This window comes from Oncorhynchus mykiss, chromosome 10 (assembly GCF_013265735.2).
Source record: "Oncorhynchus mykiss isolate Arlee chromosome 10, USDA_OmykA_1.1, whole genome shotgun sequence".
NCBI classification, from domain to species: Eukaryota; Metazoa; Chordata; class Actinopteri; order Salmoniformes; family Salmonidae; genus Oncorhynchus; species Oncorhynchus mykiss.
The window spans coordinates 21,512,412-21,584,500 of NC_048574.1; the positions used below are offsets into that span (position 1 = coordinate 21,512,412).

At 43.6% G+C, this 72,089-nt stretch overlaps 2 protein-coding genes and 1 pseudogene across 4 annotated transcripts; 1 reads left to right on the plus strand and 2 right to left on the minus strand.

Moving 5' to 3' along the window:
* Positions 1 to 5,871: 5,871 nt before the first annotated feature.
* Positions 5,872 to 29,137, minus strand: LOC110534868 (annotated as a pseudogene).
* Positions 29,138 to 29,588: 451 nt separating this feature from the next.
* On the plus strand, positions 29,589 to 50,953 carry hyou1 (hypoxia up-regulated 1). 3 transcript variants are annotated; one of them, XM_036989905.1, is made up of 25 exons: positions 29,626 to 29,959; positions 30,515 to 30,687; positions 32,667 to 32,736; positions 33,155 to 33,248; positions 33,589 to 33,667; positions 34,304 to 34,458; positions 34,768 to 34,844; positions 34,956 to 35,137; positions 35,356 to 35,471; positions 35,647 to 35,833; positions 35,946 to 36,080; positions 37,728 to 37,810; positions 43,951 to 44,083; positions 44,790 to 44,977; positions 45,632 to 45,770; positions 45,987 to 46,044; positions 46,140 to 46,216; positions 46,332 to 46,493; positions 46,743 to 47,029; positions 47,292 to 47,379; positions 47,474 to 47,730; positions 48,237 to 48,321; positions 48,545 to 48,833; positions 49,055 to 49,165; positions 49,380 to 50,953. In XM_036989905.1, the coding sequence occupies exons 2-25, from the start codon at positions 30,610 to 30,612 to the stop codon at positions 49,427 to 49,429; spliced, it is 3,180 nt and encodes a 1,059-aa protein (XP_036845800.1). In that variant the 5' UTR covers positions 29,626 to 29,959; positions 30,515 to 30,609; the 3' UTR covers positions 49,430 to 50,953. The 3 variants fall into 3 exon arrangements, with proteins under 3 accessions (XP_036845801.1, XP_036845800.1, XP_036845802.1); XM_036989906.1 differs by lacking the exon at positions 30,515 to 30,687 and having other exon boundaries at positions 29,589 to 29,737; XM_036989907.1 differs by lacking the exon at positions 30,515 to 30,687.
* si:ch73-261i21.5 (zona pellucida-like domain-containing protein 1) lies at positions 50,823 to 57,421 on the minus strand. Its single transcript, XM_021617784.2, has 9 exons — positions 57,112 to 57,421; positions 56,769 to 56,953; positions 56,281 to 56,353; positions 55,881 to 55,978; positions 55,431 to 55,511; positions 55,000 to 55,171; positions 53,000 to 53,105; positions 52,750 to 52,776; positions 50,823 to 51,747 (listed from the first exon to the last, which is right to left on the minus strand). Exons 1-9 carry the CDS (start codon positions 57,298 to 57,300, stop codon positions 51,578 to 51,580), a joined length of 1,101 nt encoding a protein of 366 aa, XP_021473459.1. The 5' UTR covers positions 57,301 to 57,421; the 3' UTR covers positions 50,823 to 51,577.
* Between the last annotated feature and the right edge of the window lie 14,668 nt (positions 57,422 to 72,089).

The following is a 72,089-nucleotide window of genomic DNA, read 5'->3' on the forward strand; positions in this document are numbered from 1 at the left end:
GTCCAGGTGAGAAAGGGCAGTGTGGAGTGCGATTGAGATTGCGTCATCTGTGGATCTGTTGGGGCAGTATGCGAATTGGAGTGGGTCTAGGGTATCCAGCAGGATGCTGTTGATGTGAGCCATGACCAGCCTTTGAAAGCACTTCATGGCTACCGACGTGAGTGCTACGGGCGGTAATCATTTAGGCAGGTTACCTTCGCTTCCTTGGGCACAGGGACTATGGTGGTCTGCTTGAAACATGTAGGTATTACAGACTCAGTCAGGGAAAGGTTGAAAATGTCAGTAAAGAAGCTTGCCAGTTGGTCCACGCAGTTTGAGTACACGTCCTGGTAATCCATCTGGCCCCGCGACTTTGTGAATGTTGACCTGTTTAAAGGTCTTGCTCACATCAGCTACCGAGAGCATTATCACACAGTCATCCAGAACAGCTGGTGCTCTCGTGCATGCTTCAGTGTTGCCTTCCTCGAAGCGAGCACAAATGGCATTTAGCTCATCTGGTAGGCTTGTGTCACTGGGCAGCTTGCGTCTGGGTTTCCCTTTGTAGTCCGTAACAGTTTTCAAGCCCTGCCACATCCGACGAACGTAGTAGGATTCAATCTTAATCCTGTATTGACGCCTTGCCTGTTTGATGGTTCGTCTGAGGGCATATCGATATTTCTTATAGGTGACCAGATTAGTGTCCCGCTCCTTGAAAGTGGCAGCTCTAGCCTTTAGCTTGATGCGGATGTTACCTGTAATCCACGGCTTCTGGTTGGGATAAATACGTACAGACACTGTGGGGACGACGTCATCGATGCACTTATTGATGAAGCCGATGACTGAGGTTGTATACTCCTCAATGCCATTGGAGGAATTGCGGAACATATTCCAGTCTGTGATAGCAAAAAAGTCCTGTAGCGTAGCATCCGCGCCATCTGACCACTTCCGTATTGAGCAAGTCACTGGTACTTCCTGCTTTAGTTTTTGCTTGTAAGCAGGAATCAGGAGAATGGAATGATGGTCAGATTTGCCAAATGGAGGGCGGGGGAGAGCTTTGTATGTATCTCTGTGTGTGGAGTAAAGGTGGTCTAGAGTTTTTTGGTTGCACATGTGACATGCTGGTAAAATTGTGGTAAAACTGATTTAAGTTTGTCTGCATTAAAGTCCCCAGCCACTAGGAGCCCCATTTCTGGGTGAGCATTTTCTTGTTTGCCTATGGCGTTATAGTGTTGGTTGAGTGCGGTCTTAGTGCCAGCATCAGTCTGTGGTGGTAAATAGATGGCTACGAATAATAGAGATGAGAACTCTCTTGTTATATAGTGTGGTCTACAGCTTATCATAAGGTACTCTATCTCAGGCGAGCAATACCTCAAGACTTCTTTAATATTAGACATCGCACACCAGCTATTATTGACAAAAATACACACACTCCCCACCCCTCGTCTTATCAGGTGTAGCTTCACTGTTCTGCCTATGCATTGAAAATCCCTCCAGCTCTATATTGTTCGTGTCATCGTTCATCCACGACTCTGTGAACCATAGGATATTACAGTTCTTAATGTCCTGTTGGGTAGGATAATCATAGGTCATCCATTTTATTTTCCAATGATTGCATGTTAGCAGGTAGAACGGATGGCAGTAGGAGTTTATTCGCTCGCCTACAGATTCTTAAAAGGCAGCCTGATCTGCGTCCTCTTTTCCTCCGTCTTTTCTTCATGCAAATGACGTGGATCTGGGCCTGTTCCCGGGAGAGCAGTATATCTTTCTTGTCCGACTCGTTAAAGGAAAAAGCTTCTTCCAGTCCGTGGTGAGTAATCCCAGTTCTGATGTCCAGAAAAAAATGTGGTCATAAGGGATGGTAGCAGCAACATTATGTACAAAATAAGTATTAAAAAACGTTACAAACCATGCTAAAAAAAATGAACAAATGGCACAATTGATTATGGGCATGTAAAACATCAGCCAACCTCTTTGACACCATAAGGCACTGCATCGCAGTGTTAGAGGCGTCACTACAGACCCTGGTTCGATTCCAGGCTGTATCACAAACGGCCTTGATTGGGAGTCCCACAGGGCGGCGCACATTTGGCCCAGCATCATCCAGGTTAGGGTTTAGCCCGGGTAGGCCATCACTGTAAATAAGAATTTGTTATTAACTGCCTTTCCTAGTTAAATAAAAAATAAATAAAAGTGCAAGTGATACCAAAGAGCCTACTAGAGTTCCATTGTTAAGACTGTCACCATTTCGTTACACTGGTGTCAGAAGTGTGATGGAGCAAGGGCGGCCATTGGAGTGGCATGTACACGTTAGGGACTTGGTGTAGAGAAGCGTGGGGACATGCTCTCCCGAAGTAAGGGGGTAATGTAGCGACCTTGTCAAGCGGACATTGTGTTATCATATCTTTGTACTCCCTGACGAATGCCAGGCAGCCGAAACGTGTCAGAGTTTAACACTTTGTTTCCATTGAACAATGCCATACAAATAAAGGCATTTTAATTAATTATATTAAGAGTACCTTGGTCCTCTTTTCTTTCTGATGACCTTGTCATGTCGTTCAGACCCCTTGGTGTAACAGTTAAGGTGTTGACTTGACAGTCACTGGATATGACTTGAGTCTTGGTCAGGACTACCCCCTGAATTCACTATAATATCTTGATTAGTTAAGTAAAAACTTTTGGCAGCAATTACAGCTGTGAGTCATTATGTTGTTGTCATGTTGCTACCATGCTGTGTTGTCATGTGTTGCTGCCATGCTATGTTGTTGTCTTAGGTCTCTCGTTATGTACTGTGTAATATTTTTATTTAATTTATTTTTATTTTTAATACCCCGTCCCGTAGGAGGCATTTTGGTAGGCCGTCATTGTAAATAAGAAATTTGTTCTTAACTGACTTGCCTAATTAAATACATGTTAAATAAAAAGAGAGGAGAGGGTGGAAGTTGGGCCGGTTTTATGACTCTTAACACCGGTCATAAATAGTTTGCCACAGTGACTGTACGTACATACCCCAACCAGAAGTCATGGATTACAGGCAACATTCGCACTGAGCTAAAGGCTAGAGCTGCCGCTTTCAAGGTGCGTGACTCTAACCTGGAAGCTTAAAAGAAATCACACTATGCCCTGCGACGAACCATCAAACAGGCAAAGCCTCAATACAGGACTAAGATTGAATCATACTACACCGGCTCCGACGCTCGTCGGATGTGGCAGGGCTTGCAAACTATTACAGACTACAAAGGGAAGCACAGCCGCGAGCACGAGCCTACCAGGCAAGCTAAATCCCTTCTATGCTCGCTTCGAGGCAAGCAACACTGAGGCATGCATGAGAGCATCAGCTGTTCTGGACGACTGTGTGATCACGCTCTCCGTAGCCGACGTGAGTCAGACCTTTAAACAGGTCAACATACACAAGGCTGCGGGGTCAGACAGATTACCAGGACGTGTGCTCCGGGCATGTGCTGACCAACTGGCAGGTGTCTTCACTTACATTTTCAACATGTCCCTGATTGAGTCTGTAATACCAACATGCTTCAAGCAGACCACCATTGTCCCTGTGCCCAAGAACACAAAGGCAACCTGCCTAAATGACTACAGACCCGTAGCACTCACGTCCGTAGCCATGAAGTGCTTTGAAAGGCTGGGAATGGCTCACATCAACACCATTATCCCAGAAACCCTAGACCCACTCCAATTTGCATACCGCCCAAACGGATCCACAGATGATGCAATCTCTATTGCACTCCACACTGCCCTTTCCCACCTGGACAAAAGGAACACCTATGTGAGAATGCTGTTCATTGACTACAGCTCAGCATTCAACACCATAGTACCCTCAAAGCTCATCACCAAGCTAAGGATCCTGGGACTAAACACCTCCCTCTGCAACTGGATCATGGACTTCCTGACAGGCCGCCCCCAGGTTGTGAGGGTATGTAGCAACACATCTGCCACGCTGATCCTCAACACTGGAGCCCCCCAGGGGTGCATGCTCAGTCCCCTCCTGTACTCCCTGTTCACCAACAACTGCATGGCCAGGCACGACTCCAACACCATCATTAAGTTTGCCGACGACACAACAGTGGTAGGCCTGATCACCGACAACGACGAGACAGCCTGTAGGGAGGAGGTCAGAGATTTGGCCGGGTGGTGCCAGAATAACAACGTATCCCTCAACGTAACCAAGACTAAGGAGATGATTGTGGACTACAGGAAAAGGAGCACCGAGCACGCCCCCATTCTCATCGACGGGGCTGTCGTGGAGCAGGTTGAGAGCTTCAAGCTCCTTGGTGTCCACATCAACAACAAACTAGAATGGTCCAAACACACCAAGACAGTCATGAAGAGGGCACGACAAAGCCTATTCCCCCTCAGGAAACTAAAAAGATTTGGCATGGGTCCTGAGATCCTCAAAAGGTTCTACAACTGCAACATCAAGAGCATCCTGACCGGTTGCATCACTGCCTGGTACGGCAATTGCTTGGTCTCCGACCACAAGGCACTTCAGAGGGTAGTGCGTACGGCCCAGTACATCACTGGGGAAAAGCTGCCTGCCATCCAGGACCTCTACACCAGGCGGTGTCAGAGGAAGGCCCTAAAAATTGTCAAAGACCCCAGCCACCCCAGTCATAGACTGTTCTCTCTACTACCGCATGGCAAGTGGTAACGGAGTGCCAAGTCTAGGACAAAAAGGCTTCTCAACAGTTTTTACCCCCAAGCCATAAGACTCCTGAACAGGTAACCAAATGCTTACCCGGACTATTTGCATTGTGTGTCCCCCCCCCAGCCCCTCTTTTACGCTGCTGCTACTCTCTGTTTATCTTATATGCATAGTCACTTTAACTATACATTCATGTACATACTACCTAAATGGCCCGACCAACCAGTGCTCCCGCACATTGGCTATGGTGCATTGTGTCCCACCACCCGCCAACCCCTCTTTTTACGCTTCTGCTACTGTTGTATTCGGCGCACGTGACAAATACATTTTGATTTGATATAATTCACAGCAGACAGTATCTGCTGTAAAAACAGTCATCTTTGTGTACAGACCAGGGTCTGGGTCTGGGGTCATCTCTCCCTGGTACCATATAGAACAGAAACATTAACTCATACTCTGGAATGTGGTCTCTAGGTTTTATCACCCAAAAGACATCGTAAATCTCCTGTCGGTGTTATCTCCCAGAGGCCCATCCTCAGTAGAACACACACACAATAGTTATGAGAATACTCTATCTGTTGCATAAAAACAACCATTTGATGCAATAAAGGTATTATAACATAACCTTTCAATTTTCCACCATAGTGTATAATCTAGCACTCTGGGACCCTGCAAACCATGTTTTCTACAGAAGTCAAATGTAATGGAGTCCACTGCCCATGTTGTGAATGATTGCTGTCCATACAATGATTTGCACATTGCTAGACATGACCGCCTTGTCAACCTGATAGCCAGCGAGGTGAGACAGGTAGTCTCACCAACAGCACAAATCCATAAACATTCTTGTGTAAGAGGACGCTGGTTAGATGTTGTTGATTAAGTTTTTTCCTATGTGCCAAATACAAAAACATGGAGCAGGCCTTTGCCGACAAGCTTCTTAAATACCAGCCCCTCATGGCATGCTTGGACAACCTCAGGTGTAGGTGCAAGCTGGTGCCGCTGATATTTGACAGTCTCGGCCACGTACACAGGCTTGCAGTGCGTGGCCTCCAGATTACGGCAAAGCAGTTGGCTAGGTACTGTACTGTTTCAGCTGTCGTGGACAGCCTAGCTGTTTGGAGAAGGAGGTGCTTTCTGTACCCTTGAGTGCCCTGCATACAGAGACCTTTGAAATGTTTGGATCCTTTTTTAATGTAAATTTGATTGGTGATTTAAATAGTTAAACATTTAAGTATTTAAATGTGTGTGTGTTCCACCTGTCTGGTGAAGTGGTCGTGTAGGTCTCGCTTCTGGTCCTGGGCATGCAGCATTTCCATGACCTTGCGGTTTTCCGGTGTACAAGTGGAACACTCTACCTCGCTCTCTGCATTGCTTTCAAAGCAGTGCTGGTGGAAAGAATGACTGCACAGGAAGTGAACAGAGGACAGCTCGAGGGGGCTGTTACACATGCTGCATTTGGTCTTCTGGCACTTCTTGCACTTGTGAGAAAAGAGGTGGTGAGAGAAACAAAAAAATACTTCGAAATCAGTATGGTTTCAATAAATGGTATTTGGGAGGTTAATTCAAGCTTTAAAAATACAGTACTAAAAACACATTCAGAATGTAGTTAAATTTGCTTCGAAGTTCAGCCATCAAACAAATTTAGAATGTGCTTGTGTATCTTAGTGCGGAGGACTAAAACTGCCCTTAGCCTTCACTCCACATAGATGTCAAAAAACTGGATGGACTATGGAGGAAACTCCAGTTGTGAACATGACCCAGCTCTAGGGGATAGGGTTTGTTTTTGGACTGGACTTTGGCTAGGATTTTCCTCTCCCTCACCTGCTTCTGAGCTCCTGGATCTCGGTGCGGAGGTGGGCCGTCTCATCACGGTACTGGCGGATCTTGCGCTCGTCATCCTCGATCTGCTGTGTCTCCCTCTGCAGCTTGTTGATGAGGTAGCCCTTGATGACCGACAGCGTGGCCGTGGAGTTGTGTGCCAGCGTCTGCACCACTGTGGACCAACATGTGCATAGACAAGCACACAAGCACATACATACACACAAAACTTAGCAACAGTGCCCAATAAAATTCTCAAACTCTGTTATAATGCTCCGATTACTTTTCCTATTAACTTATAAAGCCCTATAGATTACATAACCCAGCAACTGGCACGTTTATCATGAATGTACGCATATGACAGAAATAAATCAGTACTCGTTTTTCATATATTGATTTGAGGTTAGCCACGCGGTCAAAACAGAACAGAAACACTCTAGCTAGTGAGACATTCAATAACAGGAAGGACGTGGAGGCAGAAAACTGCAAAGAACACTTGAGTTTCTTTTAAGTTGGTGAGGTCTGAAAGAATTCAGACAGTGACTACTAGGGAAATCTCTACAGAAAGCCCCAGAGTCTTCATCTACAGAGAAGGAGAAAAATGGCCACCAGTTTACCCAATAAGGGAGGCATCAGATTGTTCTGGTCGATGTACTGCAGGACTTGGCTGATGTAGGCCTTGCAGTTCTCCTCTTTGTGGGCAAAGTAGCCCAGCGCCTGCTCCCACAGGCACACTTCCTGGTCACGTAGTGCTGGGAGCAGGGCTCCACCACTTTGCCGTACTCCTCATTCTGCATGTGGTAGTGAATGATCTGCTGGTACCTAGAGAGAGAATGACATCATTCAAATGACATCATTGATAATTATATCAGTACATACCAATGAAGTCCCCATAGTCTGCACTTGTTCACTCTCCATCACAGATTTTAATGCATTGGATCTGGGTGTTAAATGGTAGACAATCCGGCTACACCAATCCCATGGTTTTAAATCCACGAGGTGGAGTCAACGAATGCACACACAAATATTGGAATTTGAAGTGTTTCTGACTGCAAAGGTTTAGAGACAGGAAGACTCACAGCTTTCCCTTCTCATAGAGGTACAGGACCCCTTCTTTGAAGTTGTGCATCTGGCACAGGACGAGGGCCTTGTCAAATACGGTGTTGTTGCTCCTCAGCAAGGACAGTGCTGCCCCCTGCAGGACCTTCTTCCTCTGCCAGCGAAAATAGAAAGACAGTCAGACAGACCGGATCAAAATAAAACGTTTGATACTCAAGACAAAACACATAAATAGTTTAACATGAACTGGTGACACTACAAGTTGAGGAAATGTGTTTATTCTGAAATCTTAATTCAAAGTCATTTAGGCTGCAGATACATCATCTAATATTTCATTTGTAACATTTTGCACATTTTGTATATCTATACAAGTTTAGGTTGTTTGCGTGAACACATGGCGGTTTACAGTACATGTGTGTGTGTTTCCATCACCTCAGGGTCTTGTTCATGTGCCCAGTCCTGCAGCCGTAGCACTAGCAGCGTGTCGTACACCCCCTGAGAGAAGAAGGGCTCCACCTCGATGATGTGCTCCAGGAAGGCCCTTAGCTCCTGCGGGTTATTAGCAAACACAGGGATGAACTCCTCTGAATTGGCCTGGGAGATAAAGGTACAAGTTCCATGTCATTTCAGCAAGCCATGACACCCACCATCTCAGATTGTTTTGAAATAATTTATGTAGTTAGAAATTTATCAGATTAGCATTTCTGCAACATTATTTTGTTGAAATATAATTAGATCAAAAGAATTCAGCTAATTGATTGCACCCAAATTGGCCATTTTAATTTAAAAGATTCAAATCCAATTTTATTGGTCACATACACATGGTTAGCAGATGTTATTGCGAGTGTAACGAAATGCGTGTGGTTCATATCATATTCAATAAATATAGCATCTAACATCCGATTTGGACCAAACTGTTTCCTAACAATGAGTAAGGAATCTAAATAAATTGTCATAAGCCACCCACGGACCCCCCCACACCAGCAACGAGTATAGAATATCAGTTCTTTGTGGTAGACAAGCAGTATAGAGCTGCGGCTCGGAGTATTGTGTCTTCATCCTCTGTAATGTATTCTCAGTGAATTTGGTGATGGTATATTTCCCCTGTTCAGAGAAATTAATCATTGAAGTTGTTAGGTTTATGTCCCATCCTGCATCCTGGTATCACCAGGTTCTGACCACTACAATGAGTAGTGTTATTACTATTACCATGAAATATGCATTTTACCATAACCATAACCATAGTACCATCCTTATCAATATAAGCTGTATTACTTGTCTTAGACTAAATTGATAAAGCCATTTTAATTAGGGAAAGGATCTCAAAGACTAATCGGCTGCCCGGGGGATGTAGCTGTTAACAGCTAACGGCTAACTGGCTGACCTTGTTGGCTGCCACCGAGCCTCTGTCCAGGCTGTCTCTGTCCGTGGTGTCCCAGCTGGGCTGGTAGTCAGTACACAGGCCCTTGGGGTGCAGCGTGGTGCCGTCGGGGACGTGGTGGATCAGGGTCTTGCCGTAGCGCTATATACCATCAAATTACCTTAATATAACTAGGCAAGTCAGTTTTAAGAACAAATTCTTATTTCAATGATGGCCTAGTGGGTTAACTGCCTTGTTCAGGGACAGAACGACAGATTTTTACCTTGTCCTCAGGGATTCGATCTTACAACCTTTCGGTTAATAGTCCAATGCTCTAACCACTAGGCTACCTGCCGCCCCCTTTGCTGCTCATTTCAACATTGTCCAACAGCCTGAGACGGTCTCAAAGCGGTCTGAAAGCTCACCTAGCGTATTTTATCAGGGACAAGCTTAAGAGATCTGTCAGATAGGCCATGTGAGCTAGGGGGGACCTGATGTCTATATATCTAACCCAGAAGGCTGATCTTAACAGTACTACATCCTCTACTATTTTCTAATCTCTATTACCTTCAGGTCCTCCAGCTGGATCTTCAGGTACCACTCGTGGTCCTGGTGCCTCTCGGCCAGGAAGTGTTACGGTGCGTGAATGAGGACCCAAAAGCGAATTAACTTAAACAGAGCTTCTTTAATTACCAAACATAGGTAGGCTCAGACGGACCGGCAGATTCCGACAGGACAAGACAAGGTTACAGCAAACATGACGACAGTCTGGTTCAGGCATGAAACACAACAAACAAGAATCCGACAAGGACAGGAGCAGAAACAGAGAGAGATATAGGGACCTAATCAGAGGGAAAAAGGGAACAGGTGGGAAAAGGGGTGACGAGGTGGTTAGGAGGAGACAAGGCACAGCTGGGGGAAAGAGGGGGAGAAAAGGTAACCTAACAACGACCAGCAGAGGGAGACAGGGTGAAGGGAAAGGACAGAGACAAGACACAACATGACAGTACATGACAGTACCCCCCCACTCACCGAGCGCCTCCTGGCGCACTCGAGGAGGAAACCTGGCGGCAACGGAGGAAATCCTCGATCAGCGCACGGTCCAGCACGTCCCGAGAGGGAACCCAACTCCTCTCCTCAGGACCGTACCCCTCCCAATCTACGAGGTACTGGTGACCACGGCCCCGAGGACGCATGTCCAAAATTCTACGGACCCTGTAGATGGGTGCGCCCTCGACAAGGATGGGGGGGGGGGGGGAAGACGAGCGGGGGCGCGAAGGACGGGCTTGATGCAGGAGACATGGAAGACCGGGTGGACGCGACAAAGGTATCGCGGAAGAAGAAGTCGAACTGCGACAGGATTAATGACCCGAGAAATACGGAACGGACCAATGAACCGCGGGGTCAACTTGCGAGAAGCCGTCTTAAGGGGAAGGTTCTGAGTGGAGAGCCTAACTCTCTGACCGCGACAATATCTAGGACTCTTAGTTCTACGCTTATTAGCAGCCCTCACAGTCTGCGTCCTATAACGGCAAAGTGCAGACCTGACCCTCTTCCAGGTGCGCTCGCAACGTTGGACAAAAGCCTGAGCGGAGGGGACGCTGGACTCGGCGAACTGAGATGAGAACAGCGGAGGCTGGTACCCGAGGCTACTCTGAAAAGGAGATAGCCCGGTCGCAGACGAAGGAAGCGAGTTGTGGGCGTATTCTGCCCAGGGGAGCTGTTCTGACCAAGACGCAGGGTTGCGAAAAGAAAGACTGCGTAAGATGCGACCAATAGTCTGATTGGCCCGTTCTGCTTGACCGTTAGACTGGGGGTGAAAGCCGGAAGAGAGACTGACGGAAGCCCCAATCAAACGGCAAAACTCCCTCCAAAATTGAGACGTGAATTGCGGACCTCTGTCCGAAACGACGTCTGACGGAAGGCCATGAATTCTGAAAACATTCTCGATGATGATTTGTGCCGTCTCTTTAGCAGAAGGAAGCTTAGCAAGGGGAATGAAATGAGCCGCCTTAGAGAACCTATCGACAACCGTAAGAATAACAGTCTTCCCCGCTGACGAAGGCAGTCCGGTGACAAAATCTAAGGCGATGTGAGACCACGGTCGAGAGGGAATAGGAAGCGGCCTGAGACGGCCGGCAGGAGGAGAGTTACCGGACTTAGTCTGCGCGCAGACCGAACAAGCAGCCACGAAACGACGCGTGTCATGCTCCCGGGTGGGCCACCAAAAACGCTGGCGAATGGAAGCAAGCGTACCCCGAACGCCAGGGTGGCCGGCTAACTTGGCAGAGTGAGCCCACTGAAGAACGGCCAGACGAGTAGGAACGGGAACGAAAAGAAGGTTCCTAGGACAAGCGCGCGGCGACGGAGTGTGAGTGAGCGCTTGCTTTACCTGCCTCTCAATTCCCCAGACAGTCAACCCGACAACACGCCCCTCAGGGAGAATCCCCTCGGGATCAGTGGAGGCTACTGAAGAACTGAAGAGACGAGACAAAGCATCAGGCTTGGTGTTCTTAGAGCCCGGACGATAAGAAATCACGAACTCGAAACGAGCGAAAAACAGCGCCCAACGCGCCTGACGCGCATTAAGTCGTTTGGCAGAACGGATGTACTCAAGGTTCCTATGGTCAGTCCAAACGACAAAAGGAACGGTCGCCCCCTCCAACCACTGTCGCCATTCGCCTAGGGCTAACCGGATGGCGAGCAGTTCGCGGTTACCCACATCATAGTTACGTTCCGACGGCGACAGGCGATGAGAAAAATACGCGCATGGGTGGACCTTGTCGTCAGAGAGGGAGCGCTGAGAAAGAATGGCTCCCACGCCCACCTCTGACGCGTCAACCTCGACAACGAACTGTCTAGAGACGTCAGGTGTAACAAGGATAGGAGCGGATGTAAAACGATTCTTGAGGAGATCAAAAGCTCCCTGGGCGGAAACGGACCACTTAAAGCACGTCTTGACAGAAGTAAGGGCTGTGAGAGGAGCTGCCACCTGACCGAAATTACGGATGAAACGACGATAGAAGTTCGCGAAGCCGAGAAAGCGCTGCAGCTCGACGCGTGACTTAGGGACGGGCCAATCAATGACAGCTTGGACCTTAGCGGGATCCATCTTAATGCCTTCAGCGGAAATAACAGAACCGAGAAATGTGACGGAGGAGGCATGAAAAGTGCACTTCTCAGCCTTCACAAAAAGACAATTCTCTAAAAGGCGCTGGAGGACACGTCGAACGTGCTGAAGATGAATCTGGAGTGACGGTGAAAAAATCAGGATATCGTCAAGGTAAACGAAAACAAAGATGTTCAGCATGTCTCTCAGGACATCATTGACTAATGCCTGAAAGACAGCTGGAGCGTTAGCGAGGCCGAAAGGAAGAACCCGGTATTCAAAGTGCCCTAACGGAGTGTTAAACGCCGTCTTCCACTCGTCCCCCTCCCTGATGCGCACGAGATGGTAAGCGTTACGAAGGTCCAACTTAGTGAAAAACCTGGCTCCCTGCAGGATCTCGAAGGCTGAAGACATAAGAGGAAGCGGATAACGATTCTTCACTGTTATGTCATTCAGCCCTCGATAATCTATGCAGGGGCGCAGAGACCCGTCCTTCTTCTTGACAAAAAAAAACCCCGCTCCGGCGGGAGAGGAGGAGGGGACTATGGTACCGGCGTCAAGAGCTACAGACAAATAATCTTCGAGAGCCTTACGTTCGGGAGCCGACAGAGAGTATAGTCTACCCCGGGGGGGGGTGGTTCCCGGAAGGAGATCAATACTACAATCATACGACCGGTGTGGAGGAAGAGAGGTGGCCCTGGACCGACTGAACACCGTGCGCAGATCGTGATATTCCTCCGGCACCCCTGTCAAATCACCAGGCTCCTCCTGTGAAGAAGAGACAGAGGAAACAGGAGGGATAGCAGACATTAAACATTTCACATGACAAGAGACGTTCCAGGAGAGGATAGAATTACTAGACCAATTAATGGAAGGATTATGACAAACTAGCCAGGGATGGCCCAAAACAACAGGTGTAAAAGGTGAACGAAAAATTAAAAAAGAAATGGTTTCACTATGATTACCAGAAACAGTGAGGGTTAAAGGTAGCGTCTCACGCTGAATCCTGGGGAGAGGACTACCATCCAGGGCGAACAAGGCCGTGGGCTCCTTTAACTGTCTGAGAGGAATGTCATGTTCCCGAGCCCAGGTCTCGTCCATAAAACAGCCCTCCGCCCCAGAGTCTATTAAGGCACTGCAGGAAGCTGACGAACCGGTCCAGCGTAGATGGACCGACAAGGTAGTGCAGGATCTTGAAGGAGAGACAGGAGTAGTAGCGCTCACTAGTAGCCCTCCGCTTACTGATGAGCTCTGGCCTTTTACTGGACATGAAGTGACAAAATGACCAGCGGAACCGCAATAGAGACAGAGGCGGTTGGTGATTCTCCGTTCCCTCTCCTTAGTCGAGATGCGGATACCTCCCAGCTGCATGGGCTCAGCACCCGAGCCGGCAGAGGAAGATGGTAGTGATGCGGAGAGGGGGGCAACGGAGAACGCGAGCTCCTTTCCACGAGCTCGGTGACGAAGATCAACCCGTCGCTCAATGCGAATAGCGAGTTCAATCAAGGAATCCACGCTGGAAGGAACCTCCCGGGAGAGAATCTCATCCTTTACCTCTGCGCGGAGACCCTCCAGAAAACGAGCGAGCAAAGCCGGCTCGTTCCAGCCACTGGAGGCAGCAAGAGTGCGAAACTCAATAGAGTAGTCTGTTATGGATCGATTACCTTGACATAGGGAAGACAGGGCCCTGGAAGCCTCCTCCCCAAAAACAGATCGATCAAAAACCCGTATCATCTCCTCCTTAAAGTCCTGATACTGGTTAGTACACTCAGCCCTTGCCTCCCAGATTGCCGTGCCCCACTCACGAGCCCGTCCAATAAGGAGAGATATGACGTAGGCGACACGAGCAGTGCTCCTGGAGAAAGTGTAGGGCTGGAGAGAAAACACAATATCACACTGGGTGAGGAACGAGCGGCATTCAGTGGGCTCCCCAGAGTAACACGGCGGGTTATTGATTCTGGGCTCCGGAGATTCGAAAGCCCTGGAAGTGGCCGGTGGATCGAGGCGGAGATGGTGAACCTGTTCTGTGAGGTCGGATTCTTCTGTTACGGTGCGTGAATGAGGACCCAAAAGCGAATTAACTTAAACAGAGCTTCTTTAATTACCAAACATAGGTAGGCTCAGACGGACCGGCAGATTCCGACAGGACAAGACAAGGTTACAGCAAACATGACGACAGTCTGGTTCAGGCATGAAACACAACAAACAAGAATCCGACAAGGACAGGAGCAGAAACAGAGAGAGATATAGGGACCTAATCAGAGGGAAAAAGGGAACAGGTGGGAAAAGGGGTGACGAGGTGGTTAGGAGGAGACAAGGCACAGCTGGGGGAAAGAGGGGGAGAAAAGGTAACCTAACAACGACCAGCAGAGGGAGACAGGGTGAAGGGAAAGGACAGAGACAAGACACAACATGACAGTACATGACAGGAAGACTGTGTGACTGTGGTAGCTTGCCTGGCGCAGCACCTTGATGGCAATCTCTACGTCGAACTGGACCTCGCTCTTGCTGCTCTGAAGGGGGTCGAAGGGGAAATTAAATTGGGTGTGTATGCTTTTGTTCCAAGCCATCACTAACACACCTGCTTCAACTACTCAACTAATCCCAGACTTTAGTCTGGACCATGATTATCTGAAGGCCCGGAACGAAAACCTTCACACACAGTGTTTAAACCCTTTACAATGAAGATCTGTGAAATTATTTGGATTTTTAGTAAAGACAGTTTATTTTTTGCTGTGTTTATGTACAATATACATTTCCTTATTGATGTTATACAATCCCAACTCTATGGGATTACTTTTCTGTAAAATCCCAGGTTTAATATTAACTATATCAGCATCTATGACATGAGCTTGAAGCGACTTAACTCCTGCATATAAATCTTATTTATCATTATTAACTATGTATTATGAAGTTGAAGTTAGATACATCGCCCCCTGGGTGAGCATTACCGGATGTACTGTTGGATGGCGCCATCAAGGTCCCCCTTCACGTAGAGGTGGTCACCGTACTACCTGAAGATCTCACACAGCCCGTCCCTGTCTAAGTGCTGACTCTTAGCTAAGTTTATGGCCATCACAAACAGATTCTTCTTGAATAGCATCTAAAGACAGATTGAAGAGTTAAGTGCCTTACTCAATGGCACAACGGCAGTAAACGATACCTGGGATCTAAAACCTGTTGCCCTCCAGTTTCCAGTTCAATCCGATACAGAGTTTAACATAATACGTTTGAGGCGAAAAGAAAGCATGACGTCAGTCAGTGCACTTTGGCCTCACCTCTAGCTTGGTCTGAGTGTCTTTCTCCTGCAGCACAAACATATTTTTGTCCCGAGTCAGGATGTAGAAGGAGCCCCATTCGACCAGAACTTCGATGATTTTGTCAAAGGAAGCACTGTAGGCGATGATCTTGTTGTTCAGGTCGTAGATGGTCAAGGTTTGCTTCTCCGACGGAGACATAACTCTGCTCCCAAATTCAGACCTGAGTACAGAAGTTACATTCAATACATTGTCATAAGAGTTAATATAGTTATATCACCTGCAAATATGCATATATGGTTTGGTTGAAAATACAACCTTCTGCGTTTGTCCACATCCATATAAATTGATTTAGAATAAAATGAATTATTGTGTTTCATTGTTGCAATAAATAAAGACTGACCCTGGCCTTGAACTGAGTCACTGGCTTACTAGGGCTCTTTCATACCGTCCCTAGGAGGGGTTGTCACTTGAGTGGGTTGAGTCACTGATGTGATCTTCCTGTCTGGGTTGGCGCCCCCCCTTTGGGTTGTGCCGTGCCGGAGATCTTTGTGGGCTATACTCAGCCTTGTCTCAGGATGGTAAGTTGGTGGTTGAAGATATCCTTCTAGTGGTGTGGGGGCTGTGCTTTGGCAAAGTGGGTGGGGTTATATCCTTCCTGTTTGGCCCTGTCCGGGGGTGTTATCGGATGGGGCCACAGTGTCTCCTGACCCCTCCTGTCTCAGCCTCCAGTATTTATGCTGCAGTAGTTTATGTGTCGGGGGGCTAGGGTCAGTTTGTTATATCTGGAGTACTTCTCCTGTCCTATTCGGTGTCCTGTGTGAATTTAAGTGTGCTCTCTCTAATTCTCTCTTTCTCTCTTTCTTTCTCTCTCTCAGAGGACCTGAGCCCTAGGACCATGCCTAGGCTCCTTGCTGTCCCCAGTCCACCTGGCCGTGCTGCTGCTCCAGTTTCAACTGTTCTGCCTGTGATTATTATTTGACCATGCTGGTCATTTATGAACATTTGAACATCTTGGCCATGTTCTGTTATAATCTCCACCCGGCACAGCCAGAAGAGGACTGGCCACCCCACATGGCCTGGTTCCTCTCTAGGTTTCTTCCTAGGTTTTGGCCACAGTGTTTTTCCTAGCCACCGTGCTTCTACACCTGCATTTCTTGCTGTTTGGGGTTTTAGGCTGGGTTTCTGTACAGCACTTTGAGACATCAGCTGATGTACGAAGGGCTATATAAATACTTTTGATTTGATTTGAACCTTAGGGGACCCGCTCAATAGAAATGGTTGCTGTGCCATCATCTGAGGGAGTTGTTCTTACTTGTTGGGAGACTTGATGTTCATGGTGAGCAGCAGGAGGTATCCCCGGTGCCAGTAGGCCAACAGCTTGTGCCCATCGAATGCGAAACAGGAACCCCGTTCGTCGGGCTGGTAAAGGTACACACACTCGTCCCCCGCGACGATGAACTGGGAGTCCTGGTAGGGGTCTGTGAGCGCGGAGCAATGCAGCGCACAACCGTGAGTGTCCAGCTCCAGTTTAGGGTACTCTTTCACTGTCAAAGTGTAACACGAGTCATGGGGGGAAGACAACACCAAATGAAACAGAAGTAAGTTAGTGCGTATGCTCCAAGGGAATAGTAGTATGGTGGCAGGCTTGGGGTCAATGCCATTTCCAATCTATCAATTCAAATCATTACTAAAAATATGTGGCACCTTTTATTGTAATTTACATTAATATCCTGAATTGAAATTGATCTCAAAAGCGATTGTAAGGACTTCACTTAGAGTGGCATTGGAAGACTCTAATTACCTACATGGACTTTTTCCAGAGTGTCAACAAATAGATGAGTGACCTTGCCCTGCTGACGGAAAGCGAGGCCTGTGATTGAATAGGCGCCCTCATGCAGTGTCAGGGTTTTACTGTGCCTGACCCGAGTGATGTCACCCTTTGTTAACACCATATTGCCATCTGTGAAGCCTGCAAGGACATGGGGATCATAGATTTATGACAGGGAGCAAAAACAAATGTCAAACCCAAACTATAGCCAATGTTTTTTATTTTACTAGGCAAGTCAGTTAAGAACAAATTCTTATTTTCAATGACAGCCTAGGAACAGTGGCTTAACTGCCTGTTAAGGGGCAGAACGACAGATTTGTACCTTGTCAGCTCGGGGGTTCAGAGCTAACCTTCCGGTTACCAGTCCAATGCTCTAACCACTAGGCTACCCTGCCGCCCCCGCTTACCAATGGCCATAAAGTTGAGGTTCTCGTGTACAGTGAGGCAGGACACCTCTGGTGGCTTGTTCCCAGGAATAGCTGGGAATATTCTGGTACACAGAGGATTCCCGCTGTCTCGCTTGTCTAGATTCCATACCTTCGCCTGGGAAACAGCTAGGTTTTAATAACAGTTCACAAATAACCAAGAAAACTAACACACTCTTTTTTTGATAGTCTGTATTAAATACATCCTACCAATGTTCTTACAAGGGGGTTAACTCCTTGCTCGTCCTGCCCAACCGAGACCAAAATGCTGTGCTGCTTGAGCGGGTACAGGTGGGTCACTCGCAGCTTGTAATCCTGAAAGGAGGACAACTGTAGTGAGCGTGTCAAAAACCATATCTAACCATCCATATGTAATTTATTCTGGGTCAAGGAAGCATCAATATAGATCAGGAGAGACAAATGGCCATTTGCATGGAGTTAGGGATAGAGGAGACAATTACAAAGCCAATACCCTGTTCAAATACTCTCAAAATGTATATCATTAGCCATAGGACTAAGAAGAATAATGTTCAAGCAATGTAAATACGTACTCTTCTTAGTCTTATGGCTGGCACATAATATATTGTGACATGACTGGACTGGTGTAAGCAAGCCTTCCACGGCATTACTGTACATCAAATAAAATGTTATTTGTCACATACTTTGTAAACAACAGGTGTAGACCAATAGTGAAATGCTTACTTACAGGCCCTTCCCAACAATGCAGAGGAAAAAATATATATAAATAATTGAAAAATAATAACACACGGAATAAATACACAATGAGTAACGATAAATTGGCTATATAAGCGGGGGCCCGAGTTAATGGAGGTAGCTATGTACATACAGTTAAAGTCGGATGTTTACATACACTTAGGTTGGAGTCATTAAAACTAGTTTTTCAACCACTCCACACATTTCTTGTTAACAAACTATAGTTTTGGCAAGAGGTTAGGACATCTACTTTGTGCATGACACAAGTAATTTTTCCAACAATTGTTTACAGACAGATTATTTCACTTATAATTCACTATCACAATTCCAGTGGGTCAGAAGTTTACATACATTACATTGACTGTGCCTTTAAACAGCTTGGAAAATTCCAGGAAATTATGTCATGGCTTTAGAAGCTTCTGCTTCTGATATGCTAATTGACATCATTTGAGTCAATTGGAGGTGTATGTGTGGATGTATTTCAAGGCCTAACTTCAAACTCAGTGCCTCTTTGATTGACATCATGGAAAAATCGAAAGAAATCAGCCACGACCTCAGAAAAAAATTGTAGACCTCCACAAGTCTGGTTCATCCTTGGGAGCAATTTCCAAACGCCTGAAGGTACCACGTTCATCTGTACAAACAATAGTACGCAAGTATAAACACCATGGGACAACGCAGAAGTCATACCACTCAGAAAGGAGATGGGTTCTGTCTCCTAGAGATGAACGTACTTTAGTGCGAAAAGTGCAAATCAATCCCAGAACAACAGCAAAGGACCTTCTGAAGATGCTGGAGGAAACAGGTACAAAAGTATCTATATCCACCGTAAAACGAGTCCTATACCGACATAACTTGAAAGGCCGCTCAGCAAGGAAGAAGCCAATGCTCCAACATGGGGACAAAAATCGTACTTTTTGGAGAAATGTCCTCTGTTCTGATGAAACAAAAATAGAACTGTTCGGCCATAATGACCATAGTTATGCTTGGAGGAAAAAAGGGGGAGGCTTGCAAGCCGAAGAACACCATCCCAACCGGGGGTGGCAGCATCATGTTGTGGGGGTGCTTTGCTGAAGGGACTGGTGCAATTCACATAATAGATGGCATCATGAAGTAGGAAAATGATGTGGATATATTGAAGCAACAACTCAAGACATCAGTCAGGAAGTTAAAGCTTGGTCGCAAATGGGTCGCCCAATTGGACAATGACCCCGAGCATACTTCCAAAGTTGTGGCAAAATGGCTTAATGGCTTAAGGACAACAAAGTCAAGTATTGGAGTGGCCATCACAAAGCCCTGACCTCAATCCTATAGAAATGTGTGGACAGAACTGAAAAAATGTGTGCTAGCAAGGAGGCATACAAACCTGACTCCGTTACACCAGCTCTGTCAGGAGGAATGGGACAAAATTCACCCAACTTTTTGTGGGAAGCTTGTGGAAGACTATCCGAAACATTTGACCCAAGTTAACCAATTTAAAGGCAATGCTACCAAATACTAATTGTGAGTGTATGTAAACTTCTGACCCACTGGGTATGTGAGGGAAGAAAGAAAAGCTGAAATAAATCCTTCTCTCTACTACTATTCTGACATTTCACATTTTTTAAATAAAGTGGTGATCCTAACTGACCTAAGAAAGGGAATTTTTACTAGGATTAAATGTTAGGAATTGTGAAGAATTGTGAAGACTGTGTATTTAAATGTATTTGGCTGTGGTGTATGTAAACTTCTGACTTCAACTGTATACAGTGCCTTCAGAAAGTATTATTCCACATTTTGTTGTTACAGGCTGAATTCAAAATTGACTAAATATATGTTTTTTTCTCAACGGTCTACCTACACACAATACCCCATAATGACAAAGTGAAAATATGCTTTGATAATGTTTGCAAATGTATTGATAACGAAATACAGAAATATCCCATTTACAGAAGTATTCACACAATTACAGCTGTGCGTCTTTCTGGGTAAGTCTCTAAGAGCTTTGCACATCTGGATTGTACAATATTTGTACATTATTCTTTTCAAAAGTCTTCAAGCTTTGTCAAATTGGTTGTTAGTCATTACTAGACAACCATTTTAAAGTCCTGCCATAGATTTTGTTCTATTATTGACTGTATGTTTGTTTTACTCCATGTGTAACTCTGTGTCGTTGTATGTGTCGAACTGCTTTGCCTTATCTTGGCCAGGTCGCAATTGTAAATGAGAACTTATTCTCAACTTGCCTACCTGGTTAAATAAAGGTGAAATAAATAAAATAAAATAAATAAACATTTTCAAGCAGATTTAGTAAAAACTGTTACTCGGCCCCTCAGGAACATTCACTGTCTTTTTGGAAAGCAACTCCAGTGTAGATTTGCCCTTGTGTTCTAAGTTATTGTCTTGCTGAAAGGTGAATTCATTACAGCTATTAAACTGTAAATGTTTTAAAGTCACCATTGGCTTCATGGTGAAATCCCGGAGGGGTTTTCTTCCTCTCTGGCAACTGAGTTAGGAAGGAAACGTGGATCTTTGTAGTGACTGGTTGTATTGATACAGCATCCAAAGTATAGTTAATAACTTCACCATGCTCAAACTGATATTTTTTTGTTTTACCCATCTACCAATAGGTGCCCTTCTTTGCGAGGCATTGGAAAACCTCCCTGGTCTCTGTGGTTGAATCTGTGTTTGAAAGTCACTGCTCAACTGAGGGACCTTTGATAATTGTATCTATTATTGCACAAAGAGTGAGTCCATGCAACTTATTATGTGACTTGCAAAGCAAATGTTTACTCCTGAACTTATTTTGGCTTGCCATAACAAAGGGTTGAGTACTTATTGACTCAAGACATTCCAGATTGTAATTTTTTATTAATTTGTAACAATTTCTAAAAACATAATTCCACTTTGACATTATGGGGTATTGTGTATAAGCCAGTAAAAAAAACATTATATATAATTTCCACTTATTTTTTTATCTGACGTTTAGTCAAATCAAATTTATTTATATAGCCCTTCATGCATCAGCTGATATCTCAGTGCTGTACAGAAACCCAGCCTAAAAACCCCAAATAGCAAGCAATGCAGGTGTAGAAGCACGGTGGCAAGGAAAAGCTCCCTAGAAAGGCCAAAAGGAACCAGGCCATGTGGGGTGGCCAGTCCTCTTCTGGCTGTGCCGGGTGGAGATTATAACAGAACATGGCCAAGATGTTCAAATGTTCATAAATGACCAGCATGGTCCAATAATAATAAGGCAGAACAGTTGAAACTGGAGCAGCAGCACGGCCAGGTGGACTGGGGACAGCAAGGAGTCATCATGTCAGGTAGTCCTGTGGCATGGTCCTAGGGCTCAGGTCCTCCGAGAGGGAGAAAGAAAGAGGGAAAGAGAGAATTAGAGAGAGCACACTTAAATTTACACAGGACACCGAATAGGACAGGAGAAGTACTCCAGATATAACAAACTGACCCTAGCCCCCCGACACATAAACTACTGCAGCATAAATACTGGAGGCTGAGACAGGAGGGGTCAGGAGACACTGTGGCCCCATCCGATAACACCCCCGGACAGGGCCAAACAGGAAGGATATAACCCCACCCACTTTGCCAAAGCACAGCCACCAACTTACCATCCTGAGACAAGGCCAAGTATAGCCCACAAAGATCTCCAACCACGGCACAACCCAAGGGGGGGGGGGGGGGGGGGGTGACCACATCAGTGACTCAACCCACTCAGGTGACGCACCCCTCCCAGGGACGGTATGAGGGAGCCCCAGTAAGCCAGTGACTCAGCCCCTGTAATAGGGTTAGAGGCAGAGAATCCCAGTGGAAAGAGGCGAACCGGCCAGGCAGAGACAGCAAGGGCGGTTCGTTGCTCCAGAGCCTTTCCGTTCACCTTCCCACTCCTGGGCCAGACTACACTCAATCATATGACTCACTGAAGAGATGAGTCTTCAGTAAAGACTTAAAGGTTGAGACCGAGTTTGCGTCTCTGACATGGGTAGGCAGACCGTTCCATAAAATTGGAGCTCTATAGGAGAAAGCCCTGCCTCCAGCTGTTTGCTTAGAAATTCTAGGGACAATTAGGAGGCCTGCGTCTTGTGACCGTAGCGTACGTGTAGGTATGTACGGCAGGACCAAATCAGAGAGATAGGTAGGAGCAAGCCCATGTAATGCTTTGTAGGTTAGCAGTAAAACCTTGAAATCAGCCCTTGCTTTGACAGGAAGCCAGTGTAGGGAGGCTAGCACTGGAGTAATATGATCAAATTTTTTGGTTCTAGTCAGGATTCTAGCAGCCGTATTTAGCAATAACTGAAGTTTATTTAGTGCTTTTTCCGGGTAGCCGGAAAGTAGAGCATTGCAGTAGTCTAACCTAGAAGTGACAAAAGCATGGATTAATTTTTCTGCATCATTTTTGGACAGAAAGTTTCTGATTTTTGCAATGTTACGTAGATAGAAAAAAGCTGTCCTTGAAATGGTCTTGATATGTTCTTCAAAAGAGAGATCAGGGTCCAGAGTAACGCCGAGGTCCTTCACAGTTTTATTTGAGACGACTGTACAAACATTAAGATTAATTGTCAGATTCAACAGAAGATCTCTTTGTTTCTTGGGACCTAGAACAAGCATCTCTGTTTTGTCCGAGTTTAAAAGTAAAAAGTTTGCAGCCATCCACTTCCTTATGTCTGAAACACATGCTTCTAGCGAGGGCAATTTTGGGGCTTCACCATGTTTCATTGAAATGTACAGCTGTGTGTCATCCGCATAGCAGTGAAAGTTAACATTATGTTTTCGAATGACATCCCCAAGAGGTAAAATATATAGTGAAAACAATAGTGGTCCTAAAACGGAACCTTGAGGAACACCGAAATTTACAGTTGATTTGTCAGAGGACAAACCATTCACAGAGACAAACTGATATCTTTCCGACAGATAAGATCTAAACCAGGCCAGAACTTGTCCGTGTAGACCAATTTGGGTTTCCAATCTCTCCAAAAGAATGTGGGGATCGATGGTATCAAAAGCAGCACTAAGGTCTAGGAGCACGAGGACAGATGCAGAGCCTCGGTCTGATGCCATTAAAAGGTAATTTACCACCTTCACAAGTGCAGTCTCAGTGCTATGATGGGGTCTAAAACCAGACTGAAGCATTTCGTATACATTGTTTGTCTTCAGGAAGGCAGTGAGTTGCTGCGCAGCAGCCTATTCTAAAATTTTTGAGAGGAATGGAAGATTCGATATAGGCCGATAGTTTTTTATGTTTTCTGGGTCAAGGTTTGGCTTTTTCAAGAGAGGCTTTATTACTGTCACTTTTAGTGAGTTTGGTACACATCCGGTGGATAGAGAGCCGTTTATTATGTTCAACATAGGAGGGCCAAGCACAGGAAGCAGCTCTTTCAGTAGTTTAGTTGGAATAGGGTCCAGTATGCAGCTTGAAGGTTTAGAGGCCATGATTATTTTCAGCATTGTGTCAAGAGATATAGTACTAAAACACTTGAGCGTCTCTCTTGATCCTAGGTCCTGGCAGAGTTGTGCAGACTCAGGACAACTGAGCTTTGAAGGAATACGCAGATTTAAAGAGGAGTCCGTAATTTGCTTTCTAATAATCATGATAATAATCATTTAGTAATCATTTAGTATCATTTAATAATCATTTAGTGCCAAAAGGAGCCCTCATTCAATATTCTCCAATGGGATAATCGGTTTTCCTGTAGTCACACCCATTAAGTGCTGTCAATCAATGGTAGATTTCTATTAAACTGGCCCGGGTTGAACTGTCCTGTCACGTAACTGGGCGAAGTTGGTGAGGGAGGAGCGCCCTGCTCAAATTGAACAGCATTCTGCGTCGCTTGGTTATGTTGTCAACAAGCCAGCATGATCCAGCATTCATAAAATGTATGTTCACATTTTCAAACTAGTTTCCATTGGGAAGGCATATTATCAAAAGCAATCACTTTTCTCATGTGAAAACACGGAATCCTACTCATAGTCTACGTGCTAACCTATGTCACTTTTTATTTGAGCCGACGAATGTAATCAACTTTAAGCCGGTGCAACATGCCTAAACGGGTGCTCGGGCAAGATTAATCGAATCCCCTCTATATCACCCAGTTACAGCCAATCCGAGTTGTTTAAAGGGGTACAGGGTATGTCTACCCGCCTATCAGCTCTTTTAAAGAAGATGAGATCACTACACTGCCTGATACACCCGTGTGCTTTGCGCTTAACTCAGCGGTGAGTTGACACCATGGAGTTATGGATTTCATAAACTTTATCCAATCATCATCTAGCCTGCAACATCGCTTGTTTCGTAGTCTGCTGAGCATCATGATCTAGCCTACTTTTACATTAGGACGTTCAATGGCTAAGCAAAGGTAATAAACCTCTTAAGAGAGCAGGCCATGTGAGGTTAGGGAGGAGATAGTTGCTTTTCTCTGCAATTGCCACGACAAGAAAGACAAAACATATCTAGCGAAAAAGCTTGCTGTGGAGTTCAGATGTTTCAGATGTTTGTTATTTAGTAACATCTTCAATCAATTGAATGGATTTTAAATAATTTGGGACTACATGGGAGGCAAGGTGCGAATTATGGGGGGAGCCAGGGGGGACTCAGATCCCCTGAATGAGACGTTAGCTCCCCTAAATCCAAAACATTCCAACTTGAGGGGGGGAGCTTTAAATAATGCTAATTTAGTAATTATCCTATTTGTCTAAAATGTAGTGGTAAATATGTTTTACCGTGATACATATGGAAATAAAAGCATCCTAATGAAACAAACACACCCACATCTATGTCATGGTTTAAACTACAGGTGTCAAACTTATTCCACAGAGGGCCGAGTGGCTGCGTGCTTTTGCTGCACCTTTGTACTTGATTGATGAATTAAGGTCACTAATAAGTAAGGAACTCCACACAGGGCTTGATTGAAAGGAAAAATCAAAAACTTGCAGACACTAGGCCCTCCATGGAATGAGTTTGACATCCCTTGTTAAACCATTTATTTCTGTGACGGCACTGTCCACTCAGTAGTGCTGAATTTAGGCCTCAGCTAAGCTCCTTTACATATAGATGTTACTTTGTACTTCCTCATTTTCTCCATTTGTTTGCCATTGCATCCTTGATAAAAATAGCATACGCCTTTATTCTAACGCATTACACTTATCCATTGGGTATTTGATTAAAGATCCCATTAGCTGTTGCAAAAGCAGCAGCTACTCTTCATTGGGTCCACACAAAACATGAAATAATACAGAATATTAATAGGACAGACAAGGACAGACATTTTGCTTTAGTCAGTCAGCTGTTTAGGGTGCTCATTGCTTTGCTTTTCAGTTGCACGCCAGTACTGGTGTTCTCTGTGCCCAGAAGTAGTCAACCATTTATTTTGCTTTATTATTAAATGACAATAGGCCTATAAGGTGACTATTTCAGTTAGAAGAGCTTAACATTCGGTTAGAAGCTTTCGATTTTGTAATGGCATAGGCCTACATTATTTTGGATTTGTGTGCCCAAGAGAACTGTTTTCACAGTGAAACATCATGAACTGTTACATAGGCATAGTTGCACTTACAGTGCATCTTCAGAGATCTCCACAATCCAGGATTCGTACTGGGTTTAAGTTCAATGTTCTTATTCAATTGTTAAATGGTTAACAATGATAAATAGCCTAAAACTGTCATAAATGTAATTAATGTAAGGAAAAAAAGGTAGTGTTTTATTTCACAGGATCTGTGAAGACTCCAAGCATTAACTCATGAATTATGGACAACTCATGAACTAGGGTGTAAAACATGTTTTACATTGAATGTAGGCCACATGTTCTGCGTGTGGTCATGTGGGTAAAATTGCCTCGGCTGAGAGGGTTGACTACCGGCAGTGGTGTAGGCCTAGTGGAAGGTAATGCCTTTTACCCATCTTTTTCATAAAAATGCATTGAAGGTCTTTTTTCAGAGTTACCTACCTATTTTTTACCACTACATGACTGGCTACCGCTAGGCCTATTTGAAGTTCATGGTAATACACACTGTGGCCTAGTCTAGTAAATTGACCGTGAGTGTTAAGGTGACCATCCCATTTTCCCAGGACACTTTCAGCCCCATTTCAGTGTCCCGACTTTTCAGGCTGAATGTCATTAGGCACATGGTTTGGTGTTTTGTAACAGATGTCCATTTCCATTCATCAAATGGCAAGAGTATACATGCAGTTTGGATGCGGGGCTTATTTTGGAGTGGAAGAACATGCACAGCCTACTTTTTGAAGTAATTTGTTTGACAACTAGATTAAAATATTATGTCTGGTTGTCTTCATGCCACATTAAAAGGTAATTAATTTTTACAGTTTAAATGACATATTTATTATCAGTCTCATAAAACGCAAGAGACCACGCCGAATGTCATAGTGCAATTCGCACACTGAGGGGAGGGATAAAACGATTATTGATGTGATTTAAAAACATTTTCAAAATGAGTGTTATTTTCTCCTCTGATTTGAGCCCAAACAAAACAGTCAATTTCCCTACGCTGCACAACTATATTCAGTCATCATCAGTACAGATCTCTCCCATGATGCCTGAGTTTTTAGATAAACTGAAAGTTAACATCGCAATGAGATTAAGTCCCCACAGAGGTGGTGCAGTTTGTTATAGGGACCCGTAAGAGAGAGACTTCTCCACAAAAGATAGTCAACTGAGATACGCCTTGCATAAAAGGTCTCCTATGTGTGAATAAATACTAAATTGTCAAGCTATGTATGTAAAACAGACAGGAAAGTAGAAATGCCTTAATGTGATGCAGGTCAACTGTGTTAAAAGTAAAAATGTGTTACATTATTTAAACAATTTGATGCACTGAATTAGGCTAATCTTAAGCACTTAAAATGAATTTTAACATTTCATTTTAATAAATGCTTTATGAAATTATAATTGTTTGTACATTGTTTTTTACACCGGTCCTAGGAAGAGTAATCCCATGTAGAAAATGTCTGGCCTGCCTGCCGAGTGGCACAGTGGTCTGTGCCACTAGAGATCCTGGTTCGAGACCAGCCGCGACCGGGAGACCCATGGGGCGGTGCACAATTGGCCCAGCATCGTCTGGGTTAGGGGAGGGTTTGGCCGGCAGGAATGTTCTTGGTTGCGATCCAAATACTTAAAAGACATCCCCTCAGCACTCAAATTAAGTGGACACTTCTGATGACGTATCATGAAGTCTGACGAGTATACACTTTCAGGGCAAGGGAGGACCACCCTTGGCCGGAAATTCATCACTCATTCTTTCTGTGATGATTGTGTTTTCAGCCACCAGTAGCATATGGGTGCATTATATGCGCTACAGTCAATTATGAGTGCATGTCTACTTATATTAAATATATAATTATTAATATAAGCTTACTGTATGATAACTAGCAAATGAATTAGCTAACTAACATTAGCCTGCTTAGCTGGAACTTCTGATGAAGGAAAATGTTCTCAAATCTACAATTTCCAAAAGATAAGCAAACAAAAACATATTGACTTTTTACGAGACGTGTTTGTGCAGTCGTGCATTAGGAGCACAATTTCTAATTTATTTGCTCTTGTATTTTGACTTCTCCATTGATGTTGTTTTTAAGTTTTTGCAGACTTTTTTTAGTGGATGTACAATCATCGCAAATGTAATTTTGGGGAGTTTCAGGAGCCGGAGTGAACATAATTGTACACTCACAAACTCAACTAAAAACGAGGGCTGAGGGGCTTATGTTGCAAACTTCCCTTGCTTGGCTAATAATTTGGACCACCCTCCAAGATGGTGATGGGGATTTCCACAAGGGCATAAGGCGAGGGTAAGCGAGGGTGTCTTTTATGAGGTTGAACAGCAGCCCTTGTCCCATCGTGCACTAGTGACTCCTGTGGTGGGCCGGGCGCAATGCACGCTGACATGGTCGCCTGGTGTACGGTGTTTCCTCCGACACATTGGTGTGGCTGGCTTCCGGGTTAAGTGGGCATTGTGTTTCGGAGGACGCACGGCTCTCGACCTTCGCCTCTCCCGAGTCTGTACGGGAGTTGCAGCAATGGGACAAGACTGTAACTACCAATTGGATCCCACAAAATTGGGGATAAAGGGGTAAAAAATAAATAACATATATATTTTTAATTATAACAAGGCACACACCAAAGAAAAGTTATATATATATATATATATATATATACAGTATATATAATATTTGAATAATGTCTGCCCCCCGTAAATAACCTTTTTCAAATCTGGCCCCTTAAGAATATAGTTGAACAGCCCTAGTAGAGTCAAAATAATTTGTGCAAAAAGGGTCAAAGCAGACAGTCCAGGTAGCTATGGTAAACTATTTAATTAACTATTTAGCAGTCTTATGGCTTGGGAGTAGAAGATTCAGGGTCCTGTTGGTTCCAGACTTGGTGCATCAGTACTTTTCAAGGGGCTATTTGAACAGGGCCATTGATTCAGTTGATTGTGCCTTTGAAAGCCAGTCTAATATTTTTGATTCACTCCCTTCAAGCTAATTTCTCAGATTGGCACCTAGGCTAACTTCTTACCTAGTTAACTAAAAAAGGCTCATGTCCTGGCTGTTTGCTAACGTCAGCTAGCATACTAGCCAACTCAAATGTTGCTATTTAACTAGCTAAATCATTATTCATAATTTCCTTACTTGGAACTAGCTAGGAAGCATTATTAGCTCACTTGCTTAGACAGACTGCTCGCAGGGAGGGGTGTCTGTGCATCAAGTTAGCGAGCAATAGCTAGCTAGGCTGTTCACATTATGGAAAACACTGAAAGAATATCTCCAATAATGATGTGGCTCCGGCCCGAGTCACAAGCGAATATGCCGATGGGGAGAACTACGTTTTTCCCATTAACTACAACGTCCTTCACTGTCTCTTTATCAAAAAATACAAATCGTCTCCACTGTAAGAACGCAGCCATTCTCTTCGCGCTGTATCCTCACAGTGAATAAATCATGTGATACCCACCCACAAGTCATGTGAGAGAGAGGAATGAGAGCGATAAATGTAAATTATACAAATAAAATGAAAATTCAATCAACACACGATATAATATGAATATCAATGTAGACGGCAGGCTGTAAGTGTGAAGGTCAGAAAATAAAGTTGTTCGGTGTTCGTCATGTTAGTTTTGACATACCACCCATGAAATCGTTTTTTTTTACTTGCATAAAATAAAGATAGGAACTCATTAAAATGAAACATATGTACCAATAAGTCATGGATAGTCAGCTCAATCAATCAATCAATCAATCAGGAATCAATTAAATGGACTACAACAGTGTTTTGACTACAACTACTAGTAGTCGCCGATAAAGTAGGTCACCTTAAGAAAATGTCGTTATAGAATTTCACCCCCCATCAATTGAACGTGGACCAATCACACATCGACAAACATTTCTTCTCGCCAGCCATCACAGCACGTGGACCTATCACTCTGCAGTACTTGGAACGTAGAAGGCAGGCTCTATGTGTCAGCGCTCTCTTAGCGGAACAACGACTCGAGTGGATCCAATGAGATCACGCCGCGTTCTGGGCCCTATGGTGAGAACAAGCCGGTGATATAGCAAGGGAAAACCAATAAACCGTTATTAGTGTGGCTATGAAGAGATTTTCAGTCAATACATATAGCCAACAGTAAGAAACATACAACGCAAATAATACGAGATTGGAAGTTTTAGCTTGTTGCAAGTCGTGCTCTCATTTTGATATTTTTGTGTAAATCAGCCTGCTTTAAAAAAACTAAGCTGCTGCCGGCTCGAGAAGGTAAGGGTCTGCTCTGTCACTCCTCTCATAAATTTGCCTAGCTAGCTAAGTCATTGTTTTTCCATTCTTTATCTACCTGCAAATACCGTTGTTCATAGGTTAATTGAAGCAGTAACTAGCGGTTATTTCCTAACAGCCTCATTTCAAATAAACTTACTAGGCTGGTTGAGATTTTTATTTAAGGTGTATAGTATTCTAGTTAACTATATGGCTTTTTTACCTAACCTAAGTTAGCTCGTTGAACCCGTTTCCAGAACCAAAGACTGCTTAGTTTTTTTAATGCTCAAGGCATCACCTGTTCTGGGCGTCCATAGTAGTACGTCAATACTCTGATGGGACTAGAAGTTTCTACGCTCGTGTATTTGAATAACTGCATGCTATATAGGCAATCAACATTGCCACTTGAAACCTTTGCTAGGCTATATCCTTCATTCCGTGAAGTGCCCTAGTCCGCAGCTAGAAAAAGCATTACTTCAATATGTCACCATGTTTCCTGACTCCATCAGCACTTCAATTGACAGTCACAGAACTAATCTACTCTGATTTGCTAAGTAGAATACTTTCAAGGTACTGTACAATTCATGCCACGTGTCAAAGAAGTTCGTCGGTGGGATCAGGCCAATTAGATTGCCCGTTCAAGATCAAAGGGCATGCTACTGTACCTTGACTGCACCTGGACAAGCTGGCACCTAGAGTTTGGAACTGTGATGTCTAAAGAACCCTATGAGGTGCTGAAGAGTAATGGCAGATAATTGTAATATTCTAAACGGTTCTTCCTACATCTGCACTGGTGTTGAAAGAGGCTATTATAGGGGAAAGCAATATGGTGTATGCCCACCAGGCATTTGCTTTTACCTCTCCTCCTGTTCAACAGTGCAGGTGAAGGAATGGACACTCGGACCGGAGGGATCTTGAGATGCAATCGATTGTGCATTCAGATCCCTTTTTTTTCCCCCCACATTTTACTTTATAGCCTTATTCAAAAATGGAATATTGTTTCGCCTCTCAATCTACACACAATACCCCATAATGACATGGCAAATACAGATTTAGAAATGTTGGCAAATGTATTAAACTGATATCACATTTTACATAAGTATTCACACCCTTTACTCTGTACTTTGTCAAAGCACTTTTGGCAGCGATTACAGCCTCGAGTCTTGTTGGGGAGCGTCGCTGCACAGCTATTTTCAGGTCTCTCCAGAGATGTTCTATCGGGTTCAAGTATGGGCTCTGGCTAGGCCACTCAAGGACATTGAGACTTGTCCCGAAGTCACTCCTGCCTTGTCTTGGCTGTGCGCTTAGGGTCGTTGGAAGTTGTATCTTTGCCCCTCTCTGAGGTCCTAAGCTCTCTGGAGCAGGTTATCAATGATCTCTGTACTTTGCGTTGTTCATCTTTCCCTTGATCCTGACTAGTCCCCCAGTCCTTGCCGCTGATAAACATCGACACAGCATGATGCTGCTACCACCACGCTTCACCGTAGGGATGGTGCCAGTTTTCCTCCAGACGTGACGCTTGGCATTCAGGCCAAAGAGTTCAATCTTGGTTTTATCCGAACCAGAGAATCTTATTTCTCATGGTCTGAGAGTCCTTTAGGTGCCTTTGACAGCCCATTCGGAGTTTGCCTAATGTGCCTTTTACTGAGTGGCTTCTGTCTGGCCACTCTACCAGAAAGCCCTGATTGGTGTTGTGCTGCAGAGATTGTTGTCCTTCTGGAAGGTTCTCCCATCACCGCAGAGGAACTCTAGAGTGCTGTCAGTGACCATTGAGTGCTTGGTCACATCCCTGACCAAGGCCCTTCTCCCCCCAATTGCTCAGTTTGGCAGCCAGCTTTAGGAAGAGTCTTGGTGGTTCCAAACTTCTTCCATTTAAGAATGATGGAGGCCACTGTTTGTGGACTTTCGATGTTAAAAGTTTTTGGTACCCTTCCAGATCTGTGCCTCGACACAATCCTGTCTCAGAGCTCTACGGACAATTCCTTCCACTTCATCATGGCTTTGTTTTTGCTGTGGCATGCACTGTCAACTGTGAGACCTTATTTAGACAGGTGTGTGGCTTTCCAAATAATGTCCAATCATTTGAATTTACCACAGGTGGACTCCAATCATCAAGTTGTTAAACATCTCAAGGATAATCAATGGAAAAAGGATGCACCTGAGCTCAATTTCAAGTCTCATAGCAAAGGGTTTGAATAGTTATGTAAATAAGGTATTATTGTTTTTTAATTATAGGGTGTTGTGTAGATTAAGGGGGGAAAATGTATTTAATATATTTTAGAATAAGGCTGTAATGTGGAAAAAGTAAAGGGCTCTGAATACTTTCACAAAGCACTGCATTTGCTTTGCTGCTTCTAGAGCATGCAGCTGTGCTCACTATTTCCTTCCTGAAACAGCACACTTGTTTCCTATTTGCTTATATGCATTCAATAAAAAAAAATCTAACTTCTTGAGCATGTGTGACTGCACAGACTGGAAGGTTGTAGTAAAAAAATATATTTGATTCCCAAAGTTGACTTTTAAAGTAAAGGGCTTTGTACATATAGAAGAGAATGTATCTTTGATAGATTCCTGAGTCGCCAAGAATTTTGCTCCTTATGAGGTCTCACAATAGTGAACCAATTATTTATTCAGCACAGTTACCATGTCACCAGGGAGGCTGCTATTCGTGTTTGAAAATCAATGTCTTTGTTCTGCTTTGTGTGTACAGGTCACCATGAGGAGGAAGATGTTATGGGCTCTCTTCTGCCTTGTCCTGGCTCTGCTGCCTTCACAAACAGGTACTAACGCTACACATGGTTATTCCATCCAAGACACCTGCCTGCATCAAGCACTGGCAGATTTGCCTAACACCAAATGCAAATTTCAACACATCTGAATGCCTCCATTTTGAGTGTGAGAAGAAAATGGACACATGCAGAGATTTTAGTTAATCTACTCTACTGTGTCACTTCACAATATGATGCGCAGTCCATATTTGTACCTATTTACACAAGTTAATTTACTGATGCACGGGTGAACAATGATTTCATTTCAACTGACGCGAAGGACTTGCTCACATTGCCACCACACCACTGTAGCCAGTGAGAAACTATTGAAGCTAATCGTCTTTAGTATTGTCTCACCTGAAATATGTAATCACTTTATTACAAAAGTACAGGTAATACAATAACCATACCCGTTATTTTGTCCATACAGCCTCTGTAGCAGTCATGTCAGTTGACCTAGGCAGTGAGTGGATGAAAGTAGCGATAGTAAAACCTGGCGTGCCAATGGAGATTGCTTTAAACAAGTGAGTATTGCCTTTATTTCTAACCATATCACCATGGATTATTGACTTTGTGCTTTTAGATGGAAATCCCTACTCCATTTCATGTTTGTTTTTTATGTATTCACAACTATTAACATCCATTATTGCTGATGTTTAATAAGATAACATACATTGTAAGGAACAATAGCTAACTTGGAAATAACTAAATGGGTCTGTGCCATCTTAACACATGCATGCCTCAGTGTGGTAAATTGGGTAACTGAACAGTTGGGAGAGGGAATGAAGTGTCAGTTAATGATACAATGCATTCTCAAAGCTTCATCATGTTTCAATGGACTCTCTTTTCCTTTGTGTGGCACAGGGAGTCCAGGAGGAAAACTCCAATAGCCGTGTGTTTGAAAGAAAATGAGCGACTTTTTGGAGACGGTGCATTAGGAGTGGTAAGGCACTTTGCCCTGGTGGAAAAAGTACCCAATTGTCATACTTTTACTCAAGAAGTATTTTACTCAAGTATTTGGTTTTAAATGTACTTAAGTATCAAAGTTAATGTAATTGCAAAAATATACTTAAGTACAAAGTAAAAGTAGAAATCGTTTCAAATTCCTTATATTAAGCAAACCAGACTGCACCATTTTTGGGGTATTTTTTTGTGTGTTTTTATTTCCGGATAGCCAGGGCTACTCTCCAACACTCAGACATAATTTACAAAGGTAGCGTGTGTGTGTAGTGAGGCCGCCTGATCAGAGGCAGTAGGGATGCATTCAAAAGTACTTATGGGTTTGGAATAAAAGTACATTTTATTTTTTAAAGAATGTAGTAAAGTAAAAGTTGGCAAAAATATAGTAGTAAAAATCTAATAATAAAGTACATATAACCCCTCCAAAAAATTAAGTAATACTTTAAAGTATGTTTTATTAAGTACATTTCACCACTGGCCCTTTGTCATAGGAACCTACCAGGTCACACATTTTAAAATGTCTCATACAGTTAGTACTCTGTATTCCCCTCTGGGGATCAATACAGTTAATTAATCATATCTACACTGACTTTGATTTGGATTTCTCTTTCATCTGCAGTCTGTGAAGAACCCCAAATTTGTCTATAGGTATCTTCAGAGCCTCCTAGGCAAGAAGCACGACAATCCACAGGTGGCGTTCTACCAGAAACGTTTCTCCGAGCACCAACTGGTGAAAGATGCGAGTCGGGGCACAGTTGTCTTTAGAAACTCGGAGTAAGTCTTATCTGATTTCCTATCATTGGTTCCCTTTTTCTTTCGTTTTAGCAGCAGATTGAGCCAAGTGATTCATTGTTGAAGTACTTTTGAAGAGTACAAATAATACTCAAGTCTATGAGCCATTGGTGATGAGGGGCAAAATGCTTACCCGAACACTAATAACTGATAAGTGTATGACGTTCCTTTGCATACTGCCTAAATGACACATTACACAGCCTGTGACAATGTTATTGATCCAGTATGTCTTATGCTGTAGTTGTGGAATAGATTGCTTGGTTCTAATGCCCGCTCTCTGTTTTCCTACAGAGTAATGCAGTACTCTCCAGAGGAGCTCCTGGGCATGGTTTTGAACTATTCACGTGGACTGGCTCAGGACTTTGCAGGTTTGTATGTTCACTAGTAGTATGGGGAAAAGGTTTTCTCATTCAACATTTTATGTGTTGTATAATTATTTTGAAGCCCCGCCTGACAATGTATTTTACTCTCGCTTACAGAGCAGCCCATCAAAGATGCAGTGATCACTGTCCCAGCCTTTTTCAATCAGGCAGAGCGTAGGGCGGTCCTGCAGGCCGCACAGATGGCAGGTGTTAAGGTTCTTCAGCTCATCAACGACAACACGGCGGTGGCGCTCAACTACGGTGTCTTCAGGAGGAAAGACATCAACAGCACAGCTCAGGTGCACTATCTAGGCTGCTTTTACATTTGTATTTTTTTTAAATATTGAACTAGGTTGTTATATTCAGAACCAACTGGTAACTTTTTGAGCTTCATAAGTTGCTTCATGTGTAAGCAAAGTTGCTTAAGATGTCGCTTTCAACCTGTAACCTGTAATTGCATTAAAGTTGCTTTGTGTAACCCTAGTCTTATAGTCATGCCTGTTGTCTCCCTCTACAGAACATGATGTTCTATGACATGGGTTCAGGCAGCACGACGGCAACCATCGTCACATACCAGACGGTCAAGACCAAAGATTCTGGCACCCAGCCACAGCTCCAGATCCGAGGAGTAGGGTGAGACGAAAGGGCCTGTATACACACACACACAGGATGTTGGGGAAAGCACACACCTTAACCTCTACTCTGATCAATATGAAGTAATAGTTTTTGTTTTAAATTATGGTGGAGCTATGGCAAGCACATTTATCAAATGTTCCTAACCTAGCAGATGCTTTCCATCTCTGGCCAGGTTTGACCGCTCTCTGGGGGGCTTTGAGATGGATCTGCGGCTGCGGGACCACCTAGCCAAGCTGTTCAACGAGCAGAAGAAGACCAAGAAGGACGTGAGGGAGAACCACCGCGCCATGGCCAAGCTCCTCAAGGAGGCCCAGAGACTCAAGACAGTGCTGAGCGCCAACGCTGAATTCATGGCTCAGGTGAAGGGACATGCTGCTCTGTCAGTTTCATTGTCACCATAGCGCTGTACTGTAGTTGTGTAATACTGTACAAATAAACTAAATGTTCTCACTCTTGCTGTATGATGTTCAGGTGGAGGGGCTTCTAGATGAAATAGACTTCAAGGCCAAGGTGACCCGTGTGGAGTTTGAGGCCCTGTGTGCTGACCTGTTTGAGAGAGTGCCTGGACCCGTACAGGAGGCCCTTAGCTCTGCAGAGATGTCCCTGGTGAGTCACCATAGTTTGTGTTATTCATTATTAACTAAATGGGAAAAAATGGACTGAAACAGGAAGGAACTCCTGTTGTTTTTTTTTAAATTCCCATCGTGTGCCCTAATGAACATTTGATCTTATTGATCAGTCACTATATCTACCTCTTGGGGGAAACTGTCTTTTATGCATAAACAATGACGTAGACAAAAGCATAATTTGACCCACAAAAAGACACAGGAAAATTGGCAGTATCAAAAAGCTCATTGTAGTTTCCCAATCCCCTGGGTCTGTGGAATGGCTACGCTCCTTTAGGATTTTAAGAGAGTACATGATCCTATCACAATTGCATACCAGGGTCCAGGGCTCCAGACTGCAACCCTTTGACTTGGCTGTGCCAGTTAAATAATTCTTGGTTACACTGGTGTGATCTGCACATGGTCACCTCAATCAAAACATCTTATTTTGGGGGGCAGATAAAACCATTAATTTGTTCAACAGTAAAGGGCATTATCCTCATGATTTCTGTAATAGAAGTGGCTGTGCTGCCGCTGTACCTGCCTGTTTCGCTGAGGCCGGCTGCTGTAAGTTTCAAGCATCTCAAACTTTCTCTTCCCCCTCGTGTGCCCCTCCGTGAATGTAACATTTCGAAATGAAATTGCGTGGACCAAACACAACTTTGGAAGCAACTTGTTGTCCATATTAAAGAGAGGAGGGTCTCTGCTTTCTGTAGAATAATGTATTCCTTAACAATCACTATTGAGCTCAAAGCACACGGTTTTACAATCACGATATCTCATATGGCTTTGAAATATGGAGACTGCGAAATTGCGCATCAGCTACCGCGAGTGCACTAGTCCTTTTTAGGACATTACATTTACTGTTATATGAATACGTGGCTACAAGCAGTAGGTGTTATATTTAGTTAGATCTAGCTGTGTTTTTAGTTTAGTTGAATGAGGCCTATATATAATATTGATGCACATAAAAAGGAAGGACAATTCATCTCTATTGAACTGAAAAATTCTGGCACCCTATTTTGAGAGTAAAATAGTCAAGTCTACCTAAAATTCATGACAATCACAGGAAAGGGGGATACCTAGTCAGTTGTACAACTGAAATGTATCTTCTGCATTTAACCCAACCCCTCTGATTCAGAGGTGTGGGGGGCTGGATTAGGTTGCATATCAATGTATTTATTTCCTGCTTGGACATGTTAGCTATAACTTATTTGTATATCTCAGTAGTCTAGTACACTTAAGGCATTGTGAATGAATTTTATATTGACTTTATAAGATGACTCAAGTGTCTATTTTATTGTGTGAAGCTGCTAAAAAAAAAATGTGTTTTGTTCCTCAATCATGGGCTGGTGCCACGAACTAAAAAAGTGCCGCCAGGGAGAAATGTTAGTCTGGAGCCCTTAGAATCAAAAACTGAAGTAGGATAGTTGATGTCTGTGCGACTAAAAAGTTGCACTTTGATATCGGTTTGATATGAAATTCCTATTTAATGTGGTAGAATGTTCAATGGAACAATATGTTCAACTCTGACATGTTTCAGCATGACAAGCCTTCAGGGATTTATAGATTGAACAAACACGTGTTATGTTAATGTTTGTTATTTGCAAATACTGTTTGTATATCTTCCAACATTGTCTTCTAACAGGACGAGATTGAGCAGGTGATCCTGGTGGGCGGCTCCACCCGAGTGCCTAAGGTGCAGGAGGTGCTGCTCAAATCCGTTGGGAAGTAAGTATGTCTAGTGCTGTTGCGGTGACCGTATTACCACCACACGGGCAGTTAAATTCCACATGACTGTTTAGTCACGGTAATTAGGCTTCTCCAAGCTCTGATGCTGCTGCTGGTTATTAGTAGCCTACCAAACTTGCAAACTACCTGGTACTCATGCACAAAGTAGATGTCCTAACCGACTTTCCAAAACTCTAGTTTGTTAACAAGAAATTTGTGGAGTGGTTGAAAAACTAGTTTTAATGACTCCAACCTAAGTGTCTGTAAACTTCCTACTTCAACTGTATGTGCATATATGACATGTATTTTTTTCCCTGCTGCCCCTATTTCGATGCAGGTGCATAATGGTCCATTCTAAATCAAAACAAGTATATGGAAAGTCTGATGGGTTACAATAGTGATGGTATACAGTTGAAGTCGGAAGTTTACATACACTTAGGTTAGTCATTAAAACTAGTTTTTCAACCACTCCACAAATTTCTTGTAAACAAACTATAGTTTTGGCAAGTCGTTTAGGACATCTACTTTGTGCATGACACAAGTAATTTTTCCAACAATTATTTACAGACAGATTATTTCACTTATAATTCACTATCACAATTCCAGTGGGTCAGAAGTTTACATACAATAAGTTGACTGTGCCTTTAAACAGCTTGGAAAATTCCAGAAAATTGTGTCATGCTTTAGAAGCTTCTGATAGGCTAATTGGCATTTGACTCACTTGGAGGAGTACCTGTGGATGTATTTCAGGGCCTACCTTCACACTCGGTGCCTTTGCTTGACATCATGGGAAAATCAAAAGAAATCAGCCAAGACCTAAGAAAATAAATTGTAGACCTCCACAAGTCTGGTTCATCCTTGGGAGCTACTTCCAAATGCCTGAAGGTACCATGTTCATAAATACAAACAATAGTACACAAGTATAAACACCATGGGACCACTCAGCCGTCATCCCGCTCAAGAAGGAGGCGCGTTCTGTCTCCTCGAGATGAACGTACTTTGGTGCGAAAAGTGCAAATAAATCCCAGAACAACTGCAAAGGACCTTGTGAAGATGCTGGAGGAAACCGGTACAAAAGTACCAATATCCACAGTAAAACGAGTCCTATATCGACATAACCTGAAAGGCCGCTCAGCAAGGAAGAAGCCACTGCTCCAAACGCCATAAAAAAAAGCCAGAATACGGTTTGCAACTGCACATGGGGACCAAGATCGTACTTTTTGGAGAAATGTCCTCTGGTCTGATGAAACAAAAATAGAACTGTTTGGCCATAATGACCATCGTTATGTTTGGAGGAAAAAGGGGGATGCTTGCAAGCCGAAGAACACCATCCCAACCGTGAAGCACGGTGAACCATGGCATCATGTTGTGGGGGTTCTTTGCTGCAGGAGCGACTGGTGGACTTCACAAAATAGATGGCATCATGTGAAAGGGAAATTATGTGGATATATTGAAGCAACATAAGACATCACTCAGGAAGTTAAAGCTTGGTCGCAAATGGGTCTTCCAAATGGACAATAACCCCAAGCATACTTCCAAAGTTGTGGCAAAATGGCTTAAGTATAACAAAGTCAAGGTATTGGAGTGGCCATCACAAAGCCCTGACCTCAATCCTAAGAAAATTTGTGGGCAGAACTGAAAAGGCATGTACGAGTAAGGAGGCCTACTACAATCCTGACTCAGTTACACCAGCTCTGTCAGGAAGAATGGGCCAAAATTCACCCAGCTTTTTGTGGGACGCTTGTGGAAGGCTACCCAAAACGTTTGACCCAAGTTAAACAATTTAAAGGCAATGCTACCAAATACTAATTGAGTATGTAAACTTCTGACCGACTGGGAATGTGATGGAAGAAAGTAAAAGCTGAAATAAATAATTCTCTATCATTCTGACATTTCACATTCTTAAAATAAAGTGGTGATCCTAACTGACCTAAAACAGGGAATTTTTACTAGGATTAAATGTCAGGAATTGTGAAAAACTGAGTTTAAATGTATTTGGCAAGGTGTATGTAAACTTCAACTGTATGTACACTACATCTCTGTTGCTAGGCAGGAAATGAAGTGGCGCGGGAAATAAACTGTTCCCCCCTTCATCACTAATCCACGGCTCTCTCCCCTTATCAGTGCTGCCACGTGATAGTTTTCCCTGCTCTCAACACATTCCAAGTTTAATTGCATCCACCATATACCTTCCTCCTACAGATTTTTTTAATTTTACCTTTATTTAACTAGGCAAGTCAGTTAAGAACAAATTCTTATTTTCAATGACGGCCTAGGAACAGTGGGTTAACTGCCTGTTCAGGGGCAGAACGACAGATTTGTACCTTGTCAGCTCGGGGGTTCCGAGCTAACCTTCCGGTTACCAGTCCAATGCTCTAACCACTAGGCTACCCTGCCGCCCCAGGTAGCGCAGAAATGCCGCTTACCAATGGCCATAAAGTTGAGGTTCTTGTGTACAGTGAGGCAGGACACCTCTGGTGGCTTGTTCCCAGGAATAGCTGGGAATATTCTGGTACGCAGAGGATTCCCGCTGTCTCGCTTGTCTAGATTCCATACCTTCGCCTGGGAAACAGCTAGGTTTTAATAACAGTTCACAAATAACCAAAACTAACACAGTCTGTATTAAATACATCCTACCAATGTTCTTACAAGGGGGTTAACTCCTTGCTCGTCCTGCCCAACCGAGACCAAAATGCTGTGCTGCTTGAGCGGGTACAGGTGGGTCACTCGCAGCTTGTAATCCTGAAAGGAGGACAACTGTAGTGAGCGTGTCAAAAACCATATCTGACCATCCATATGTAATTTATTCTGGGTCAAGGAAGCATCAATATAGATCAGGAGAGACAAATGGCCATTTGCATGGAGTTAGGGATAGAGGAGACAATTACAAAGCCAATACCCTGTTCAAATACTCTCAAAATGTATATCATTAGCCATAGGACTAAGAAGAATAATGTTCAAGCAATGTAAATACGTACTCTTCTTAGTCTTATGGCTGGCACATAATATATTGTGACATGACTGGACTGGTGTAAGCAAGCCTTCCACGGCATTACTGTACATCAAATAAAATGTTATTTGTCACATACTTTGTAAACAACAGGTGTAGACCAATAGTGAAATGCTTACTTACAGGCCCTTCCCAACAATGCAGAGGAAAAAATAACCATCAACTTCTAGTGTTGACCCTCTAAACAAAAGCACTCAATATTTCAATAGGATAATTAACCCTATCCCAAGTTCACTAGTTAGAATCCAGAGTCCATCAATAGTCACACACCTCGCGGAGCCTAGCCCATAGGCCTGTATGTTTTAATACGGTTTGTATCACAACTAAAGTGGCCAAATAACTTCTTAAAATTAAGCACAATCTGCTTTGCAAGGGGTGTAGAGCCTAACTGGCATATATAAGCATCGCATAAGTTTCAAGTTTGGGGAAGATCATTTTCACCATAAAAATGCACCTTTACAATAAAAGATGCATAATTGCATTTGCGGTCACTTTTGATAATGGTGTGTTCCAGTAATGGAACATTCCTGCTTATAGCCTACTACCATGTGTGCATTGCTGCGCTTATTATGTGAAGAAATGGCCTAATAGTTCATCAACATTTTAAGCTCAATGTTCTGATCCGTTGTGTCAGCCACATTGCATAAAAAAGGTTTTTAGATGCTAGTGGTTGTATTACTCTATCATATCCAACAACTGTCCAAGACTATGTTTGGAATATTTATTTATCACGCAGAATAGAATAGGTTGACTTTTGTACTATGGAGGATAGTATAGTCATGGCCAAAAGTTTTGAATGACACACATCCATTTTCAAAGTCTGCTGCCTCAGTTTGTATGATGGCAATTTGCATATACTCCAGAATGTTATGAAGAGTGATCAGATGAATTGCAATTAATTGCAAAGTCCCTCTTTGCCATGCAAATGAACTGAATCCCCAAAAAACATTTCCACTGCATTTCAGCCCTGCCACCAAAGGACCAGCTGACATGTCAGTGATTCTCTCGTTAACACAGGTGTGAGTTAACGAGGACAAGGCTGGAGATCACTGTTATGCTGCTTGAAGCTTCCAGTCTGTTATTTGAACTCAAAAGGAGGGTGGAGCTTGGAGTCATTGTTCTTCCTCTGTCAACCATGGTTACCTGCAAGGAAACATGTGCCGTCATCATTGCTTTGCACAAAAAGGGCTTCACAGGCAAGGATATTGCTGCCAGTAAGATTGCATCAACCATTTATCAGATCATCAAGCACTTCAAGGAGAGCGTTTCAATTGTTGTGAAGAAGGCTTCAGGGCGCCCAAGAAAGTCCAGCAAGCGCCAGGACCATCTCCTAAAGTTGATTCAGCTGCGGGATCGGGGCACCACCAGTACAGAGCTTGCTCAGGAATGGCAGCAGGCAGGTGTTCGTGCATCTGCACGCACAGTGAGGCAAAGACCTTTGAGGGTGGCCTATTGTCAATAAGGGCAGCAAAGAAGCCACTTCTCTCCAGGAAAAACATCAGGGACAGACTGATATTCTGCAAAAGGTACAGGGATTGGACTGCTGAGGACTGGGGTAAAGTCCTTTTCTCCGATGAATCCCCTGTCCGATTGTTTGGGGCTTCTGGAAAAAAGCTTGTCCAGAGAAGACAAGGTGAGCGCTACCATCAGTCCTGTGTCATGCCAACAGTAAAGCATCCTGAGACCATTCATGTGTGGGGTTGCTTCTCAGCCAAGGGAGTGGGCTCACTCACAATTTTGCCTAAGAACACAGCCATGAATAAAGAATGGTACCAACACATCCTCCGAGAGCAACTTCTCCCAACCATACAGGAACAGTTTGGTGATGAACAATGCCTTTTCAGCATGATGGAGCACCTTGCCATAAGGCAAAAGTGATAACTAAGTGGCTTGGGGAACAAAACATCGATATTTTGGGTCCATGGCCAGGAAACTCCCCAGACCTTAATCCCATTGAGAACTTGTGGTCAAACCTCAAGAGGTGGGTGTAAAAACAAAAACCCACAAATTCTGACACACTTCAAGCATTGATTATGCAAGAATGGGCTGACATCAGTCAGGATGTGGCCCAGAAGTTAATTGACAGCATGCCATGGCGGATTGCAGAGGTCCTGAAAAAGAAGGGTCAACACTGCAAATATTGACTTCTTTGCATCAACTTCATGTAATTGTCAAAAGCCTTTGACCCTTATGAAATGCTTGTAATTATACTTCAGTATTCCATAGTAACAACATCTGACAAAAATATCTAAAGACGCTGAAACGGCAAACTTTGGAAGTTAATATTTGTGTCACTCAACTTTTGGCCACGACTGTAGATTGACATACATAGGCTAGTGCTTTTGCTGTTCGTTAGGCCTACTCTTGTTAGCTGACAAAATCAATGTGGACAATTTCTTCCAATATCTTCAATATGCACCTCGGAATTGGATAAGGACACGCGCAGTTGCGTGCCCGAGGTGTCTGTTTTAATTTGTAGCCTGTGAGGAAAAACCTGATCACGTGACAGAGCCATGTGAGTGAGAGGGCTTCCGATCGGACGTAATCATCATTAGAATCTCATCATGCAGCCTCACAATGTATTAAAAATCTAAACATACAGCCCAACGTTTGTAAAACAACTGAAGTTACTCTAAATTAAGCATGTAGGAGTACCTATTTCTTTGTTAACCGCTCAACACAGAACAGCCACATGTGCCCACTCCCTCAAATCAAATTTTATTCAGCAATTGTATTCTTCATACTATAAAATAATGCCACGGCATTATAAGCAAATCTTGTCTGCTAAATGAACTAATGTAGCCCACAGCCATTTGGCATGGCCACATAAGGACAACTCGGAGTATTCTATTTTCTTCTGAAATAGACTACTTTTTCTTCATATGTTTCTTTAGACCTGTCTAAAATAATTAATGGAATTATTGTGGTGTAGGCTATATTACATAGATTTATTAGACTGAAGATGAGTTCACGTACGCTTGATATGCCTTACATCCACAGAATTTGACTGCTTTTGAGGTATGACAATGTCTCTGGCCAAACTTTTTTTTGGAGTGAACTATCACTTTGAATAAACAAGATATCTGCATGACATTGACCTGTCTGTGTGTGTGTGTGTGTGTGTGTGTAGAGAGGAGCTGGGAAAGAACATCAATGCAGACGAGGCTGCAGCTATGGGTGCTGTGTACCAGGCCGCTGCCCTCAGCAAGGCCTTTAAAGTTAAACCCTTCCTGGTCAGGGAGGCAGCTATTTTCCCCATCCAGGTAACACAGCTCATTCTTTAACATTGAACCCCACCCCTTTTTAAAAATAATTCCATTACCATCCATCCATTCCTTTTAGAGGAGACAACCCCAAAAGTTGTCTATTGTCAAGCCTCCCAAGTGGCACAGCGGTCTAAGCCACTGCATCACTGTGCTAGCTGTGTCACTACAGATCCTGGTTTAATACCAGGCTGCGTTGTATGCGACCGGGAGACCCATGAGGCAACACAATTTGGTCCAGCCCCGTCCGGGATAGGGGAGGGTTTGGCCGGTTGGGATGTCCTTGTCCCATCGCGCTCTAGCGACTCCTCCTTGTGGCGGCCGGGCGCATTCAATCAGACTTTGGTCGCCAGCTGTACGCCGTTTCCTCCAACCCATTGGTGTGGCTGGCTTTCAGGTTAAGCATGCATTGTGTCAAGAAGCAGTGCGGCTTGGCGAGGTCGTGTTTCGGAAGACGCACGGTTCTCGACCTTCGCCTCTCCCGAATGCATACGGGAGTTGCAGCGATGGGACAAGACAGTAACTACCAAAGGGTAGTTAAAGGGTTAAAAAAAAATATTAAAAAATGGTTAAGATGGGTCCACATCCCACGCCATCAGTTATGTAAGTTCAGCTATACACCTCAACCCAAAATGAATGGAAAAGCTTACCACCACAACTCTATCATACGGTGCTCATCTTTTCATTCATCGCTCTCATTCTCCAGGTGGAGTTCACCAGGGAGACGGATGATGAGGATGGCTCCAGGAGCCTGAAACACAACAAGCGTATCCTGTTCCAGAGGATGGCCCCCTACCCCCAGCGCAAGGTCATCACCTTCAACCGCTACACTGATGACTTTGCCTTTGACATCAACTATGGAGACCTCAGCTTCTTGGGCCAAAATGACCTCAGGTGAGCACCTCTCCAATAAAGATGGATTTAATTGGTAGGAATTTAGGGCTGGTTTCCTGGACACAGATTAAGCCTAGCCCTGGACTTAAATAGGTTCTCCATTGAGCATGGTTTTATTTTCCCAGGACTTGGTTTAATCTGTGTCCAGGAAACCGGCACAGACTTAGCCCAGTCTGTGTGAAACAACACGGCAAAACAGTAGAGATGTAACGATTCACCGACGCGTATCAGAATCGGGTTTAAATGTTAAGATATGAGTGCATTGGTCCACAGGAGCACAAACCGATCCAAATGTAGCATGAATCGGTCCGATCCAAATCTATTGTTTTAGCCTCCCTCAGTGCCTTCTGTGGTGGAGGGTCAGACAGAGAAAGCGCAGGTGCCGTTGATTTTCTCTGGTTGCGCATGATTGGATCAGGGTGATGTCAGTCACAACACTGCAGCACCTCTCCCAAGGAAAATTCTGGAAAATTAAGGATATACTGTAACAGTATTAGTTTGCCATTGGCTATAGGCCAATTCTATTAGGGCTAAGGGGACAAATACAGTTTTGAATTGTAACAGAAATCAAATAAACAGCCATAACACAACCTTATGTTGCATCTGATTTTAAATGTCCACCTCACTTTCTTTTCTCTTCCTTTCCTCCGCCAGTGTGTTTGGCTCTCTCAACCTGACCACAGTGCAGCTGTCTGGGGTGAGCAGCAGCTTCCAGAAGCACATGGATGCTGAGTCCAAGGGCATCAAGGCCCACTTCAACATGGATGAGAGTGGCATGCTCCTCCTGGACCGGGTCAGTACCATAGAATTACTTATAGAATGTGAATGATGTGATCTCTATGGTCAGTGCACCCCTCTGATGCTTATGGAGCTCCTCTCTGGAAGTACAATAAAATCTCAGATACAGAATTTATCAGACATTTAACTTTTTTAAAGATCGTTGCAAAATACATGTAAATAATTTTATTTTGGTGACCTATTGCTTTAATAGTTATTTTTTATTTTTTAGGTGGAGTCTGTCTTTGAGACCATTGTAGAGGAGAAGGATGAGGAATCAACTCTGACAAGTGGGTTTTTATGTAATCAATTGACATCTGATTTCCCCCCATTAGTCAGTCATAGTCTCTTCCATGTCTGAATTCTGGCTCTTTTGATTTGTCAGAACTAGGAAATACCATTTCCAGCCTGTTTGGAGGGGGATCCTCAGAGCCCAATGCAAATGTGACGGAACCAGTTCAGGTAATCCTCTCCTCAGTCCCCATCCTAATGTAACATGCTCCAGAGTTCCTCTCCTTCACACTAGTTCATTGCTGTCTAACACTCCCTGCCTCTCCCCTATTGTTTCTGTGCCCAGGATGAGGAGGAGGTTCCTTCAGAGTCTGGGAAGGAGCAGAGCAAGAAGGAGGCTGCTGCTCCCCAGGAAGAGAAGCAGGAGCCTGGGGAGAAACAGGAGGAGGAGGTCCCAACCCAAGAGAAGACTAAGGGAGAGGCATTGGACAGTAAGGCTTACCCTCAGGTAAGTACTCTGCTCAGTTGGAGTCCACATGAACACCCGGGACGCTCAGCCCTGTGGTGTATTCAGTGCTTTCGTGTTTAATGAACATTTCGAAACTTAACGTTTTGTATGAAGCATTTGGTTACAGGATGTTGTCAGTAAAGCATACACCTCACATGAATGAGTTTTACCTCGTTCTCCGTTTGAATTGGACATTAAATAACTAAGTGTCATTACCATTATGTAAATGAATCATCTTTCTCTGAAAAGGAGAGAGGAAAAAATGGAGTGGAGGAGGCGGGGGAGGAGAAGGAGGCGGGGGAGGAGAAGGAGGAGAAGGAGGCGGGGGAGGAGAAGGAGACGGGGGAGAAGGAGGCGGGGGAGGAGAAGGAGGTGGCGGAGGAGGAGGTGGCGGGGAAGGAGGAGAAGGACGCAGCGGTGGCGAAGAAAGCCAAGCCTCAGAAGAGAACCAAGTTCTCTGAAGATGTCTCAGTGGAGCTCCAAGTGAACGACATCCTGAACCCTAGCTTGGAAGCTATCGCCTCCTCAAACAAGAAGTATGTTGCGCTATCTTTCCTTCTGACATTTTTGGAGGCTTCAAATGTGCAGGGTGGGGAAGTTAAACGTAGATTTTTTTCAATCTAGAATGATATTCATGTAGCATCCTGACTTGGTTCAAAACCTAGCAACTTCGCCAGAGGTTTTGAATCTCTTGGTGTAATGGTTAAGTTGTTTGACAGACTCATAGACCCAGGTTCGAGCCCCAGCAACCTCCAAATTTGCTGCAATAAGGTTTTTGATTTCCTCTTGACCTGACAGGCTCCAAGACCTGACTGATAGAGACCTGGAGAAGCAGGAGAGGGAGAAGACCCTGAACAGCCTTGAGGCATTCATTTTTGAGACCCAGGTTAGAACAGCACAACACCAGTATGCCCCCCCCCCCATAGGTGCAGCTGTCTAATTCCCCCCCCCCCCCCCCTTTTCCTCTCCTTCCCCCTAAGGACAAGATGTACCAGGAGGAGTACCAGGCGGTGGTGTCAGAGGAGGAGAAGGAGACCATCACGACGAAGCTGAGCGAGGCGTCGGCCTGGATGGATGAGGATGGCTACTCTGCAGTCACCAAGGAGCTGCGGGAAAAGCTGCAGGAGCTCAGGAAACTGTGCAAGGCCATGTTCTTCCGTGTGGAGGAGCGCAGGAAGTGGCCCGACCACCTGGCCGCCCTGGAGAGCATGCTCAACCACTCCAGCTTCTTCCTCAGGTGGGTCCCGACAGCTCTAGGATCAGCTTCCCCAATCCTAACCTTAACCATTAGTAGGGAAAATGCTAAACGGATTTTACCAGTTAAGTTGACTGGGAACACATTCTCTTTTACAGAAAAAACCTGGGGGGGGAAGAGTTACAAGGGGAGGGGATGAATGAGCCAATTGGAAGTTGTAGATTATGTGGCCATGATGGTATGAGGGCCAGATTGGGAATTTACCCAGTACACTGGGGTTAACACCCCTACTCTTACGATAAGTGCCATTGGATCTTTAGTGACCCCAAAGAATCGGGACACTGTTTTAACATCCCATCCTAAAGATGGCACCCGTCCCTTTCACGGCCCTGGGGCATTGGGATCTCCTTAGAACCCCCCCACTGGCCCTCTAACGCCATTTCCAGCAGCATCGAGTTTCCCATCCAGGGAGCGACCAGAACCAACCCTGCTTAGCTTCAGAGGTGACATTTACAATGCATCCATTTGACATGTTTTTTTTCCTCAAGGAGCGTCAAACTAACACCAGAGGACGACCAAATCTTCACCGAAGTGGAGCTGAAGACGTTAGACAGAGTCATCAACGAGACCATTGTATGTGTGATTCATAAACTTTGATTTGTTTTACTCATTGATACCTTTGCCAAGATTCTGTTTTGATGGACCATTACCTCAAGAATTCAAAATTACTCAAATATGAGATGACGTGTTTCACATGGTTATTGTCCCTCGTTTGTCATCAATGTGGAACAAAGAAACAACCTTTTTATTATTATTTGTTCATTTTTACCCCCCAACACTTCCCCCTCTTCTACAGACGTGGAAGAACGACACGGTGGCCGAGCAGGAGAAGCGTTCTCCCACAGAGCGGCCCGTGCTGCTGTCCAAAGACATAGAGTCCAAGCTGTCTCTGCTGGACCGCGAGGTCCACTACCTGCTGAACAAGGCCAAGTTTGCCAAGCCCAGGGCCAAGGCCAAGGCCAACAGCACTGTCTCGGAGAGCAGCAGCAAGGCCAACAGCACTGTCTCGGAGAGCAGCAGCAAGGCCAACAGCAGCAAAACAGAAGAGAAAGTCATACCTCCCAAGGAGGAGACTAAAGACAAAGGTCAGAGAGAGTGGGGAAAACCCAACACATTTCTGTTATGGCTTTATATATATATATATAGGGAGGGTCATGTTCAACAGGCCACACCTTAGCAAAATGCTTTGAAACAGGAAATCATGTAATCACGTGTGCAATAACTTGTCAAAGATCCCTTTTCGACAAAAATGTAATCACCGATCAGACCCATCTTTTCATTGGTGGGATTTGTTTTCATTTGACAGAAGCCACTAAGGTGGTGCAGCCAGGAGAGGAACCGCCCACCAAAGAGCCCACTGGACAGAACACCGATTCGTCCAGCCAATCGCAGCCTAAAGATGAAACTGCAAGTACAGGTACGTCTGCCAAAGCAACTATCCTTTTGCATGTGCAAATTGGCACCCAGGTGTCTTACAATTTCTCGTTACACAAGTGGGAATCTAATGGAAAGGAATAGAATTTGGCATTTCATTCAAGGTGGCGCAACTATGATGGTATAAAACCTTTTCAAAGTAATATGCTGTACTGTTATATACTAGAGTATAATATTGTATTCCTCTCCATTTTCAGAATCAACAGAGAAAGACAAGTCAGAAAAGCATGTAGGGGATGAGTTATAACAGCTGGAACTGAGAAGATTGAATTGTATTTATTGACGATGTTTAATTGTTCCAGTTTCCTCCATTTTTCTTTTTTTTCATTTTTCCACCCATATGTTGAAAACCAGAAAGACACTGAATCAGCTCAGACACCTTAATTCCCCCCATTCCTTTCTCAATTTCTGTTGATCTTTATGCCCCTTGTTGATCTTTATACATCTCTCCTGTCTCTAACATGGTGAGCAAGGAGCACTTACGAAGTCTGGAATAACCAGTGAATGAATTGAACCCAAGACCTCAAGTTTCTATTCTACCCTTAAGGTTTAGGCATACTTTCCTGCATGCAAACAACCTTATTTTGACCACTGTATAATTTCGCTGCATAGAACAGAACAAATACCTGATACAAAATGTTTTGTTTTGGAAGGACCAATAATAACAGGACTCAATGTTTCCTCTCCTGCAAAATTCAGCTTTTGTCGTATTCTGTAATCAAAAAAGGTTGTGACTTTTCCTCTCAAGCACGGTTATCCTCAGATCTGTGTTTTCTTCGGGAAAATCTTGCTTTCATTCACTTTTAATGTGTTTTCTGTCTGTTTGAGAAAGATCTCATTGGGATTGAACTAGCTAATGTATACACCTCTTGGCAAATGGAATGGCGTTTCAGTTGTCTTTTTGAATATTGAATTCCTCGCTTAATGCCTTGTCTTGTCGCTGAGAAAATGCAAAACAATTGTGGTGTGTATTCCATACACCATGAGGGAAATTATCAAAATATGATTGACATTGACAACCATCCACTGTGTTCATGTGTAAAATCCATTTTTGTTTTTCAGAACCCTCTCCATGTTCTAATTAGCATTGTTCTTTCTGAAAATTCATAACTGACTTAGGATGAGGGGGAAAAAACATGTTACATTGAATGACAGTTATCTTTTGATATGCAATACTTATGTGCAGTCTATAAATTGTACTCGATACAGATAGTTCAGTAAACTTCAATCACCAAGGGGCTGTCATGGGCAAGTGTGGGAAAACATTGTTGCAATGGAGTGAAATGGCACATGATCGTATTCTGTTGCATAACGTTTTGTTACGATGTGCCCTACTGAACACTACCCTGGTGTTTGTGTATGGATGCCAGTATGAATTTGAGGACTGCTCGACTGTGTTGCACTGCCTGAAAAATAAGCAGATATTGTCCATGTTTCAAGCTGCTTGAACCTCTAGCAGAGGAGTTTCACTGGGTAAATCAACGTTTCCACTTAATTTCAATGAAATTATGTTGAACCAATGTGGAATAGACGTTGAATTGACGTTTGTACCCAGTGGGATGATTTCTGCTCTTTTGTGTCACTTCGGATGGTTTGTGGGGGGGGGGAAATAAACGGGAAGGGAGATGCCAACGTTTTTGTTTCTAAACTTTTAATTAATGTTTTTTAAGACTGTTTTTTTTTTTTACTGAAATGATGGATGGATGAACAGTGGCATGTGTATTTATTCCCTCATCCATGTCTTTAAAAAAATAAAGTGTCTACAAATACACATTCAACGGTACCATTGTAACTTTGGGCTAGGGTCCATTCTGTAATCAGGTAATGGTTTCGCTCTAATTCATAGTTTAAATTCCAGAACGGCCTGTTTGAATGTGTAATTGTCTGGTAGTCTGAGGCTAGAGAACTTCAAGGGCAGCAGGACAGATTATGAAACATCATGGGAAAAACAGGCCATTTTACTTTTAAAAACTTTATCGAGTGGTTTTATACACCAGTATTTGTAAAGACTGGGAAATTGAAAGAGACAGGTTATAGAAAATTTGCATTTAAATATGATTTGATGGACAGCATCGAAGAAGCCCTTGAAACTAATACACCAAAATAGGTAGTCATGTTTGATTTGACATTTTGGATTATGATAATAGATATGGAATAGCATCCATTTATACTTGACCTTACCCCCAGACAAAGAAGATAGCCTTAATACCAGACTTTACATGCCTTTAAAATGGAAATAAACAATTTAAACATGCAATGCTATATGTGCAGGTTACAGATATATTAATTAAGTTATTGCACTGTCACTGACCCACCTACTTAAGTCAGTGATCATAAGAACTAGGACATAGGAAACCACCTTAAGAGTAACAGGGCAAAGCCTTCCCCTAAACTGTCACTCTTTTGTAGTGAAGAGCATTCTCGTCTCTGTGGCCCCAATGGTCCTTGGCACAATGATCCAGTACGCAATGAAGGCTACCATGGAGATACAGAGTGCGCCAACAATCCCTGCTGCTATGGCAACACCTTGCAAGGATCTGTGTTTTCCACCCAACTGCTCGGAAACTGCAAAGAGTTCAGAGAAAGGGTTCAGAGAAAATACTTCACAAAGATTGTTTCTAGACAACTTTTGTATTATATCTTTTGAAATTCAAATATAGGGTACTCTGACAGTGTCACCATCACACCACCTCCATGCTTCACGGTGGGAACCACCAATGGGGAGATCGTCTGTTTCCCCTACTCTGCGTCTCACAAAGACAGAGGTTGGAACCAAAAATCTCAAATTTGGACTCATCAGACCAAAGGACAAATTTCTGCCGATCTAATGTCCATTGCTCATGTTTCTTGGCCTAAGCAAGTCTCTTATTATTATTGGTGTCATTTAGTAGTGGTTTCTTTGCAGCAATTTGACCATGAAGGCATGATTCACGCAGTCTTCTGAACAGCTGATGTTGAGATGTGTATCTTTCTTGAACTCTGTGAAGCATTTTTGGGCTGCAATTTCTTCCTTTCCTGTGGCGGTCCTCATGAGAGGCAGTTTCATCAAAGCGCCTGATGGTTTTTGCGACTGCACTTGAAGAAACTTAATGTTCCGCATGGACTGTCGCTTCTCTTGCCATAATATGGACTTAGCCCTGTCTTCTGTATACCACCCCTACCTTGTCACAACACAACTGATTGTCTCAAACGCATTAAGAAGGAAAGAAATTCCACAAATTAACAAGGCACACCTCTTAATTGAAATGCATTCCAGGTGACTATTTCATGAAGCTGGTTGAGAGAATGCCAAGAGTGCAAAGTTGTCATCAAGGCAAAGGGTGGCTACTTTGAAGAATCTCAATGTAGAAAATAGTACAAATAAAGAAAAACCCTTGAATGAGTGGGTGTTTTTTGGTTGCTACATTATTCCATATGTGTTATTGCAGAATTTTGATGTCTTCACTATTACTCTAAAATGTAGGAAATAGTCAAAATAAAGAAAAACCCTGGAATAGGTAGGTGCGTCCAAACTTTTGACTGGTACTGTAGCTATATCAATAGTTGTGATGAAAAGTAGATGCATACCTTCAGATACAATTCCGACAGTATCACCTGCATAAGAAATAAAAGGAAATTATGCGTTCATAACATGAAAACCCCCTCAACCAAAATGGCATTACTGGTATATGAATGTGCAGTAAGTACATGTGATCAGTAAAGTGTTACTGTGCCTTCAATATATTTTAGTCATTCTTGCTGATGGATCATTGAACGCTGAAGCACAGATGAATGCTGATGTGAATGATGGTCATGAGGGTCAGTGGTTGTTGCTTACCGTTGTCCACTTGGGTGCGGATGGGGCCGGAGCTGACTGTGGCTGTGTCGGACACAGACGTGTCCTGGACCTCCCGCTTCCTCCTTGAGCTGATGTCCGTGCAGTTCTGAGGAGAAAAGGGGTGGTTGGAATAGCTTTCTTACACAAGGTCATTGCTAGCATCTACTGGATGTTGCTCCATTGCTTGTCTTGTGGTGGCCCCATTCATTGGTATGAAGTTATGCACATCTAAGTCCCGTTTATACCTGCCCCTAACATGCATCCGTCATCCTGATCTTGACCTAATCTTGTCTATTTACACTTATAAGATCTGATCACAATCAGATCACAATGCAACTTTTAATTGTAGTTTTTGTCATTGTTGTTCTGAACCCACTGCCAGCAAGTTGTCTTTAAATTTGCGTTAAATACACTGGGGCAAAAAAGTATTTAGTCAGCCACCAATTGTGCAAGTTCTCCCACTTAAAAAGATGAGAGAGGCCTGTAATTTCCATCATAGGAACACTTCAACTATGACAGACAAAATGAGAAAAAAAAATCCAGAAAATCACATTGTAGGATTTTTAATGAATTTATTTGCAAATTATGGTGGAAAATAAGTATTTGGTCACCTACAAACAAGCAATATTTCTGTCTCTCACAGACCTGTAACTTCTGCTTTAAGAGGCTCCACTGTCCTCTACTTGTTACCTGTATTAATGGCACCTGTTTGAACTTGATATCAGTATAAAAGACACCTGTCCACAACCTCAAACAGTCACACTCCAAACTCCACTATGGCCAAGACCAAAGAGCTGTCAAAGGACACCAGAAACAAAATTGTAGACATGCACCAGGCTGGGAAGACTGAATCTGCAATAGGTAAGCAGCTTGGTTTGAAGAAATCAACTGTGGGAGCAATTATTAGGAAATGGAAGACATACAAGACCACTGATAATCTCCCTCGATCTGGGGCTCCACGCAAGATCTCACCCCGTGGGGTCAAAATGATCACAAGAACGGTGAGCAAAAATCCCAGAACCACACGGGGGAACCTAGTGAATGACCTGCAGAGAGCTGGGACCAAAGTAACAAAGCCTACCATCAGCAAGGGCATTGAAGATGAAATGTGGCTGCGTCTTTCAGCATGACAATGATCCCAAACACACCGCACGGGCAATGAAGGAGTGGCTTCGTAAGAAGCATTTCAAGGTCCTGGAGTGGCCTAGCCAGTCTCCAGATCTCAACCCCATAGAAAATCTTTGGAGGGAGTTGAAAGTCCGTGTTGCCCAGCAACAGCCCCAAAACATCACTGCTCTAGAGGAGATCTGCATGGAGGAATGGGCCAAAATACCAGCAAGAGTGTGTGAAAACCTTGTGAAGACTTACAGAAAACAGTTGACCTCTGTCATTGCCAACAAAGGGTATATAACAAAGTATTGAGAGAAACTTTTGTTATTGACCAAATACTTATTTTCCACCATAATTTGCAAATAAATTCATTAAAAATCCTACAATGTGATTTTCTGGAGAAAAAAAATATTCTAATTTTGTCTGTCATAGTTGAAGTGTACCTATGATGAAAATTACAGGCCTCATCTTTTTAAGTGGGAGAACTTGCACAATTGGTGGCTGACTAAATACTTTTTTGCCCCACTGTATGTGTCATTTAATTAGCCATGAAGATGTGGCCATTTATTTTTATGTAACTAAATAATCAAATTCATAATTGCTCAATGAGTCTGTGACCGTGGTTGCGAAAAAAATGTAATGTTTGGTGTGCTCTTGTTTTGTTTAAGCACTTGTACCCCAAAAGGTCTGTGCACGGCCCTGTACATAGTGCCCCAAATCTCACATTGCCAGGATAGGTGTTTAAAGTGGCAGTAACCACATTTGATCATGCAATCTAATGCCCAACTGCAATGACATGGCATTCAATTGTTGGTTAATTGGTGCATCACAACTACTTTGCAGATAGGCTGGAATGTGGCTACAACATCCGCACAGGAGAAGTGACTGACCTGTTGCAGCGAGGTGCAGACGGACCTCTCACAGAGTCTGGTAGAGCAGTGCAGGTAGAAAGTGGACAACGTCCTGTTCTTGTGCTGGACGAAGCGGAAGGCCTCAAACGAGAAACGAGCTTCCTGCTGTTGCCCATTCACCCCCATCACCGTCTGGCCATCCCGGTTACACCTGAGCGAGGCAAGGCACTAAGTTATGTCAAGGAAAAAACTAGGTGATCTTGATAACATGATAATTAATCAATAGCTAGAATGTAGCTGCAACTGAGTTTCTAGTCTTTTCCCCATCTACTGTATGTACATGTTTTGTCCTATTGGATGTCTGAACATCTTAGTAATCTAATTATTCCCTAAAAGTAAAGCTTTGTGTGACTGACAACGTGTCCCAAAGGAGTAAGCTCGCACAGTTTCGTCTGGGTTGTCTCACTTACCCAACAAAGAGGTCATAATAAGTGCTGTTGACGGGGTAAGGACTGGTTGTGGCATAGCATCGGTCCAACAACACGTTGAACCTAGAAATGATGGAGAAGAAAATAATTGTTGGCGAAAATGTATTTTCTTTCATGTGAAATATTTGGCAATATTCTAAATGGGACCATTGACATAGTTTCTTTAAAACGTTGATAATGAGGTTTGATAGGAAATTACATAATCCATCACAATATAGTCTACTACAGTCAGTAAATAACTACCAGTATTTTTTTTCACTTTCATGAAACAGATAGTTCCGGCCACGGATTGAACGAGATGCCTTAGCCGCTCCGCATTGGCCCGAACAACACCCTTTTAACTGTGACTATATTCACCATATAGCATGGCCTCTTGTGCCTTATTGCTTAAAACTCCATGTTTTCTTCAATCCAGATTTACTATACCCGTACCTTCCAGTGAGATTGGTGGCCTTGACCTCCACAAAGATGCGTGTCTTCAACGTCAAGCCTCCCTCAGGGACCTTGAGCTGGGTTGTGTAGAACCTGTCCTTGGAGCCAATCGGAACAAGTCGGTGAAGACTGTCATTTGGGATCATTCAAGCATTCACAAGCACATTGGTCCTCTCAATATAGTTTAATTAAATTATGAACATTCATACCAGAAATATTGCAGGAAATCAGAATGTAAAAAATAATACAAACGTTTTGTGTGTTATTGCACCCAGATCAATTTGGAAACTGCTAACACAGTTTTTTCCATGTGTACACAAAATATTTTTTACAATTAGTGATTACACCTCACTTTCTTCTCCTCTGTCATAGAAAATGGATCATAGAAACACATTTTTACCGAGTAGAGCATCATACTCAGGGTACTGATGAAACTCCCATTGCTGTCTTTGACTGCTAGGCTCACCCCAGACCTGTTTGTTAAAAAGAAAATATATATCTGCCTGTTAGCTACTATCAATTGCTTGAGAAAAACTGCAGCATTTCACCATCCAGGTCACCATATGATACACCGTATGATTTAACCTATAATACAAAACTCAAAAGCATTAGTTCACCCGCCATAACCAGCTACTTGCAAACACCACGTCACTGGTATGGTCAGGTTTGAGGTTGTTTTTACTTAAACTCGGTTCAGTCCCAGTTCGCATAAAACAATACTCCAATATCAATGTTATTGCAATCTTGTTATTTCTATTTGTTTTGGCATGAATCTGCCTCCATTTGATAACTTCCCATTGAGGGTTTTACTATTGAGGAAGTCCTTCCCTGAATTGACTTAGTTCAGATGAAGTGAACCTAAGAGAAAAGGTGGCCTGGGTTACTCACACGGTCATCTCAGTGTTGTTGACCAAGTACTGGAGTGGATAGCGGCAGGAGAATTTGTAAATCATTTCCTGGCGGTAGGTGATCGTTCCCGCACTGGGGTCCAGAGAGTTGATCATGCCCGAGATGTTGACAAACTGAACGCTGGAGAAATCCGCAAAGAGCCCAGAACCCACCTCCTGAGTGATCTGTGTCAGAGAGAGAGAGACTCACATGTTACTAGGTTCAGGGTCAAATCCATCTACCCAGAGTTGAAGCAACATCTTCTAGTGTCAACCACCAAATGTCTCCTCCACGGTCAGTGTGATACCATAGAAATATAACTACTCAAACAAACTAGAATTACCTTTATTTTGTTGTTGCAGGCAGACACCGCCTCCTCTGTGATGGAGAAGTTGTATTTCAGAATAGGCGGGTCAACCGTCCAATCGGGTGTCCCCCGGCACTCTCCCTTGAAGTACTGAGCGTTGAGGGACATCAGTGTTTCATTGTATCCACCAAAGTAGACAGGACATAGCAAGATATGGAGCTCCATGCGATTTGTGCCACAGTAGACGTTAATGTCAGTGTTGGCTGAGGGGACAACAGATCACACATTACCACAGTAGACGTTAATGTCAGTGTTGGCTGTGGGGACAACAGGCCACATATTACCACAGCAGACATTAATGTCAGTGTTGACTGAGGGGACACCAGGTCACACATTACCACAGTAGACTGTCCACTACTGTTCTGTCCACTTAACTCCTACAGTAGCTATAGGCACTCTGTTTACTACAAGAAAGGCAAGCATTTCCAAAGGGGCATTTGAGTGCAATATTTAACATTTCTACAGTACATTTGTCTGCCCAGTACCTCATGAGTGTGCATGACCACATTTTCATTGCCTTTAAACCACGCAAACATGTTTACCTGACACCTGCGACCATGACACACATCTAACCCGTTCATACACTGCAAAGATGCATGACATCACATCTGGCCTTTATCTATTTCCCATTGCCCACATATGGACCTCACTCAAAAAAACAAAGACTCCACAAACTGTTGGGTGGCCCCAACTGACAAACGTGGTAAAGAAGGTAAGGTGAGAAAGTGGAAGGGGGACAGGAAAGGAAAGGTGTGAGACAGGTAGGGAGGAAGTGGAATTTGGGCTGCAGCTCCACTGACCTGGCTCCCTGAATGTACGGTGTGTTCTGCAGTAGTCATTTTGAGCCTGGACAAGAGGAATCAGAGCAAGCTGATACATGAGGGCCCGCCACATTGTCTTCAAACCAAAGGAGGGGGAAACCCAGATATCAGGATCTCTCTCAGAACTGCTTTTGCAAGGCCAATCTGACAGGTGAAATGCAAAATACTTTAATGTTCATATATATATGTTTTTCTCTTTGTGAAAAGAATTTGACAAATGTAATTAATCCCGGTAGGAAATATAAATGTAAAAGATGTCTTCACAAAATGAAGAAGAGCAAAGGTACATTTATAGTGAATGGAGTAGTGTGATAACTACATACATGTAAGCACCCTGTTTTCTGTTATTATTCATCCTTAAATTAACCAGGTGAGTCCAATTAATCTATTAATGTATTTTTCAATGGCGACCTAATTTTCCTTCCCATTCCTCCCTGTTGCATTGTTAACAATCATAATTGAGAAGATGTGAAATTACCTTGTGTGATATATCTTCCTTCTCCTCTCTTTCAGTCTCTCTTTCTTATTCTCTGTCTCCCTTCATGAATCACAGCTATTTATACTGGCCTCCTTTGCAGTGAATGGGTGTGAAAGAGGGCAACCGACAAAAAACAGGTGGCTGGGAGAAGAAAAGGGAATGCCAAGAGAGCAATGCGAGAAGCTTAAACACCACTGGTGACTGTTTTGTCTTCAGGATCATCTGACACATCTCTGGAACACAATAACCTTTTATAGTTAGTGGAAGTCTCTATGTTCTCCAGCTCTACACCACCGGTCTAAGGGTTTTTCTTTATTTGTATTGTTTTCTACATTGCTTCAAATAGCCAAACTTTGTCTTGATGACAGCTTTGCACACACTTGGCATTCTCTCAACCAGCTTCATGAGGTAGTCACCTGGAATGCATTTCAATTAACAGGTGTGCCTTCTTAAAACTTAATTTTCTTAATCTTCTTAATGCATTCGAGCCAATCAGTTGTGTTGTGACAAGGTAGGGGTGGTATACAGAAGATACCCCTATTTGGTAAAAGACCAAGTCCATATTATGGCAAAAACAGCTCAAATTAGCAATGAGAACCAACAGTCCATCATTAAGAAGTTAAGACATGGTCAGTTATTATGGAACATTTCAAGAACTTTTAAAGTTTCTTCAAGTGCAGTCGCAAAAACCATCAAGCGCTATGATGAAACTGGCTCTCATGAGGACCGCCATAGGAATGGAAGACCCAGAGTTACCTCTGCTGGAGAGAATAAGTTCATTAGAGTTACCAGCCTCAGAAATTGCAGCCCAAATAAATTCTTCACAGAGTTCAAGTAATAGACACATCTCAACATCAACTTGTCACGCCCTGACCTGAGTATTCTTTGTTTTCTTTATTGTTTTGGTTAGGTCAGGGTGTGACATGGGTGATGTATGTGTTTTTGTACTGTTTATGGGTTTTGTAGGTTTATGGGGTTGTTTATCATCTAGGTGTCTATATATGTCTATCATTGCCAAGATTGGTTCTCAATTAGAGGCAGGTGTTTATCGTTGTCTCTGATTGGGAACCATATTTAGGCAGCCATCTTCTTTGGGTATTTCGTGGGTTATTGTTTATGTCTTGTTGCATGTGTCTGCACTAGTATTATATAGCTTCACGGTTGGTTTGTTGTTTTATATAGTTTGTTAAGTGTTCTTCGTCATTCATGAAAAAGTATTTCTTCTAATCACGCTGCGCTTTGGTCTCCTCACTACGACGATCGTGACAGAATAACCCACCATAAAAGGACCAAGCAGCGTGGTAAAAGGCAGCAGCAGCGATCGCAGGACTCATGGACTTGGGAGGAAATTCTGGACGGCGGAGGACCCTGGACACAACCAGGGGAATATCGCTGCCCCAAGGCAGAGCTGGAGGCAGCCAAAGCAGAGAGGCGCCGGTATGAGGAGGCAGCACGGCAGCGCGGCTGGAAGCCCGACAGGCAGCCCCAAAAATGTATTGGGGGGGGGGGGCACTTGGAGCAGTCGGCGAAGTTGAGGGGTGAGTCTAAGATTGTTGAGGAGTTATGGACAGATTGGAGGAGAGTGAACGGAGGGGAGATTATGAGACATTCGAGGAGTTGTTGACGAAATTGGAGGAGAGTGAAGAGAGAGCTGTTGGTTTGGCGTAGTATGCACGGCATTCGCCCTGAGGAGCGTGTTAGCTGTCCGATGCCACCTGTGTCAGTTCCTCGTACTCAGCCTGAAACTTGTGTTAAAGTTCCGGAAGATTTGATGCCGGCTATACACACCAGGCCTCCAGTACACCTTCACAACCCGGTGTGTCTTGTTCCTGCTTCTCGCACTCATCCTGAGGTGCGTGTTCTCAGCCCGGTACCACCAGTGCTGGCACCACGCACCAGGCCTATAGTGCGCCTCGACAGTCCAATACGCCCTGTTCCACTTCCCCGCACCTGCGTGTCCTCGGCCCAGTACTACCAGTGCCAGCACCACGTACCAGGTCTATAGTGCGCCTCGGCAGTCCAGTACGCCCTGTTCCTCCTCCCCGCACTTGCCCTGAGGTGCGTGTCCCCAGCCCGGTACCACCAGTGCCAACACCACGCACCAGGCTTCCTGTGCGTCTCCAGAGTCCTGTACGCCCTGTTCCTCCTCCCCGCACTCGCCCCAAGGTGCGTGTCTCCAGCCCAGTACCACCAGTGCCGGCACCACGCACCAGGCCACCAGTGCGCCTCCGGGGTCCAGTACTCCCTGTTCCTGCTCCTCGCACTCGCCCTGAGGTGCGTGTCCTCGGCCCAGTACCACCAGTGCCGACACCACGCACCAGGCCTACAGTGCGCCTCGCCAGTCCAGAGCGTCCGGCAACAGTACCCAGTCCAGAGCGTCCGGCAACAGTACCCAGTCCAGAGCGTCCGGCAACAGTACCCAGCCCAGAGCGTCCGGCTACAATACCCAGCCCAGAGCGTCCGGCTACAGTACCCAGTCGAGAGCGTCCGGCTACAGTACCCAGTCGAGAGCGTCCGGCTACAGTACCCAGTCGAGAGCGTCCGGCAACAGTAACCAGTCGAGAGCGTCCGGCAACAGTAACCAGTCGAGAGCGTCCGGCAACAGTACCCAGTCGAGAGCGTCCGGCAACAGTACCCAGTCGAGAGCGTCCGGCAACAGTACCCAGTCGAGAGCGTCCGGCAACAGTACCCAGTCCAGAGCGTCCGGCAACAGTCTACAGACCGGAACGTCCTACGACGGGCCGCAGACCGGAACGTCCTACGACGGGCCGCAGACCGGAACCTCCTACGTCGGGTCACAGTCCGGAACCTACCACGATGGGTCACAGTCCGGATCCGCCAGAGTCTCCCTCCAGTCCGGATCCGCCAGAGTCTCCCTCCAGTCCGGATCCGCCAGAGTCTCCCTCTAGTCCGGATCCGGATTTTGGTTCCAACTGCCATGTCTTTGTGAGACACTGTGTGGGTGAACAGATGATCTCTGCATGTGTATTTCCCACTGTAAAGCATAGAGGAGGAGGTGTTATGGTGTGTGTGTGTGGGGGGGGGGGGGGGGGGGGGGGGGGGGGGGGTGTTCTAAAACTTTTGACCCGTAGTGTACATTTAGACGTGATTTATTGTGATGATGATGACATCGGCTGGTTAAAAAGGTTTGTCATCACCCAAATTCAAATGTGAAATACTGTACAGTATTATGCATGAGTCTAAACACTTAGCCTATAGAAGAATTTATAACGCAATATGAGCTATGCATAATGCATTATTCACAACATCAGCGCTATAACGCAATATGCCTTGCCTTTCTAAGGTCTTCGAAAGCCAAGTTAACAAACAGATCACCGACAATTTCGAATCCAACCGTACCTTCTCCACTATTCAATCTGGTTTCCGAGCTGGTCATGGGTGCACCTCAGCCACGCTCAAGGTCCTAAACAATATCATAACCGCCATCGATAAGAGACAATACTGTGCAGCTGTATTCATTGACCTGGCCAAGGCTTGCGACTCTGTCAATCACCACATTCTTATAGGCAGACTCAACAGCCTTGGTTTCTCAAATGACTGCCTCGCCTGGTTCACCAACTACTTCGCTGGCAGAGTTCAGTGTGTCAAATCGGAGAGCCTGTTGTCCGGTCCTCTGGCAGTCTCTATGGGGGTACCACAGGGTTCAATTCTCGGGCTGACTCTTTTCTCTGTATATATCAACAATGTTGCTCTTGCTGCGGGTGATTCCCTGATCCACCTCTACACAGACGACACTATTCTGTATACATCTGGCTCTTCTTTGGACACTGTTAACTAACCTCCAAACGAGCTTCAACGCCATACAACACTCCTTCCGTGGCCTCCAACTGCTCTTAAACGCTAGTATAACCAAATGCATGCTTTTCAACCGTTCGCTGTCCTCACCCGCCCGCCCGACTAGCATCACTACTCTGGATGGTTCTGACCTAGAATACGAGGACAACTACAAATACCTAGGTGTCTGGCTAGACTGTAAACTCTCCTTGCAGACTCATATCAAACATCTCCAATCCAAAATCAAATCTAGAATCGACTTTGTATTTCGCAACAAAGCCTCGTTCACTCACGCCGCCACACGTACCCTAGTAAAACTGAGTATCCTACCGATTCTCGACTTCGGCGATGTCATCTACAAAATAGCTTCCAATACTCTACTCAGCTGGATGCAGTCTATCACAGTGCCATCCGTTTTGTCACCAAAGCCCCTTATACCACCCACCACTGTGACCTGTATGCTCTAGTCGGCTGGTCCTCGCTACATATTCGTCGCCAGACCCACTGGCTCCAGGTCATCTATAAGTGTATGCTAGGTAAAGCTCCGCCTTATCTCAGCTCACTGGTCACGATAACAACACCCACCCGTAGCACGCTCTCCAGCAGGTTTATCTCACAGGTCATCTCCAAAGCCAACACCTCATTTGGCCGCCTTTCCTTCCAGTTCTCTGCTGCCAGTGACTGGAACGAATTGCAAAAATCACTGAAGCTCGAGACTTACATTTCCCTCACTAACTTTAAACATAAGCTATCTGAGCAGCTAACCAATCACTGCAGCTGTACATAGTCCAACTGTAAATAGCCCATCCAATCTACCTACCTCATCCCCATATTGTTTTTTACTTTTCTGCTCTTTTGCACACCAGTTTCACTACTTGCACATCATCATCTGCTCATCATCATCTGCTCATCCATCACTCCAGTGTTAATCTGCTAAATTGTAATTACTTTGCTACTATGGCCTATTTATTGCCTTACCTCCTCACGCCATTTGCACACACTGTATATAGACTTTCTTTTTTTCTATTGTGTTATTGACTGTACACTTGTTTATTCCATGTGTAACTCTGTGCTGTTGTTTGTGTCGCACTGCTTTGCTTTATCTTGGCCAAGTCGCAGTTGTAAATGAGAAGTTGTTCTCAACTAGCTTACCTGGTTAAATAAAGGTGAAATTAAAATAAATAAAAAAATAATAATAATAAAATTAAAGGTGAAATAAAAAATAAATAAAAACTAAACTTCTCATAAACATTTGACTACAAATATAGTGCATTATGAACAAGGCTGTGGCTACATTGAGCGTTATAAAGTCCTATATTAAGCACTTTTCCTGCTCATAATGTTTTATGAATGTAGTTACACCTATGTAATGCATTATAGTAGATTATGTAAAGCCCATAAGGCATTATAAATTTGCTTATAATGCATCATAAAGAAGGTATTCATAGTATCATCTTTGCCTTGTGAAATTTGTCATGAATTCACAAGTTGTTCAGTCTTTGAGTTGCATGCTTCTGGTCTGGTCTGCTTCTGGTCTGCTTCTGGTCTGGTCTGCTTCTGGTCTGCTTCTGGTCTGTGTGTAACGGACGTCACGCTGCTTCTTACTGATTTGGCCAAGGCTCGAGCCCAGCACAAAGTTAACAATTCTGCAGTGAACGTGGCAACACTTCATCTAAAGAGGCCTGTGTTTTGCTAAATGTCCCTATTGTGAGCCAACTTGTGATGAAATCATTAAGACAGCGGCCATAAGACAACAAATTCCTCCCTCTGGAGATCCACAGTGGTAGAAATGTCCAGGAGTCCTACTCTACATGAGTTGCCTAACCTTATTGACAGTTCCACTATATGTTGATGAAAACCTGCCACCTGGTTGGAGGCGGTGAATGGGGGCGGAGTGGTGCCAGGAAAATAACCTCTTCCTTAACGTCAACAAAACGAAGGACCTGATCGTGTACTTCAGGAGACAGAGGGAACACACCCCCATCCACATCGACAGGGCCGCAGTGGAGAATTTGAAAAGCTTAAAGTTCCTTGGTTTACACATCACTGACAATCTGAAATGGCTCAACCTCAGGAGGCTGAAGACATTCTGCTTGACCTCTAAGACCCTCACAAACCTTTACAGGTGCACCACTGAGAGCATCTGGTCGGGCTGTATCACTGCCTGGTACAGCAACTGCATCGCCCGCAACCGCAGGGCTCTCCAGAGGGTGGTGCGGTCTGCCCAATGCATCACCAGGGACCAACTGCCTGTCCTCCAGGAACTCTACAGCAACCAATGTCACAGGAAGGCCAAGAAGATCATCAAGGACCTCAGCCACCCGACCTCTGGTTGTTCACACCGCTATCATCCAGAAGGCGAGTTCAGTACAGGTGCATCAAAGCTGGGACCGAGGCGATTAAAATGGCCATCACCAGCCAGCCTCGACCCAGCACCCTGCTCTGAACTTAGTCAGTCACTAGCCGGCTACCACCCGGTTACTCAACCCTGCACCTTAGAGGCTGCTGCCCTATGTACACAGACATGGAACACTCGTCACTTAAAAAATTGAATTCTGGTCACTTTAATAATGTTTACATGCTATGTATTCTAGTCAAGGCTCATCCTATGCTGTACATATATAATGCCTTCGGAAAGTATTCAGACCCCTTAATTTTCCCACATTACTTTACAGCCTTATTCTAAAATTGATTAAATAATACCCCATAATGACAAACGCATAAACAAGTTTAAAGAAATTATTGCAAATGTATAAAAATAACTTTTTTTTAATGAAATATCACATTTACATAACTATTCAGATCCTTTACTTAGTACTTTGTTGCAGCACCTTTGGCAGCGATTACAGCCTCAAGTCTTCTTGGGTATGACGCAACAAGCTTTGGCACACACGTATTTGGGGAGTTTCTCCCATTATTCTCTGCAGATCCTCTCAAGCTCTGTCTGGTTGGATGGGGAGCGTCGCTGCACAGCCATTTTCAGGTCTCTCTAGAGATGTTAGATCGGGTATGTCCGGACTCTAACTGGGCCACTCAAAGACATTCAGAGACTTTTCCCGAAGCCACTCCTGCGTTGTCTTGACTGTGTGCTTAGGGTCGTAGTACTGTTGGAAGGTGAACCTTCACCCCAGTCTGAGGTCTTGAGCAGGTTTTCATCAAGGATCTCGCTGTACTTTGCTCTGTTCATCTTTCCCTCAATCCTGGCTAGTCTTCCAGTCCCTGTCGCTGAAAAATATCCCCACAGCATGATGCAGACACCACCATGCTTCACCTTAGGGATGGTGCCAGGTTTCCTCCAGACATGACGCTTGGCATTCAGGCCAACAAGTACAATTTTGGTTTCATCAGACCAGAGAATCCGACCATCACCACTGGTGAGACAAAACCGCGACTCGTCAGTGAAGAGCACTTTTTGCCAGTCCTGTCTGGTCCAGCGACGGTGGGTTTGTGCTGCCGGTGATGTCTGGTGAGGACCTGCCTCACAACAGGCCTAGAAGCCTTCAGTCCAGCCTCTCTCTGCCTATTGCGGAAAATCTGAGCACTGATGGAGGGATTGTGTGTTCCTGTAACTTAGGCAGTTGTTGTTGCCATCCTGTACCTGTCCCGCAGGTGTGATATTCGGATCTACCAATCCTGTGCAAATGCTGTTACATGGTCTGCCACTGCGAGGACAATCAGCTGTCCATCCTGTTTCTCTGTAGCTCTGTCTTAGGCGTCCCACAGTACGAACATTGTAATTTATTGCCCCGGCCACATCTGCAGTCCTCATGCCTCCTTGCAGCATGTCTAGGGCATATTCACGCAGATGAGCAGGGACCCTGTGCACCTTTCATTTGGTGTTTTTCAGAGTCAGTAGAAAGGCCTCTTTAGTGTCCTAAGTTTTCATAACTGTGAACTTAATTACCTACCGTCTGTCTGTAAGCTGTTAGTGTCTTAACGACCGTTCCACAGGTGCATATTCATTAATTGTTTATGGTTCATTGAACAAGCATGGGAAACGTTAAAACCATTTACAATGAAGATCTGTGAAGTTATTTGGATTTTTACGAATTATCTTTGAAAGACAGGGTGCTGAAGTTAACATTTGCAAAAATGTCTAAAAACCTGTTTTCATTTTGTCATTATGTGGTAGTATGTGTAGATTGATGAGGAAATAAAATAATTTTATCCATTTTAGAATAAGGCTGTTATGTAACAAAATGTGGAAAAAGGAATCCTACGTATTCTTCAGATAGACAGTATGTATATAGAATATATATTCTATGCATCCCATCACATATATAGATATATTTATGCTCTGGACTCTGACATTGCTCATACTAATATTTCTAAATGACATTTTTACTTTTAGATGTGTGTATTGTTAAATATTACTCCACTGTTGGAGCTAGGAAGACAAGCATTTCACTACTCAATACCATCTGCTAAATATGTGTTTGCAACCAATACAATTTGATTTGGTTCACAGTATGGATGGCACCTTTTATGGGAGCCTGCAGTGCCTTCAGAAAGTATTCACACTGACTTTTTCTCAGTTTTGTTGTGTTACAGTCTGAATTTAAAATTGATTAAATTGACATTTTGTGTCACTGGCCTACACAATATACCCCATATTGTCAAAGTGGAATTATGTTTTTAGACATTTTTACAAATTAAAAAAGAATGTAAAGCTGAAATGTCTTGTCTTAAGTCAATAAGTATTCAACCCCTTTATGAAAAGCCTAAATAAGTTCAGGAGTAAAAATACGCTTAATAAGGGACATAATAAGTTGCATGGACTCACTGAGTGCAATAATAATGTTTGACATGATTTTAGAATGACCACCTCATCTCTGTACCCCACACATACAATTACCTTTAAGGTCCCTCAGTTGACCAGTGAATTTCAAACACAGATTTAACCACAAAGACCAGGTTGATTTTCAAATGCTTCGCAAAGAAAAGCACCTAATGGTACACTCTTCAAAAAAAACGTGCAATCTAGAACCAAAAAGGGTTCTTCGGCTGTCCACATAGGAAAACCCTTTGAAGAACTCCTTTTGGTTCCAGGTAGAACCTTTTTTGGTTCAATGTAGAACTCTTTCCACAGAGGGTTCTACATGTATTCCAAAATAGTTCTACCTGGAACCAAAAAGGAGTTCCTGGAAATTGACTTTATGTCCTGAATACAAAGCATTATGTTTGGGGCAAATCCAATACATCCCTGAGTACCACTCTTCATATTTTCAAGCATGGTGGTGACTGCATCATGTTATGGGTATGCCTTTCATCGGCAAGAACTAGGGAGGTTTTTTTTGTTGATAAAAAGAAACGGAAGAGAGCTAAGCACAGGCAAAATATAGGAGGAAAACCTGGTTCAGTATGCTTTTCAACAGACAATGGGAGACAAATTCACTTTTCAGCAGACAATAACAGAACACAAGGCCAAATCTACACTAAAGTTGCTTACCAAGACGACATTGAATGTTCCTGAGTGGCCTAGTTACAGTTTTGACTTAAATTGTCTTGAAAATCTATGGCAAGACATGAAAATAGCTGTCTAGTAATGATCAACAATCCCCTTGACAGACCGTGAAGAATTTTTAAAAGAAGAATGTGCAAATATTGTACATTCCAGGTGTGCAAAGCTCTTAGAGACTTACCCCAAAAAATATAACCGCTGCCAAAGGTGATTCTAATATGTATTGATTCAGGGGGTCGAATAATTATGTAATTTTTCACAAATGTATTTCGTGTAGATCGTTGATAAAAATAACAAAAACTTTTTTTTTATCCTATCCCATCCCACCTTGTAGCACAATAAAATGTGGAAAAAGTTAGAGGGTGTGTATACTTTCTGAAGGCAATGTATGTGAAAACCTATGTCTGTTGTTTGATATATAGACCAAATCACCTCTTTTTCCTTCTTCTCTCTTTTAGCTTTAGGCTATAACTGTTTGCTTGAAATGAGGTCTCTGACACAATCACTGCCTTTTAGAATGAGAGACACACCCAACGAGACAAAACAAAAGTGGTAATGTCAGCGTCGCCTGAACAATTGAGCTGGACCGGTTCCTTGTTAAATACAGAAGACTGAATGGAGCTAACAATGTCCTGCAGATGATCTTACAGAGAGTTTTTCTAAACATGTGTCTCTGAGAGCTACATAAGAGCTGTATAAGCCTGGAATTGAGGCTATCGCATTATTATTGGATCCCTCTATTAAGTGCCAATGCTGGTGTCAATTAACGTGAAAAAGTCCACAGACAAGGTTCTCCATTCATATAAAATGGTTTCTATGTAGTCCATTTTTAGCTACTTTGCTATTTACAACTAAGAAACTATATTCAATGGATACTCAGAAAAGTGTAACTACTATGCAGTTATTAGGTAATTACCTTTTTTTGTGCCATTTACAGCTAATTTCTAAGGAACTACCTGGTAAACAACGGGCTGTAAAAATCAAACGTTACCGTCATTCTTAACAGAACTTGGCCATACAATGTAACAACGGATGCCTCATTACTCCCATCATTTTGGTCAATAAGGATGATGTTAGAAGTTGGTGGCAGTGGCTAAATTAACAAACTATGGATTACTACTCTCAAAGTAAGGAAGCATTTCAGTCATTTTTTAAATTGTGGTGGACTATCACACTAGAAAAGCCTGGTCTCGCGCCATCCCGTTTGTCATTTTGACTTCAACATTCTAACAGTCTAAGCTGCCATGGTGGACATTCCTGCAATCAGCATGCCAATTGCACACTCTCTCAAAACTTGAGACATCTATGGCATTGTGTTGTGTGACAAAACTGCACATTTTAGAGTGGCCTTTTATTGTTCCCATCACAAGGTGCACCTGTGTAATGTTCATGCTGCTTAATCAGCATATGGATATGCCACACCTATCAGGTGGATGGATTATCTTGGCAGGGATGTAAACACATTTGTGCACAAAATTTGAGAGAAATAAGCTTTTGGTGCGTCCGGAACATTTCTGGGATCTTCTATTTAAGCAAATGAAACATGGGACCAACACTTCACATGTTGAGTTGATATTTTTCTTAATTGTAAATCTAGACGTATGCATGAACCTCTATAGGATGATTTGAAAAAGTATGTCTATTACACACGCTGCGCTGTTCATCATATTTCTTCATTCACTATTGACAATATGGTCACCCATCAGACTACTGTCAATTTAATCTTGTCTTTAGGCTACATCTATGTGTGCAATTAATTCTGATATACTATGTGGCCAGTTTATTATTATTATTATTATCTAGTACTCGACCGGACTCACCTTTGCCCCCAGAACACCTTGAATTATTCGGGGCATGGAAACGTTGCTCAAATTGTTAGGAGACCTAGCGTTTGCCAGGAAAACATTCCTCACACCATTACACCATCACAACCAGCCTGTACAGTTGACACCTGGCAGGATGGGGCCAGGATGGGGCTTACACCAAACCCTGACTCTGCCATCAGCATGACGCAATAGGAAACGGGGTTCGTTAGACCAGGCAATGTTTTTCCACTCCTCAATTGTCCAGTGTTGGTGATCGCTTGCCCAGTGGAGCTGCTTCTTCGTTTTTTTTTTTAGATAAGAGTGGAACCTGATATACTCGTCTGCTTCAATAGCCCATCCGTGACAAGGACAGGCGAGCTGTGCATTCCGAGATGCCGTTCTGCACACCACTGTTGTACTGTGCCGTTATCTGATTGTTTCAGGGATGGAAACTGGTAAGGGCCCAAAAAGGTGACACTGAAACATGCCAAAAAAGCCCTGCTAAACTCACAGCTAAAAAAAATTAAGAAAGCAATACAATGTTATTTGTTGCCTAGACTTTACTGCAAATGACACTCATCTTGAGAAAATCAACACACTAATATTGCAGTTAGCCATGACAGCCTTTATAATAGAACACTTGTGACCACACACACACACACACACACACACATCTAAATATTGCACATGAGGAAAAAAACATCTTAAGTAGAAATAGAATGAAACAAACAGGCATTCTATTTTTGTTCTATTATAGTGGCCACTGATCAAGTGCACAAGGCTACATGTGTGCAAAAATAACGTTCACGGAGTAAAAACTTTAAAAAATCCCCCTCACTCACATACACGTGTTACTGTCAAATTCAACACAACAAAAGCAATATATTTGGGCTACACTGCACATTACTACATTGTACACTTTCTGCCTGTGGACATCTCTTCTACAATGTGCCAGCAGAGCAAGGTACCCTTTGTTGGCATAATCTCTCTCTTTCAGGCAGAGAGTACACCTGGCATACCCCTTTTTATCAGAGGGAAAGTGTGTGGTGTTCCTTTCACCTCTATATTGGCATCCAGTGTAAGCCAGGCCCAGCTTCACTTGATCCCTGAATCCACTTGTTTAACAAGCAATGCCTTATTTTCACCTAATTCTCTCATTCTGAAAATAAACCACATACTATAGAGGGAAAACAGTTCACAGATAGTAGTTAGTTGGTTAGCTAGTTAACATTTCACACAGATTGCCAGAGTCCAGTAAGCAACTAACAGTAACGCGTTATATCTTGAGGAATGGCAAGGAGTTGTATAACGTTACCAGTTAATACTATAGCGAATTGGTTAGGTTACTAACGTTAGCTAGCTAACATTACAACATCAGATGAGCTAACATTAGCAGTCTGAATTTATTAGCCAGCTAATTTTCACACCATAAACTCAATTATTTGATCAGTTAAGTTGGCTAATGTTGCTCAGCATTTCTCTGGAAAATCCGGTCCAGCTAACAAGACACTTAACAATGCTAACAACACTTGTTCCACCACACTTTCTCCCTCACCTCAAACTTTATATAATTGATATTATAGAGCTTTATATTTTATTTATGTTTAGCTTTTTTAACTAAGGAAGTCAGTTAAGAACAAATTCTTATTTACAATGACGGCCTAGGAACAGTGAGTTAACTGCCTCGTTCAGGGGCAGAAAGACAGATTTTTACCTTGTCAACTCTGGGATTCGATCTAGCAACCTTTCAGTTACTGGCTCAATGCTCTTACCACTAGGCTACCTGCCTATAGCACCAAGGTTCATCAGAGTAACCATACAGTATCACCTTCCAGGTTATTAGACTTGAAATATATATGTAGCCTACTTGCCAAGATATGCTATTCTACTTAAAAAGGTGTATGACACTCCAAAATATAAACCTGTGTTTGTCCCTAATGAACCTCAGTATGTCGGACATCAGTGCTCCTTTTTCTTTTCCTAGGATAGTGTCCTGGGGTAAGATGTTTTTTGTATTCTACAGTTCGAACCAAGAGTTTTGTTAACTTATTTAGCAAAAACAGAATACACTTTGGGGTCAAATATACTGTAAAAACAGTCCACATAATAACATTGTATAGTATTCCATGTCCACAACCTCTTTGAATTTACCTTTGGTTTCATTTTCACCAGCTGCGGGCAACACCCTCAATAAGCACATAATAAATGATTAAATCTGGTCTTGCATTGTTTACTGTAGTATCCTGTATCGTTTTAGATTTCATGGGTATTTGAGCTCATAAAATCTCGTACATTCAGATGATCTGCTTGTATTCGTATGGACATGAGTAACTGCCTTCTTTGGGTGGCGTATAATATGGTTGTATCCTAATATTCCTTTCCTCTACTCTTTTTCCTCATTATTACCACTGATAAATGAAAGAGCAGAATAGATTTTCACCAAACTGCTTTCAGTTTCAGTGTTCTACTTCCTCCAGATTAGTGTTCATGAACTGAAGGAAAAGAGATGAGAGGAAGATTTTTGGGACTATTAGCCTGCATCCCAATTCTCCACACTTCTCCCAAAGTTTGCATGTGCATTGTGCACACTCCCT

What these genes read in the sequence shown, in the direction of transcription:
- hyou1 (XM_036989905.1), top strand. Translation starts at nt 30,610, where the DNA reads ATGCTACTGTACCTTGACTGCACCTGGACAAGCTGGCACCTAGAGTTT. An exon ending in ACATCAACAGCACAGCTCAG is followed by an intron (nt 35,138 to 35,355) that starts GTGCACTATCTA and finishes CTCCCTCTACAG; the next exon opens with AACATGATGTTCTATGACAT. An exon ending in CTCCAGATCCGAGGAGTAGG is followed by an intron (nt 35,472 to 35,646) that starts GTGAGACGAAAG and finishes ATCTCTGGCCAG; the next exon opens with GTTTGACCGCTCTCTGGGGG.
- si:ch73-261i21.5 (XM_021617784.2), bottom strand. Translation starts at nt 57,300, where the DNA reads ATGGAGCTCCATATCTTGCTATGTCCTGTCTACTTTGGTGGATACAAT. An exon ending in AACAACACTGAGATGACCGT is followed by an intron (nt 56,354 to 56,768) that starts GTGAGTAACCCA and finishes TTTAACAAACAG; the next exon opens with GTCTGGGGTGAGCCTAGCAG. An exon ending in TGAGTATGATGCTCTACTCG is followed by an intron (nt 55,979 to 56,280) that starts GTAAAAATGTGT and finishes ATTGGCTCCAAG; the next exon opens with GACAGGTTCTACACAACCCA.